This window comes from Phragmites australis, chromosome 19 (assembly GCF_958298935.1).
Source record: "Phragmites australis chromosome 19, lpPhrAust1.1, whole genome shotgun sequence".
In the NCBI taxonomy this organism is placed as follows: domain Eukaryota; kingdom Viridiplantae; phylum Streptophyta; class Magnoliopsida; order Poales; family Poaceae; genus Phragmites; species Phragmites australis.
The window spans coordinates 17947067-18019155 of record NC_084939.1 but is presented as its reverse complement, the minus strand read 5'-3'; the positions used below and the strand labels follow the sequence as shown (position 1 = coordinate 18019155).

The 72089-nt window shown below is 43.0% G+C and overlaps 2 protein-coding genes and 1 pseudogene across 7 annotated transcripts in view; 1 reads left to right on the top strand and 2 right to left on the bottom strand.

The window, feature by feature from the left end:
* LOC133900323 (uncharacterized) overlaps window positions 1-6662 on the bottom strand; it is an 11476-nt gene extending 4814 nt beyond the window's left edge. For 2 of the 3 annotated variants that reach the window (XM_062341408.1, XM_062341409.1), the window contains exons 1-5: window positions 6393-6662; window positions 6069-6279; window positions 4368-4623; window positions 3903-4128; window positions 3683-3806 (exon numbers count right to left, since the gene is read on the bottom strand). In XM_062341408.1, coding sequence (XP_062197392.1) covers window positions 3683-3806; window positions 3903-4128; window positions 4368-4623; window positions 6069-6227 — 765 coding nt within the window. In that variant the 5' untranslated portion in view covers window positions 6228-6279; window positions 6393-6662. Of the gene's footprint in view, window positions 1-3682; window positions 3807-3902; window positions 4154-4367; window positions 4624-6068; window positions 6280-6392 lie in introns of those variants that run through there. The other variant, XM_062341410.1, reaches the window with a different exon arrangement.
* Window positions 6663-34941: 28279 nt separating this feature from the next.
* LOC133900325 (cysteine-rich receptor-like protein kinase 44) lies at window positions 34942-40528 on the bottom strand. 4 transcript variants are annotated; one of them, XM_062341414.1, is made up of 12 exons: window positions 40300-40527; window positions 39733-39912; window positions 39393-39651; window positions 38878-39109; window positions 38615-38765; window positions 38340-38505; window positions 38106-38266; window positions 37752-38013; window positions 37108-37336; window positions 36846-36996; window positions 36529-36744; window positions 34942-35509 (listed from the first exon to the last, which is right to left on the bottom strand). In XM_062341414.1, the coding sequence occupies exons 2-11, from the start codon at window positions 39889-39891 to the stop codon at window positions 36550-36552; spliced, it is 1965 nt and encodes a 654-aa protein (XP_062197398.1). In that variant the 5' UTR covers window positions 39892-39912; window positions 40300-40527; the 3' UTR covers window positions 34942-35509; window positions 36529-36549. The 4 variants fall into 4 exon arrangements, with proteins under 4 accessions (XP_062197398.1, XP_062197396.1, XP_062197397.1 ...); XM_062341412.1 differs by having other exon boundaries at window positions 39733-39898; XM_062341413.1 differs by lacking the exon at window positions 34942-35509 and adding an exon at window positions 35519-36424 and having other exon boundaries at window positions 39733-39898.
* A 30851-nt stretch (window positions 40529-71379) lies between these two features.
* The window catches only part of LOC133900224 (disease resistance protein RGA2-like), a 20737-nt pseudogene continuing 20027 nt past the window's right edge, over window positions 71380-72089 (top strand).

Sequence of the window (72089 nt, the reverse complement as noted above, 5' to 3'; positions counted from 1 at the left end):
CCCACCTTATCAACAACTATCCCCTCAGCGCCATCCATCTCTGTGTTGCACATCTACCTGGATTCAATTATCGTGTATGCAAATCTCTCTTTTGTTATGCTATTTTCTTTTACTTCTTCAGATTACTATATCATGTATTGATACCATGTGTAGTTGCTAGTGCAAGCAAAAAAGGGAAGGATTGATGCGGGTTTATTTTTGGTAGCTACAAATCACAAAAATTACAAATCATGATTTTATATTCATAACGACTCTTGAGGCACATATTTATTTCTGACATGGGTTGTGATTTTAGCACTTGTGCCTTACTTAAAAAAAATGTAATCCAACATTCGTCAAAACAATGCATTAGAATGGATTATTACAGACGAATTTTAAACTCTATCACATACGGTTATTGGTTCCGTCTCTGTAAAAGTGTCTGCGAAATCGACCTTGTTACAGACAGTTACAACTCCGTCTGTAACAGACATACACATAGACAAATTTTCTAGAAAACCGTCTGTGAGTAGTAAAAGTCGGTTTTCCTATAAATCCGTGTGTGAATAATAAGAGTCAATGATGGTTTCTGTTAAAACCTATATAAATTGTCACGAACGGATTTTTTTGAAAAAACCGTTTATGTGACCATTTCCCACCTGAGAAACCATTTTGCTTTCTGATTGCCCTCATGATATGGCCTACACACTTTCTAGCTATGATAGTCCGTCTACTCTCACTGATTCTGTGGTAGTGAAAAAAGAACAGATGAAATGTGCGGACATTTGCATTGTTTCCTGCGATGTTCTTAATAGCAGGAACTTAAGTGAATGTTTGGGGGTGGAGATGGACTGAGTGGGGCAAAGGAGGAGCAGGAGGGGATAGAGGAGGACGTCGAATGTACATCCCTGATTGGGTCGGCGAAAAAGAGGAGTCTATCGAGGTCCTAGTAGAATTGTTGGGGCAGCCAAAAGAGAGGTTGAGCACGGAGGTAGGGGCGGTGGAGCCATGCACCTAGGGAGGAAAACAAAAATGTTAAATCTTGGTATTCCAGAGATTGTTTTTGAACTTTTTCGACCGCATCAGCCGGAAATGATATATCAAAAAAACAAAAATGGAAACGAGAAAACTCTGCAGAAACAATAGCGGAAATGATTTATGCCATTTTTGATCGTTTTCGAGTTATTCTATTTTGGGTCCGGAATTTCCAGTTCTCCTTCCCATGGTCCACCTCAACTCGGGCACAACCCACGGTCTAACAAGCAATAGGCCTCCCTGCTCCAGGCTCCCACCCTCTCGGCCTCTCGTGTCCCATTTTCTATTCGCCTGGGGCAGCCAGTCTGATGATTGATTGACCCCGTAGCACAAGCGAAGCCGCTTCCTGAAGCATGTCGATGACACGCTCGTTGTGCTCCACATGCACGGGGTGGTTGGTAGCCTTGGTGGCATTCTAACAGAGGTCCTCGCGGAGCCATGGCTCAGCCACCTCTTCTTTGACGATTACCCCCGGTACGTCGGCCTCATGCACGCGATCAATAATGGCATGAGGGCATGCAACTGGCTTGGATCGCCTTCATCGTGGCACTCAATGTCGCCGCGACGAGTGCGGTGTGACTGGACGTTGGGATGCTCATGCTGCTCTAGCTCTGTGAGGAGAAGCTGGCAGCCGGTGACGACACAATACACAGGCTGGCTTAGAGCTAGGTTCAATGCTTTCGGGATTGAATTATCGATTCCCGATCGATACCAGCATGTTTTTGTCCCGATAACACCGATTCTGGTTTTCTCGCATTATCAACATCGTATTTGTTTCTAGCATTATCATTATCAACTTCGTTTCCGAGCGAAAATGTGAAACTAAAAGTTGTTTAGGCATTTTCCGATCCTTTTTGTACCATTTTCATCCCTATATGCGCCCATGCCTTAGGTAGGGCTATGTCCGTCAGCCCGTAGAGCAAGATTTGAGGAAAATAAGCTGAATAAGGTGGCTTTTGCAGTGAGATCGAGTTGCCTAGGGATGAAATCGAAGGAGGAGAGAGGAAATGTTGCCGGCGGCGAGGGAGGTTGCCAGACACGAGTGATTTGGAGTCGATGGGCTTCTTGGGGCCTGAGGGCCGCATGGCTACAGGAAGCCCGTTGCCACACACATCAATCACCATCATCGCCTCACCCACAGCTACAGCCGTGGCTCGCCACCGCCACAATAACTTGCCACCACCACCACGGCACACCTAGACCACCTCCCCACGTCTTGCCGTTGTCAATCTCCTCCAGCTTACCCCCAAATGTTCCAGTTTTTAATTTAAATTGTTCCTGTCAACAAGAAATTTTGTTCTGGCTTTAATGATGATTTGTTCTCACCGGTTGAAAATGTCTACACTCCTTACGGTTTTCACTGGTTTTGAATAAACGTGGGTAAAATACTAAAATTGACACTTTGATGTTTTGCCCTTTTGCCCTTTTTGGATATTTTTAGCTTACAAGTGGGGCCCAGAAAGTGAGTGAACCGGACATGTGGGAAGGGTAAAAATGTTCGAATGTGACCACCAAAGTGGCACCCTTTCGGATGATGATATTTCGTAGAGTTCCATCTCTTTGGATGGAAAATGATAAAACTAATTTTTTAAGGAGACAAATCATCAACTTTAGACACGTTCCAGAGGCACTTGAGCTATAAGAAAGAAAAGGAATTCTTAGGCTATTTTAGTAGAACTATTGCTATCATTTAAAACAACTTAAAACCATTGTAAATAGAAGGACACTAATAAGGTAGAAATTGTGTTCCCCTAAAGCCTAAAATCAACTATAGGGGATGGCAACGTTGCTTTTTTTTTCCTTTAAATGTCTCGAGATGGCAACATTGCCATTCATCACAGGGAAGGCTTTCCATCACGGTCGCCATTTAAGTAATGGGTAGCAAATTTTATTGCGTTCTCATATGCACCAAAGAGTTAGTGGGGATCGGGTCCCTAATAAAGAACCAAATTCATAAGTTCACCACATTGATCACTAGAAACAATTAAATTTACCAGTACTAAACTTACTAGTAGACAAGATTGTATATTAGTATTAAATGAATTAAGTACTATAGGTGTTTCAAAAATATGTAATGCTAGAGACAAAATATCCATGCATGTTTTAGAATTTAGACATATATATACGCTAATTTAAGTGTACATGAATACTGCGTATTGGGATCACTGCTGCAAATAGGGATGGAGGAGGGACGCCCTTCCCTATACCCGTAGAGACTGTAAAGGATAATTCTCCATAATATTGTGTCCTAACAGAGCAATCACTTCTGGATAGTGCTGTAGGAAAAGCTCAAAGGCCTCTGATACTTTGTATCGAGTCTTCTTCTGACTCAAGTCCAAAATGGCTCAAAAATAACTCCAAAGTTTAAGTGCCAGTGCCACTTGAAAAATGGTTGAAGTCTAGGCTATTGTGCTTTACTTCGGCTTGTAACTCCTAAACTCGTAGTATGTCTTTCTTAATTTCATAGCAACTAATGGAAAACAGATTTCGAGTACATTGTTTTCTTTGTATAACATCATCAATAATTTATTAGAATTTTATGTGCGATATCTTTTTATAAAATTTAGTATTCACAATTGAGTACTTGGACAATAGTACTCTGGTCAGATAAGTTACTTACATTTTATAAAATTTAGTATTCACAATTGGGTACAGATAAGTTACTTACATTTTCAACCTTGGGTAAAGTCTTTTTCCCTGTTATAATCTCTAGGATTATCACTCCTAAACTGTATATGTCTGCCTTGAGTGTGATTATCCCATCATCTAAGTACTCTGGTGCCATATATCCCCTGCATAACAACATGGCATATATGTTTGTGGCATTAAGGTGCAAAGTAAGTGCAATAGACTCTATCCTGAAATACAGTAGTTCTCAAAGTACTTACCTCGACCCCCAACGGTTTGAAGTGATAATTCGAGTTTGTTGTTTATCAAAGAGTCTTGACAGACCAAAATCGGAAATTTTCGGCATCATATTATGGTCAAGTAATATGTTTCCAGGCTTCAGATCCAAGTGAACAATGTTCTCTTCCTCGTGAAGATAGCACAGACCTTGACAAACTCCCTTAATTATTTTGTAACGTTCACGCCATCCAAGTCCACCAGATTCAACTGTATTTTGTGGAAATGTAAACCCCTGAAACACAATATAAAAATACTTTTCGTGCTATATATTGACCATTAAGTGGAATGGTGCATTCTTTTTTTTTCATTTTTCTGGATTTTGGTATTTACAGAATCCACACATAAAAACTTAACACGAATGAAGAATATAGTTGCATGTTAACACCATATAAACTTTGTGGAAAATACAAAACAAATCAAGTATCCAGCATGATGCATTACCGTACCTGTAAGACCGCTGTAAAGACTCCCATTACATATATACTCGAAGCATAACAGCCTTACTCGGACATCAGCAAGGACATATCTCCCCTCATGCTCCATCATTTTCCCTTGTGTATCTGCACAGTAGCCTAGGAACTGTACTATATTTTTGTGCTTGGTCCTCATCAGACAAGCAACCTCCTCCTGAAACGACTTGTCTTCGATTAGATGATCGGAGAGCTTCTTCACAGCAACGACCACCCCACTGCGAAGCACTCCCTATTTAAGATATCATGTTAGTATAGACAAGAGCTTTCAGATCAACTGTGATCAGTGTTGACAGGATCGAGATCTTGATTCACATATGAAGTTCTTCGTTAACATGATTTCACATTAAAAGATCGAATCGATGAATATAATTTTCTACCTTATTTTACCAATAGTACGTTGTCTCACTCTACCACATTATTTCATTCTGGACATATGGCACATAATTGTATTTATAATAGCCAATATGGATTCCATAAATACCATGGTTATATAACCATTAACATAGATCGACCAAATAATGCATAGTTTTGTGTGCAAACTACAATATTATACTTTAGATTACACATTTAAAGCTTTTGTTTATTTACATACAGTGCAAATGAAGTAAAGTTTTCTGCATATTCAAATGATAATCATATAAAACAAGCAAAAGGTAAATCTTGCAATTAGAATAAGCCACTTTTGGTGCACATATGCAGAAGCTATTAGTTTACGCATTAAAATAGTGTATAACTTTTTGGAAGAAAAAAATTGGTTGAACTTCTAAACCTACACTACTTACGTATGAAATTTGAAGTTGAAATTCATTACCAGTTGAGAGTAAGAAAAATAGATTTTTTTTACAAATGATAAGTCAAATATAAAAGAAAAATAAAAAAGATAATATTCAAGTGAATATATTTTTTTTTCTTTAACATATTTTGATTTTGAACTTCAAAATTCAAAGGGTCATACAGCACAATATAGGCTACATACGTAATAAAAAATGTATATTGGGTGAGGTTTATGCATGTGTGCACCAAATGAGGCTTGCCCACTTGATATTTTTGCTCTCTCCCCCCTCACCCCCTAAAAGAAATTGTAAATTTTGCAAAAACATTGAAAAGCAACAATCTTAAGCGCCTATTTTTATGTGCCATCGTTACGTGTTCATAATGTTCAACAAAACCCTTATTACACAAAACAGAGTTCATAGGCCATGGCCGGCCATCATCGTCATATGCTCCAAATTGTTCCATCTAGTGACTCATATGCCATCAACTGTGTTGACATGGTCGTGTCTAAAAATCTTGGGCCATGTGGAAGAGGAGCAGGCAATTCATCTAATTTGCTATGCCAATCAGTCTCTCCACATCAAACAGGAACCAATTGGATCTAGTGGCTCTGACAAATTGGTCCAACCTATCAAGTCTGTTTTGTGATAGATGTGTTATCAAGTATGAAATGTTAGACACAATCAAGTGTGGTTTCTTGATTCAAATGCTTAAAACTATGCCTTATTTTATAATAGTTTTGCCGATGGTAGTTTGAACTTAGGAAAAAAAATCAACAATTAAGACTGTCAGGAAAGAAAGAGGATTCTGGAGAATTTGTTGCCGAGGTAGTTGAAATTTGAACTAAACACCAAACATTTTATTCAAATTCCCCTATTCCAAATATGATCGAAACTGTACCTTGTAAACCACTCCGAAACCGCCTCTTCCGATTTCTAGATCATCCGAGAAATTTCTTGTGATTGATTTGAAAAGAGACAACGGTAGATCAGTTGGCTCCGCGTTATTATTGCGTAGCTTGTTCTCCAGGACGGAGAAAGCACCCTGTTCATCGTCCATCTCAAATCACTCCAAAACCTTTCAGATAGGAGTTGCTCGGTAATACGAGCTCCTGCAACATTGCTCAACAAAGAACGAAACAGGTTGCTAATCAGTCTGAAACCACAATAAGTAAACACATCATAGAAATAAGCAGGTAGGATCGGAGGGCAGTACTGTCCTAACCTCCCTCCCCCAGCTTGCTTGCGGTGCTGGCGATGTTGCAGCCGCCGGCCGAGTAGCCTTGAAAAGGATGTTGCAGTCGCCGTGGCAGGCTGGTTATTTGGTGAAGAAGAAGAAGAAAAGGAAGAAGAAGAAGAAGCTGCTAGCTGCTTGAGGAGAACGCACTGATATTAAATTCCGACACCAGTTTGACAAATCTCAGGCTGAAGAAGAAGAAGAAGAAGCTGCTAGCTGCTTGAGGGGAACGAACTGATATTAAATTCCGACATCCATTCTTTGCTCCAAAGTCGTCCCGTCGCATCTACTCCTGTCTCCGTCAGTCTACACCGTGCACCGACAAGGACAGGACTGCTCCGTACGTGCGTGGCCCCGTGTGTATATATTATTAGAGTTGTGCCATTGTCAAATCAGCTACGGCATGCTCAACGTAAGGTGGCTTGGACTGGTGGTTTAAGGAGAGCGCGCGACCAACCTTGATACAAGACGAAGGATGCTATTCCTACCAATTCAGTGCAGGGGTGAAAACAATGATGGCAACACTAGCAGAGAAAATAAAATCTCAAACGGTTTGTTAGGATCATTCAAGTCGATTTTCTAACCGATTAAAATCTATCGACTGTGATAATTATTAGCAGTACAGGAACAGATTAGGATAATAGTTATAACATTGATCACTTGCTTAAATATTATCCTCTGGACTTCCACACATAGATTATAGATATAGATAAAAGAATTAAAAAAGTAAAAAAATTTGATGACCTTTGAGTCGTACTTGTTAAAAAGAGATAAGATACTCATATATCCTAGGTATCATATTGTTTATAGGCTTCTTGTGTTGATGTTAGTTCTATGTTAACTACTAGTGTTGATGAATTGTGCCAAAAATAATCTAAGAACTAGAATATGAAACCTATTGTTAAATGATTGTCTGAGTGCATTCATTGATGGGGAGTTTTCCATGCAAGTAAAGGACGAGGGCTTTGATTTCACGCTTCCAATTCACGAAGGAGCACATAGTAAAACTGTATTAGATATTGTGTAATTTCTCTTAACTACTGGAGATTTTCTCTAATACGAACAACATAAACTTTTTCTTTTTCTATTGATTATTTTATGCTACCATAAAAGTTCGAATACCCAGCCTAGTCGGCCACGTCACTGGGTCAACAACCGGTGGTAGCATTGAGGCCGCCTCCACCACCGTGACTAGAAAAAAATCCTCCGCACGCCACAACTTCGGTGGCGTTTTTTCCATCGAGGTTGGAGACGATGGAAGTGGAATGAGATGAGGACGATTGTTTTCAGCTTTGTGCGGTCCACCTTTCTGTGTGCGTGATGATCTGACCTAACCAAATCGGCCTGACGGGCTAACTCGGTATGAACCTGGCTAGGCACGGCCTGTTAGACCCGGTTAAGTTAATAGATCATGTCATGCTAGTCCGTGTACCAGAGGCGTGACTCACGGCATGACCCATAACCAACCGTATCGTGCCGGGTCGGTCTGGACACGGTTGCGACACGCTGTGCCATGTTGGGAGGCCTGGCGCAACGACGGTAGTGGCATGGCAGGGTGGCAGCACGGAGGCAAGATGGGGCGGGGCAGCAGGACGGAGGCGTGCAGGGGCAAGATGACGGGACCACGCTTAGCCGGGCCAGGCTGAGCCAGCACAGCGTGATGTGACCTCGGCCCAGGTATGGTCCAATGAGGTATTCCTTGCCGGCCGTTCCATCTGGCCTTCGAGCTGTACCGTGCCTGCTAGGCCACGTCTAGAGTAGCGAACCTCATGCTGACTAGTAAGCACAATCCAGTTGGCTAGCTCTAATGATAATGTTGTTAGAGAATTAGCCCGCACAATAATATTGATTTACTGAGACAAATAATGCAAGATCATAGATAACACCAGAACACGTCACGGAAAAATATAAGTGGCTAGTTTTTCTAATTAAATCCTCGCAGCTAGCTTGCAGTGCTGGCTGCCAAGATGCTGCAGCTGCCGAGTAGTCTGCAAGAGGATGTTGGGAGTCTGAAGAAGACGAAGAGGTGCGTATAATCTGGTGGTTAGTGGCTTTTTGCACGAGAGATGGACTTGTTTGGTCATCGAAGCTAGTGACGAAATAAAATTCCGGCACCAGTTGACAAATTGACGCTGTAGCTACGAACCATTAAACCATTAAACCGTCCATTATATATATGGATCTATCATTACTGATTCGTAAAACCAATTGGCAAATTGACGTTGCAGTTGCGAACCAGTAGACCATCTATTACAAAATATATCTTATATGTGGGCCCATCACTGTCGATTTCTTACGAGCAGACAGTGATGAAGTATCACTATCTGCTCGTATCAAGGATCAATATAAAAGTCCATCCGAAAAGAACCGGTAGTGATAATTAACTATCATTATATGTTCTAGCTATGAACCAGTAGTGATACTATTACTGTCGATCATTCTTATGAACGGGCAGTAAAACTTGACTATCACTATCAGTTCTAGCCACAATTCGGCAGTGATAGTTCGTCAAGTATCACTTCCGATTCGTGTTACTAACCAGCAGCGATAATAGGCATCACTGCTGGTTTGTGTTACGAGCTGACAATAATAATAGATGACAGTTTATCATAAACAATTCATAACATTTTTATACGAAATTAGACAGGGACAAACTTTGTATGCAAATTGTAGCCCTCGGCGACATCTATAACTTTGAAAACTTTTTCATTTGAAATTATTTAGATGTACAAATAGTTATTTCAAGCTTTAGACAAAAGAGATCAAAATGATTGCATACTGAGAGGTCTCGGGTTTGAGTGCCACGAACCGCATGCTCATGTATTTTATGCGACTTGTGACTTGCAATAGCGCGGGGTGCCTAGTCGGGCAAAAAAATTCGCTTTTTCAGGTCAAAAAAACGTCGATTTGGAGACCACCTATCACTGTCGGCTGAAAACTTCAGCCGTCAATGATAATTGGATCACCGTTGGTCCCTGGACCGATACTATCACTACCCGTTGCTCATTGCTGACTTTAAAATTGGCAATGAATAATGTTTTGAAGCCAACAATGAAAACTCGTTATGTAGTAGTGATTCTTTAACTCCAAAGTTTATCCTTCTTCTCAACTCCTGTCTCCTTCAAGGCCTCAAGAACTCAAAGTCTACAGCGCACATGCCTGCGCCAAGGACGTGGCCTGTATATGCCCCCAAGGATACCTTATTAGATTAGTCACGATGTTGTCGGAAAACGTGGCTATCCAAGCTTCCATCCTTCGCATGCAAACCACGACTTGTTCAAGAATATTTATCTGCCCCGGTATCAGCTGATTTCAAGCTGCACACTCGTGATAACAACAGCTGAGTACTGAAATGAGCAAAGGATATACAATGGATATGTTTACGCGGCATGTGCACACGATTTTGAAGAAAACGACATCAGCCAGATTTTGGATCACTAGTAATTGTGTTTTTTTTTTCCAATGGGATCAGTAAAAGTTATATGAATTGCATTTGAAAGATCAATTTAGAAGTAGGACATGTACGATTTTTAGAAGTTTCCTTTTTGGTCAGGAGCAACTTTGCATCCAATGTGGCTAGTCACACACACATACCACACACAGGCCATCCCCTGCAAAGTGACCTGGTATTAGAACATTAGGGTGCAAAGTGACACTGTGTAATGTGGATTCACACGATACTTTTGGAAGGGAAATGGATTGTTTCCTTAAAAAATGAAAAAGAATCAAGAAAAATGATTCAATGAAAATTGGAGCTGGCTGCTGCTAAGAGCCTAAGACAGTTCGACAAGACGCATCAGTCGCTCCAAACTATGGATTTAGTCAGTCAAACTCGTCAAAACACATGTCGAAACCTTAGTAGTACTAGTACCACTGCTAGTCTTAGCATTAGCTCCCCAATTCTTAACACAGGACACGAAACAACAGAACAGAAGCGAAAAAGTGATCGATCATGTCGGTGACAACCGCATGCCATCGAGGTGCTATGATTCTAGGTGTGGCTTGTGGGGAAGTACCTAACCATCATCGTCCCCAGAAGATGAAGACGAAGATGGGGGACGGCGCCAGGGTAAGCCGGCCCCAGTCCTCTACCTGGACATGAATGGCATCATCCACCCCTGCTTCCACCAGGAGTCCAGGTAATCAAATACTAGTATACTCCATGGTTGAGATCGTGATAGTAACATAGTGAGAAATACTTGTAACAGTGAGTGTAATAATTTTTCATCTCTAGTTATTATATTAGAGGAGTGAGGATATTTAATGGCAAACCTTAATCTACAAGGGATATCCTGGAATTTTTTAGGGACATTATAGTCATTATCTACCTACATTGCTCTCTGCAACTAAGTCCTGACACGTGTCCTAGAGGGACCCACACTTTACCCTCTATCAGGGATACTGGCGAATTCCCTCTCGCCATTGCCTAGTCAAATTCTAACTAACTCGTGGGCTCCTTTTTGGATAGGCCTTCGCTCAGTCTCAGAAGATCCTCATGTCGCTTCCTTAGTTCTCAAAGCCTTGTTGGACCTATCGTCCTTCGGGCACCGTCGTGCCCTTTCGTCCTTCGAGCCTTGCCTCCGGGCTTCGCCCCTCAGGTTTGGCAACACTTTCTCGAGCCTAACTCATGCATAGCATAAAGGGGAAGCATCCCTACCTTGATGTTAGCCTTGCTATTTCGGTTTTTTGGGATTGACTGTTGTGGCCGAAGTCAACGAATCGGGGGCCCACATGGTACCATTCCCCCAACAATGGCCCCTTTGCGGTTTTTGTCCCGACTTTAGGGGTTGAAACCGAGAATCTTTAGACAGTGGGGTGGTACCCTTCTCTTGGTCCCCCCTTTGATCGATCGAAGTTAATTTCCAAAAACAGTAACGTTAACTTGCGTCAGAAGAAAAAGATTCATATATGTATTAAATAAGAGAATAACCCTCCGTTATCATGTGTTGTAAACAAAATACATCGTTCGCATGATAACATTAACCCTTCGATTACTCATTAGTAGTGTCCAAAATATACTCGTTGCGCGACCTTATACAAAATATCTATGCGTTGTGCAAACGATAAATTCTTCTCCCTCTTTCGCAATGCGCCCTACTTCAGACTTGGCATGAACCAAGTGCCTAGCACCTACTAATGCGCTACGGGGACAACATGAAAGATGGCTAGGGCATTCGTTGCGATGTCCCACTGCCATAGTGGTACTGAGCCCCACCGTGGCCATCGAGCTAGCTGAGGTGGATGTAGCTCGTGCGAAGGCCTACGAGGTCTCTGTCTCCTTCGAGGACGTACCGTGCGAAGGCCTACGAGCTCTGCAGTATGATCTTCCCATGGAGCTCTACGGTCTGATGCTAGCCTACACGACCTGCGAAAGGTCCAGCGCTCGTCGTTGAGCACGTTATGGTCTTTGAAGCTGAGCGGTGCTCGTGGGGGTGAGGTCCAGTGAATGTTGTCGGGTGGTGAAAACCATAACTTGTCACTTCAAAGTAGGAGTACGTGGTCCCCTGCTTGAATGACTTGTCGAAGTTCTCCCCCGTTGGGCCTTATTTTGGCCCAAATATCCTCTGTCGGCTCTGATACCTAGCCGTTTGCGTTGCCGACCTGCCACCATGATGCCTCCCTAAGGCGCTCTCTAGTTGTGAGATAGCGGTTGCTGATATAGTCTAGGTGTCCAGATATTTCGATGAGATATCTATCGATCTAGTGGAACTGACTCTCGTGATTTGACTAAAAACAAACAGTTCATGAGTGCCTTAGCAATTGCAGAACCATCTCCAAATGGTTATTGACCTTGCTGGATAGCACGATCAACCTGAACACAAGGTTCAATTCTTGCGACCAGTTGAAGAACTAGCAAGAGTAAGAATTGCAAAGAGAATTGAAGATCTCAAAGTTATCGACACAAGAGGTGGGTTCTCAAATGTCTGTCTTGACAGGTAGTCATCCGACACAACTGAAGAACAGAAAGTTTACATAATGGCTAAACTAAACACAAGAAAACCCACCACATGAAGAAGTTCAGCCAAGGGTATAAATAGGTAAATGGGGCAGGAATTTTGGCCAGCACAAGAGGTAGGGTGAAATCTCCTCCCAGCCTTTCCATATTTGACGAAACTACCTAAATCCAGACTTTATTACATGGGCCCAACCCAATGATAGGTGGCGCATCACCCTTTTGATGTTGCTCTTATTTGCTTCTATCTTCTGGTCCTTCATTCCTTATAAGAATCACGTAATTGAGTTCACATGCATGAGCCTGAGTGATTGGTCCTGGTGTTGTGGCAGCAACAAGTGAAGAAGGTTGAACTGAAGAAGTGATGTCCTCATCATTTTGTGGTACATGTAGATGACGATGATCTTTTCTGGTTCGGCCCACCGCTTCAGGTGTACAAAGAAGCCCCATTTTGAGAGCTGGGGTAGCATGAAGGCTTCTCCGGTCAACGGGTTTGTGACTCACACGGATCCATCATCGTAGTCAAAACCTATTAGGTATCTTCCCTCGAAAGTCCTAATTCTCATTCTATACCCCTCGAACGACGGGACATGCATAGTGAGAATCCTCTCCTCCGTCAGCGAATAGAAGGACACTTTGCCTGACTTGTGAACTTCGTCGATCCGGAGGACCCATAGTATGAATTGCAAGTGCTCTTCATGATGGGTGTTGGCATGTCATCTGAAGCAGACTGCCCTCAAGGACACAAAATCCTTTGGTTCATTGAAGCGGTCGACAATGGCTCAGAGGGTTGTCCACGGGAGTTATGCCCACTCCATGACTAGCTTTGTCGAGACTTAGCTGGCTTTTGATGTCACTGGCTAAAGGGCTGAAAGGGAAACTAATCAATTGTGGATGGTATGTGAGGGTTACGGTGGTGAGTTCCATATTTATATGTGGCTAAAAGGGAGGTGAACAATCGCGCGTCGCTTGGAGTTAAGTGGTGACGGTTGTGATTTTTCATGGAATCTCAAGCATCTCAATGCCTACACCGTACACCATTATGGTGTTGCGCGATGACGCGGGTAATTCTGAGGTGTATGTGGTCCCACCTCCTACTGCCATATGTCGCTCCCACATCCTATGGTTTTCTCATCATGCAAACATGACATGGATGTTATAGGTCCTGCATGTCAGGACACGCGTCGCGCTCGGATATGCCGTACGTGCAGTGATGTGCTACGACGTGGCACATGTTTTTCCGTGATGTGCCCTGGGTGCAAGCTATATATATATGGGTTACCCCTTCTGTTATCCATCTCCTTGTTGTTGTGTGGACCCTTTAGGTCGGTCTCCCTCATTTCCTCTGGTACTTCGTTTCGTTTCCCCTTCGGCAAGATGACAAAGCCTAAGCTTCAACGTGCAAGTGCCACGGCTTCGTTGATGCCATACTTCGGAGCCAGCCAATGCACCGAAGGATATATTAAGTCCTTGGTGAATAAAGGTTGGATTTGCGATGCCAACAAAGCCCGGTTGCCTTCACCTGAAGAGACTATACTACAACCAAGTGAAGGCGAGGTCGTTGTCTTCCTCGAATTCTTCTCTTCTGGCCTTCGCTTCTCCTGGATTTCTATGTTGGCTAGCGTGTTGAACCAGTACGAGCTGCCGATCCAACAGCTTATGGCAAACACCATTTTTCAACTTTTGGTCTTTGTTTGGGCCTAGTGTTCGCAGGGCCAGAAGCCCAGCTCTGCGGCTTTTGCGTACTTGCACTACGCTCATTGCCAGTTGAAGAAGCTATTGTTAAACAGCAATGAGTTCACCATGTCATACAGTAGTGTCGTCTTCGTTCCCTTGAATGGGGTGTAGGCACTAGCCAGAGCCCAACAAAATTGATGGATTAACGACTGGACTAATTTTTGGTTCTACAACGGGGTTCCCCATGGCTTGATGTCACACCCAGTTTTAAGACCAAAGCGAATGTAAACTATATGTATGTTAGGATCAAGTTACATACACGTAGTGACGTCATAAATGAGTAGCAGACACAATATCCATTATTACAACATTACTTTATAACATCAATGACCCAAGGGTTTAAAAAAAGATTACAAAGCACCGGAAATAAACTTAGCATGGCACCCAACTCCACAGGCAATTGACCGAAAAGTCGCATGCCTAGAACTCAGCTCCATCTTTTGGGAATTCCTCGTAGTCTTCACCTTCTAAGCAGTAACAAGATTACGAAGAAGAGAGCAAGCGTTAGTATATGGAATACTCAGCAAGTGTGGAAAAAAATATGACATGTGGGCCAAAAGTCAAGATTGGCTTAACTCAAGGGTTTATTTGCATAAATGCTATTTTAGTAGTGAAATAGTTATAAAAGCAATCTATTTCTATGTGAATGATTCTTTAAGAGAAGAGCCAAGGTTCCAACCAACATGCTCCACAATAGAGGTTCCAACCACCTCTAAACAAAGCTAACCGGAATCACAGTTCTCACAACGGTGATCCACCAGATCCAACCCAAAACCAACCCGTGAACCACCTTACTAATCATGTGAGGAGTCCATGCCGCTCATGGCCGTGAGCACTGCTGATATATCACTTTTCACTCTGCAGAGGTCGTACACTTTACCCACAAGACGTGTCCTCCTTTTTGTTCATGTCAATCAAAAACTTACACACTTTTGAGGTGTGCAGCCAGAATTCCACTGCAAAACCTTTCCAACGCCTCTCTCAGCACGTGTTGACCCGCTGAGATTTCACCGCCGTATATAAGTGGAATACACCCTCCACCCTAGAAGCCCCATCTTGCGCCTTGCGGTTCCAGGAAGTACACCCTTCCATCCCCATGCCACCAAATGATCTTCACCATGCTAAGAGGATAGCGAATTACTCTGCTAGGCCCGTCCCGTACCAGGCTTGTGGTTGTACTATTTTTATGGGTGATCGCTTCACGAACCGGTCCTTAACATGGTCTGGGCAAGATCGCCATCAACCCAACAACAGAGTAATAGCCAATTATCCGAAAGCCAACAATTCTGCCTGGAACACATCGACAGGCCAACCATCATGCCAAACTTGCCCAGACACTACTATCTTAGACTAAGCACATTTCCCAAAGTTATCATCATTGTTCACATTATTAAAAAAACTCATTTTCTTATGCTACCCATAAGTAAGCACGACTAAGCACATTCTACCCATATCATGATAACCAATCTACGACTACAAGGAATATTATGGAAAAACTAATAACCCTAGCAATGGGTTATCATGTTTGATGAGCATGCAATTTGTAAAACAAAACTTTTATAAAAGTAGGCGCAAAATGTTCAAGGACAATTACCTTCTTCGTTGAGTTGCTCAAAATCCCCGAAGTACTAATCCTGGATACTCTCAAACGCCTCAGGAACAAACTCCTCTACAAGCGAGAAAACAAACATCACTAGGAACAAATACTAAGCAAAGCAAACACATAAAACAAACACTAGAACAAGCTAGAGCATGATTTCAGAAAGATTTGGGCACAAGAACTGCCCAAATCGGAGCATTGAAGCGAAAACTACGGCTAAATGAATTTTTAAGCGACTAAAACGACAAAAACTATTTTTTGGAATTAAAACTAATTTTTAAAAGGCCTAAAAAATTTATTCAAAATTTTCTAGAATTATTTTCTACCATAAATTTGATTAAAGTTATTTCATAGAATTCATTAGCATTTTTTGGAAATAAAGCTAATTTATATGCAACAAAACATGTTAAAAGAATTTCTTTTACTAAAAAAGACATGTTTAAAACATTATCAGAATTAATCTATATTTTCTAAACTATTTTCCAAAATAAAAACATTTATTTTAATCTTGAAAATATTTTTAGAATTAAAATAGAATTAAAAACCTATTAAAAATATTAAACATTTATATAAAGCATTTTCTAATTTCTAGGATTTTTTCTAAACATAAAAACCTATTTTCGGAATATTCGGATTATCGTGAATTGTTTCTAAAGCAAAATTGAGTTTATTGCGCAATCATTGACGTCACTACTAACGCGGATGGCTGACTAGTCTTGGGCTAGCTGATTGGACCGTCACACAGGACAAGGATGCCTACATGGCCACACACGTGGCATGATGACCAGGCAAAAGAGATGACAAGGCATACATTAAATCAGAGCCGCACGAATCTAAACGGACGCCTGAGATCTACTCAAGGAGAAGGGGTATCTACCATCTAGTCCTAACTACACGAACGTGATCAGACAGTGCAGGAGCGACCTACCTCAGCTCCGGTGAAATGATCGACGGCGATGAGCTTGGGACGGTGGAGAGCGGCCGACGAAGGGTGAAGACATCGTTGCGATGCTCAGAGGACGACGGCGAATGGCGGAGGAGCTCAAGCGGGTGACAGCGAACATATTTCAGGGCTTGGACGGAGTCGAGGAAGATCGGGGAGGCTTGGTGACGACGGGCTTCAACAGTGAAGGTTTGGTGATCTTGGGAGCTCGGCTACGGCGGCAGAACTCGACGGTGGTTGGTCGTGGAGGACGAGATGCAGACGGAGGACACCAACGCGCACTCGGACGGTGTCAGGGAGGTGTGGAATGGCACAACAACCGCGGCGGGGAACGGAGGTAGTCCGGCGACGGCGCAAGGGAGCTTTGGTGAGGGGACCTTGATGGGGGAGGGGGCTTTGAGTGTGGTGCAGTGAGAGGAAGCTTGACGGAGGTGGTCTCAATGCCATTTATACACGGGAGAGGGAGAATCAAATCGGTCGATTAAAAATTAACACGGCGGCAAGAAATCCGTGCTCTGTTTCCTCTTCTCCCATCGTCAATCCTTCGCAAATGCTTGCGACTTGATGACTTCCTTCATTGCAACATCGGTTACCAGAGAAGTCGTGGCCTCCATCCTGTACTCGCGCGCGTAATCAACGGGATTGAATCGGGCAGCTGGTGCGGGAGAAGAGGAATGAAAGGATTCGGTGGGGAGAGGAAGGAGATGACCAGCAGGACCCACATGGCAGTGACAGAGGGAGAAAGAGGGAGAGATCAGAAGGAGGGAGAAACAGACGTGAAAAAAATACCCCCCTTAGGATGAATCTCGTCCTCGATATTCGGAATGATCTCTAAACAGTTGGGGAAATTCGGCCTTTAGATCTTCTTCTCTTTCCCATGTAGCTTCATCTTCAGAATGGTGACTCCACTGTACCTTGCACATGTGAATCACTTTTCTTCCGGTAATCCTCTCGGTTGTTTCGATAATCTTAACTAGGTGCTCTGAGTATGTGAGATCTTCTCGAACATCCAATTCCTCCATAGGCAACTATTCTTCGGGAACTCGTAGGCATTTCTTCAACTGAGAGATATGAAAGACATCATGTACATCATAGAGTTGAGGTGGTAACTCGAGTTGATATGTCACTTCTCCCCTTCTGTCCAACACCTTGAACGGTCCAATATATCTGGGTGCTAGCTTTCCCTTGACTTTGAACCTTCGAAGTCCTCTGATAGGTGAGACTTTGAGATACAAGAGATCTCCAACTTCAAAAGTTAGTTCTATGCGTCTATTATCAGTGTAGCTCTTCTGTCTTGACTGAGCAATTCTTAGATTCCCCCGAATCCTTTGGACTTGCTTTTCTGTGTTCTTCAATACTTCCAGCCCAAACACTTGACTTTCTCTGGTTTCATTCCAATATAACGGAGTTCTGCACTTTCTGCCATACAGGGCTTCAAATGGAGATATCTTGAGACTGGCTTGATAACTATTGTCATCAGAGAATTATGCATATGGAAGACTCTTATCCCAACTGCGTCTATATTTCAGAGCACATGCCCTCAACATATCTTCTAAGATCTGATTTGTCCGTTATGTCTGACCATCGGTTTGAGGATGGTATGCTGAGTTAAAGTTTAACTTTGTATCCATGGAATCATGAAGTTTTTGCTAGAATCGCGAAGTGAACTGAGTGCCTCGATCTCACACAATCTTCTTGGGTACGCCATGAAGACAAACATTCAAGGCCAGGGAGTGGGGAGGACCCCTTCTTATGGAAAGAGAGGATTGATTCGCAAGCCAAAAAAGAAAATCGTAATGAGCGAAACACAAACACCAACAGCGATAATGACGTGGAAAAAACTTGTTAAATGCGTGTGGAACAATCCTTGACATATCTAGTTCTGCAAGCTGAGCACTTGTATACGTGGTCTGGACTGGGATGAAGTGAGCAACCTTTGTCAAACGATCTACTACTATCCATATTGAATCATAGCCAGACTAGGTGCGAGGTAACCCAATGATGAAATCCATATCAATCTCATCCCATTTCCATTCGGGAACCTTCAAAGGTTGAAGTAATCTAGTAGGTCTCTGATGTTCTACCTTTACTCTCTGACAGGTGTCACACAGAGCTACATATTCTGCAACATCACGCTTCATGCCATACCACCAATAGCGTGCTTTTAAATCTTGGTACATCTTGGTACTGCCTGGATGGATGGACTAGGCTGACTCGTGGGCCTCCTTCAAAATTACCTCCTTAAGCTCTTTTTGATCCAGTACACAAATGCGCTTTCCAAACCATATGACACCTTGATCATTCTCAAAAAATCCAGGGGATTTTCCTTCCTTTATATTCCACTTGATCTCTTTGATTTTCTCATCTTCCAGTTGTCCTTTACAGATATCTTCATTTAAGATAGGCTCGATTTCCATGACTACATATCCTTTATCCATGACAAAACCCAAGTTGAGTCGCTGGAATTCCTCGTACAGAGCTAGTTGAGATTCTTGTACCATGATAGTGTTGCAATACACCTTCCGACTCAAAGCATATGCGACTACATTGGCTTTACCAGGATGGTAGTGGATTCCCACATCGTAGTCCTTGATTAATTCCAACCATCTGCGTTGCCTTAGATTTAGGTCTGACTGAGTGAAGATGTATTTTAGGCTCTTGTGATCCGTACAGATTTCACACCGATTGCTGACAAGATAATGCCCCCAAATCTTTAAAGCATGAACGACTGCGATTAGCTCTAAATCATGAGTTGGATAGATCTTCTCATAATTCCTCAATTGCCTTGATGCGCAAGCCACGACTTTTCCTTCTTGCATAAGAATGCATCCAAGACCTTGTCGAGAAGCATCACAATAGATATCAAAGTTCTTACGAACATCCGGTAGAATAAGCACTGGGGCTGTAGTCAATTTGTTCTTCAACTCTTCAAAACTGGCTTAACAAGCTTCAGACCATTGAAACTTCTTGTCCTTCTGTAACAACTCCATGAGTGACTTGGCTATCTTAGAAAAACCTTCTATGAATCAACGATAATACCCAGCTAATCCAAGAAAACTCCGGATCTCTGAGACAAACTGAGGTGGCTTCCAATTCAAAACATCTCTAACTTTGCTTGGATCTACAGCTACTCCGCCTGCTGAGATGATATGGCCAAGGAAAGAGACTTGCTTCAACCAGAACTCATATTTACTAAACTTGGCATATAACTGGTTATCTCTAAGCTTCTACAGCACGAGCCTTAAGTGTTCTTCATATTGTTGTTCATCCTTTGAGAAGATAAGGATATCATCGATGAAAACTACCACAAACTTATCCAAATACTCCATAAACACCTTATTCATGAGGTACATTATGAAGTATGTTGGGGCATTGGTTAACCCAAAGGACATAACCGTAAACTCATAAAGACCATATCGGGTACTGAAAGCTGTCTTGGGTATATCCGACTCTCGGATTTTCATTTGGTGATAACCTGAACGAAGATCTATCTTAGAGAAGACACATGCTCCTTTTAACTGATCAAACAGATCTTCAATCCTAGCTAGCGGGTACTTGTTCTTGATGGTTACCTCATTGAGAGCTCTATAATCCACACACATTCTCTGGCTACCATCTTTCTTCTCGACGAAGAGAACTGGGGCTCCCCATGGTCACAAACTCGGGCGCACAAAACCATTATCCTCTAATTCTTGGATTTGTTTCTAAAGTTCCACTAGTTCATTTGCGGGCATCCTATATGGTCGTTTAGATATCGGGGTTGTTCCCGATACAAGCTCAATGATAAACTCAATATCTCAGTCTGATGGCATACCTGGCAGGTCATTAGGGAAGACGTCCGGGTACTCGCACACCACATTGATTGCTTCCATAGGAACACCCTTCAAACTATTGAGTGCACATTCTCCAGCTGATGGAATAATTGCTACAAACTCGATACTAGTGCCTTCTCTATTGGTCAGCTGAACTGCTCTTCGGGCACAGTCTATCATACCATTAAACTTCGCTAACCAATCCATTCCGAGAATGACATCTATGCCATTGGATTCCAAAACTATAAGGTTGGCTGAAAAGTCTACCCCTTTATTTTCAGACATATCTTGGGGCATATATACTTTGCCCTCATTTCTCCACCTGGAGAGCTAATAAGCATTTGTTGCTTCATGGATGTAATGAGCAGATTATACTTTGCAACATATTGTGTAGTAATGAAAGAATGTGATGCTCCGGAATCAAATAATACTGAGGCTGGCTTGAGTTGACAAGAAACATACCAAGCACAACTTATTGAGCGTCCTGGGCTTCTTCAGCTGTGATGTGGTTGACTCTTCCACGCATGAAGTTCTGCTATGCACGATTACCCTGGACTGGAGCTTGATTTCCATTACGTCCCTGGTTTTGAGTTTGACCTTGCTTCACACCGTTGTTGTTGTACTGTCCTTGGGTGATAACTGGACGCTTCTTTGGACACTTATTGGCAAAGTGTCCTTCTTCACCACAGTTGAAACATGCCTTTCCGGTGATGGGAGCTTGGTTGCCATTCTTTTGCTGAGGTGCTGGTGGTGGCATCTGACGAGTGGCCTGGAAGCTCGGACACGGGGCTTGAATCTGAGGTCTACTCTAGTTCTGCTAATGGAAGATTGGTCCTTACTGAGGCGGGTTGTAGCGGGGACGAGGTTGAATGCTTGAACCTTGACCTTGAGAAACATCTGCCTCTTGTGCTCCATCTGGTGGCGTTTGTGTTCCACCACCAATGCTTTGTTCACCATAGCTTGGAAACTGGTAAAGTCCTGAGGAAGCAATTAATACTGAATCCCATCATTCAGTCCCTCCAAGAAGTGCTCTTGCTTCTTTTCATCTATATCCACATCTTTTGGTGCATACCTTGATAGCTGAGTGAATTTGGCCACATATTCACTCACAGACATTGATCCTTGCTTTAGCTCATGGAATTCCTTCTTCTTGATCTTCATAACTCTAGTAGGTATATGATGAGTACGAAAGCTATTTCTAAACTATGTCCAAGTAATGGCTTGAGGATCTTCATGTGCATTAGTATAAGCATCCCACCAATCTGCTACTAGTCCAGAGAGTTGATGTGATGCAAACAAGACCTTTTCTCTATCATTGCATTGAGCTATCTGAAGTTTATTTTCTATAGCTTTTAACCAATCATCTGCATTCATTAGTTCCATGGCCTGAGAGAACACAGGTGGCTTGGTTCTCATAAATTCCTGCAACATGTTCTGCGGTGGAGGAGGGGCTTGCATCTGTGCTGGGGCCTACTGCATATTTGCCATAGTTTGAGCCATGCCCTGCAGAATCTATGTCTGCATCATCAACAACTGCTCCACGTTGACCTGTGGAGGTGGATTTAGCAACTGCTGGTTGGTATTGGTGTTGCCAGCGTTCCTTCTGGCGTAGGTGTTCACCATCTGATGGAGATCGGAAAGAGAGGTTGGGAACAAGAGTGACAAAGTTGAATACAAGATAGGATTGGAAGGAAAAGATTCAACTAAATTAACCTCAAAGTATGATAAAGGGGATACGGCTGTGGACAAGCTGCCAAAGATGACCCACAGCTCTCATCGAGCACACACAACTAAGGAAACTTAACACTCAATCAGTTCATCACTTATTACAGCAAGCAAAATGATTCTAAATGATTTATAAAACTATCTCATGGTGATATCCTAAGCACGAGATCCGGCGGCTGGTCCGTCAACTGACTGGTCGGCATCCCCTGAAGACTCCGAGCTAGAAGAGTTACTGCGGCACAGCCTCTTGCGAGAGGGCGAGTGAACGGACTGGTTCTCAGAGTCTTAAGAGATGGACATCCCATTAAGGCTCTTCTGTAGCTCTCTGATCAGTGCTTCTGGATCCCAAAGATGCTTGCGTATGTCCTAAAGCTCATCCAAAGCCTCATCCATGTCCTCATGCAGTGTCGTAGCTAGTAGCACCTGCTCACAAACTACACCACTCTCCTCGTGCGTGGTTGACTTCACCTTGATGTCCTTGCTCCCTAGGGATGAAAATGGACGGGATAAATCTCGTTCCGTTCCGATCCGTTTTCTATATTTTCTCGTCCATTTTCGATTCCGTTTTCGAGAAAAAAATGTGAAAATGAAAACAGTTATGGAGTTTTTCTGACCGTTTTCGGATTTCCCGTTTTTAATCTAGAATTTCCCGTTTTTCTAATTGAGATCAAACTTCACAAATCACAATATAGCCCACATGCCAAGCCCGGCCGGCAAGTCCAAATATAACCTCTATCCCAAAGTTCAACCAGATCCTAGTGATCTAGTCTCAGTCGGCTCCTGACCTACCGATGTTGTTCAAGCTCTTGCACCACCTCCAATCCTAGTCTTTGTGTGATTGTATGTTATGTCGAGTACTCGAATTATGACATGATAGTTGTTTTTCAGTTGATGCTTATGTTATTACGTGGTTCATCTGTGTATGATATAAATTACTTTTGTTGGTGTGAATTAATTATGTGTCGCGCCGATGCTTGAAATCATTGTTCTACGGATCGGTGTTCTCATTTTAAATTATCGGTTCCTGACTGATACCCGCATATTTATGTTCGGATTGGTTCGTTTTTGATATCCCAACATTCCCGAGTTCGTAACCGTTTCCGGCTTTCCCGTTTTTGATTCCGTTTTCGACAGGAAATGTGAAAATGAAAACGATTAGGGGGTTTTCCCAACCGTTCCCGTTCGTTTTCATCCCTATTGCTCCCACGCTCCCGATGGGGAAAGTAGTCATAGGAAGTCCCTCTCAAAGTGCTCTTGTGGCACTCATAGACGTGAGCCAGTGTCTACCTCGCTAAGTCTTGGATCCCTGCTTCGAAGCTTGCCCGGACTACCATTGCCTTGTCAATTCCCACGATCTCATAGTTGTCATTGCCTTCTGAAGAATCATAGATGCACACCTCAACAGTCCACTCCTCATGTCCTGGACGAGGCTGACAAAGACTGTGGTACATGGGCGCCTTGGTGTACCCCAGACGCTGCAACATCTCCACCAGCATCATCGACGCCTTCCCTGCATCCAATCCCTCAGAGTGGTACAACTTCTTGTCTTCATGCTGGGGAACAGTGATGACACGGCTGGGTCTAGCTAAAGCGTTAGGTGCAAAGGTGGCAAGGGCGCGGGGAGGAATATAACTGTTGGTGGCCTTGTGAGCAGTCTGCCTGGTGCGGGTCATCTACAGGTTGAAAACAAGAGAGTATTAGTAAAACATTTTCAATAAAATAATAGAAAGAAGCACAAGGGTAAACAAAAAAATTTCAAATATAGTTTTTATAAATTAAACTCTTAACATGCGACCATTTCTATCTAGGTATGCGTCCTACGGTCGATATGGCTCTAATACCACTTCTGTCACACCCGATTTTCAAACCAAACCGAATGTAAATTACATGTATGCCAGGATCAAGTTACATACATATAGTGATGTCATAAGTGAGTAGCAGACACAATATCCATTATTACAACGTTACTTTATTACATCAATGACTCAAGGGTCTAAAAGAAGATTACAAAGCAATGGAAATAAACTTAGCACGGCGTCCAACTCCATAGGCAATATGTCGAAAAGTCGCCTACCTAGAACTCAACTCCATCTTCTGGGAATTCCTCGTAGTCTTTACCTTTTGAGCAGCAATAAGATTATGGGGGGAGAGAGCAAGCATGAGTATATGGAATACTCAGCAAGTGTGGAAAAAAATATGACATGTGTGCCAAAAGTCAAGATAGGCTTAACTCAAGGGTTTATTTGCATAAATGCTATTTTAGTAGTAAAACAGTTATAAAAGCAACCTATTTCTATGTGAATGATTCTTTAAGAGAAGAGCCAAGGTTCCGACCACCATGCTCTACAACCGAGGTTCCAACCACCTCTAAACAAAGCTAATTGGAATCATAGTTCCCACCACTGTGATTCACCAGATCCAACAGAAAACCAACCCGTGAACCACCCGACTAATCATGTGAGGAGTCCATGCCGCTCATGACCATGAGCACGGCTAATATATCAATTTTCACTCTGCAGAGGTCATACACTTTACTCACAAGACGTGTCCTCCTTTTTGCCCGTCTCGATCAAACACTTACACACTTCCGAGGTGTGCGGCCAGGATTCCACTGCAAAGCCTTTCCAACGTCTCTCTCAGCACATGTTGACCCGCTGAGGTTTTACCACCGTACATAAGTGGAGTACACCGTCCACCCAAGAAGACCCCTCTTGCACCTTGCTGTTTCAGGAAGTACACCCTTCCATCCCCGTACCACCAAATGATCTTCACCGTGCTGAGAGGATAGCGAATTACTCGGCTAGGCCCATCCCATACCAGACTTGTGGTTGTTCTGTTTTCATGGATGGTCACTCCATGAACTGGTCCTTAACATGGTCTGGGCAAGACTGCCATCAACCCAACAACAGGGTAATAACCAATTATCCGAAAGCCAACAATTTTGCCTGAAACACATCGACAGGCCAACCATCATGCCAAACTTGCCCAGGCACTACTATCTTAGATTAAGCACATTTCCCAAAGTTGTCATCATTATTCACATTATTAAACAAAACCTCATTTACCTATGCTACCGATAAGTAAGCATGACTAAGCACATTCTACCCATATCAATATAACCAATCTACGACTACAAGGAATATTATGGAAAAACTAATAAACCCTAGAAATGGGTTATCATGTTTGACGAGTATGCAATTTGTAAAATAAAACTTTTTATAAAAGTAGGCATCAAATGTTCAAGGACACTTGCCTTCTCCGTTGAGTTGCTCGAAATCCACGAGGTCTTGATCCTGGATACTCTCGAACGCCTCAGGAACAAACTCCTCTACAAGCGAGCAAACAAGCACTACTAAGAACAAACACTAAGCAAAGAAAACACATTACAAAATACTAGAACAAGGTAGAGCACAATTTCAGGAAGATTTGGGCGCAAGAACCGCTCAAATCTGAGCAACGAAGTTAAAACTACGGCTAAATGAATTTCTAAGCAACTAAAAAGACAAAAAACTATTTCCTAGAATTAAACCTAATTTTTAAAAGTCCTAAAACATTTATTCAAAATTTTCTAGAATTATTTTATAGCATAAAATTGATTAAATCAATTTTATAGAATTTATTTGCATTTTTCTGGAAATAAAGCTAATTTATATGCAAAAAAAACATGTTAAAAGAATTTATTTTACTAAAAAACCTGATTAAAACATTATCAGAATTAATCTATATTTTCGAAAAAACATTCCAAAATAAAACATTTATTCTAACCTTAAAACTATTTTTCAGAATTAAAACAGAATTAAAAACCTATTACAAACATATAAAGCATTTATATAAAGCATTTTCTAATTTCTGGATTTTTTCTAAACATAAAAACCTATTTTCGAAAAATACGGATTATCGTGAATTATTTTTGTATAGGAAAATCGAGCTTATTGTGTAATCACTGACGTCAATGCTGACGCGGATGGCTGACTGGGCTTCGGCTAGCTGACTAGACCGTCACACAGGACGCCTACGTGGCCGCACACATGGCCTGATGACTAGGCAAAAGAGCTGATTGGGCATTCATTAAATCGGAGCCGCACGAATCTAAACTGACGGCCAAGATCTACTCAAGGCGAAGGGGTATCTACCATCTAATCCTAACCACACGAACGTGATCGGATGGTGCAGGAGCGATCTACCTCAGCTCTGGCATAACCGTCGATGGCGATGAGTTTGGGATGGTGGAGAGTGGCCGGTGAAGGGCGAAGACAGCGCTGCGACACTCGGAGGACCATGGCGATCGGCGGAGGAGCTCGAGCGGGTGCTTGGGTATCGACCCTCCGTTTATTTGTGCAAGTCCTTAGATATCAGCCCTTTGGAACCCTTAGGTCCAGCCAACTTTCCAAAAGAGTCGACCCTCCATTTATTACGAGTGAGTCCTTAGACATTAGCCCTTCAGAACCCTTAGATCTGGCCGGCTTTTCAGAGGAGTTGACCCCATACGTGGGTGTCAACCCTCCATTTGTTCTGGGCAAGTCCTTAGATATCAAACCTTCAAAACCCTTAGGTCCGGCCGGCTTTCCAGAGAAGTCGATGCCATATGTGGGTGTCAACCCTCCGTTTCTTATGGGCGAGTCCTTAGACATCAGCCCTTCCGAACCCTTAGGTTTGGCTAGCTTTCCAGAGGAGTCAACCCTATACATGGGTGTCAACCCTTCGTTTGTTATGGGTGAGTCCTTAGACATTAGCCCTTCGGAACCCTTAGGTCTAGCTGGCTTTCTAGAGGAGTCAACCCCATACGTGGGTGTCGACTCTCCGTTTGTTATGGGCGAGTCCTTAGACATCATCCCTTCAGAACCCTTAGATTCAGCTGGCTTTCTGGAGGAGTCAACCCCATACGTGGGTGTCGACCTTCCATTTATTATGGGCGAGTACTTAGACATCAGCTATAGGGAGCCCTTAGACTGCTTACCCTCTTTTGTTACGGGTGAGCCCTTAGGCATCAACCCTCTAGGGCCCTCAAGCTCGTCCGGTTTTTGATGTGGCAAGTCCTTGGACTTCTACCATGGGTGAGTCCTCGGATGATCACCCTTTATCACACGAAGTAGAAATGTACATTCTTCTTTGAGGAATTAGTTTTTATTCATCTATGGATTACATAAGGAGGTTGCCACGTTAAAAACCTTGCACCTCAGATCGGGGCTTCCCCTGCAAGGAGAAGAGTACAGCTCCAAAGATACTTACCTATATATTTTTGTAGAAAAGTAAAGGCCTTGGCTAACCCTATCAATCCTAGCTAGTGCACGTGGGTTGGTCCTTAGACCCAGTACTTATGGAGCAAATCCGCATTCCACGTGTGAGTCAGCGTTTCACCACCTAAAGTGGCTGGGCGATGCGAGCCTGGTCTACAGGACTCCATTATGACAAACAGGCCGTCCCATTTGGATTGAAGATTCCCCACCATTTTGTTGTTTAGCTTGCATCGAAGTACTAGGTCTTCGGACCGGTAGGCTACGCTAGCAATTTTTTTATCGACCGAATGGCTGGTCTCTTCTTGGTACCTTGCTAAGTTAGTGGCAGCCACCAAGTGACTCTCCTCCACTAGATCCTTTGACAATGCTTCATCGCCAGTGTCAGCCGACAAAACCCTTGAAGACTTAACCCGGGCCTCCTATGGGGTGATCGCTTCGTCTCCGAACAACAAACTAAAAGGTATGAAAATATTGTGTGGAGAGACCACAAAACCTTCAGTAATTCCTCTACCCATTTCCCCTTAGGTAGCCCTACTAGCCGCTTAGCTACTACCGTCGAGATGCCTCCGTTGGCCCTCTCAACCGCCCCATTGGACTACGGATGGCCCACTTATGCGAAGCATAACATAGTTCCAAAGCTATCACAGATGTGTCTGAATAGTGCGGAGTCAAATTGTGTCCCATTATCGATGGTCACATCTCGAGGGACCTTGAATCGGCACACAATGTTTTGCCAAAAGAAGAGTTGAATGTTCTTCATCATGATTTGGTCTAGCAGAGTGGCTTCGAGCCACTTTGGGAAGTAATATACCACCACCACTACATAGCATAGGTCCCCAACGCACGAGGGAAGGGACCAATGATGTCAATTCCCAATCACGCTAGCGGCCACATCGGGGGAATGGGCTGGAGGAGATTTTGCCGTAGGTACATCAACCTTCCCATGCACTGACATCCTAGACATGAGCGGACTAGGGCCTCCCGATCCGAAGTCATCATGGGCTAGTAGAAACCTTGCTGGAATGCCTTTGCTATAAGGGCCCTTGGAAAACTGAGTGAGATCCACATAGTCCATGATGTATTTCTATGAGGAGCTCTGCGCCTTCAGCCTTCGGCACACATTGAAGTAAGGGTGCACATACTCTGCTCTTGTAGAGTACTCTGTCAATGACCTGATAGTACCATACCCGGTAGGAGATCCTCTTTGCGTCTGTGTCATTTTTGGGTAGTGCCTGCCCCTACAGGTATGCCACCAAGGGCTCCCGCCAGTCTTGTTCTACTATCACAGTAACACCAGCCGGTACTTCATCCTTTCCTACCATTGGGGTGTCAAGGACCTCGAAGAAGACATCAGATAACAATGGAAGCCTTGGGTTATGGCCTTCGTGAGGGCATCTGCCTCCTTGTTCTCCCCCTTAGTATGGTTCTTTGCTTGATAAGTCTTGTCTACTTGACGCGCCCTGAGTTGTGAGTCTGTCTTCACTACTACATGATTGGCTCTAAGGTCCCTCGCCTTTCGGAGACCTAGCAGAACATCTTCGTATCCTGCGATATTGTTGGTGGCATCGAAACAGAGCCTTGCTGCATAAAATAGCTTCAACCCTCCTGGCCATGTGAGCACCGCTACTGCGCCTACAACCGAGAGTCTCTAGGCTCCATTAGTGTGTTTGATCCATGTCTAATCAGGCTATGGTTCTTCCAACTCCCTTGCTCCAGGCATCTAGTGCCTACGATTTTATTACTGTGCGGGCCGTGAAAGTGACGCATAGAGGGGAGAGCTTAGTAGCTCACTTATAATGCGTCCAGTGGATTCACGGTTCGAGAAGACTTCCTTCAGGGGATGCGAGGTCAGAACCATTATAGGATGAGTTGTGAAATAGTTCTTTAGTTTTTGAGAGGCCATGACCACTGCATAGGCCATTTTCTTGACTTCGGAATACCGCTCCTTCACGCCATTTAGCACCTCAGAGATGAAGTAGAACGGTACCTACTGAATTCCCCCTTCGCCCTTCTTCTCCTGGACGAAAGCAACACTTACTACCAAGGGTGACGTAGCTATGTATAGCAGCAATGCGCTTCCTAGCTCCGGGCTATCTAGGGTGGTCAACTTCATCAGATAGCTTTTTCGAGCTTCGAAGACTCCCTGCTGCTCGTCCGTCAACCTGAAGGGGTCCGACCCTCGGAGGATCTGAAGGAAGGGCATGATCTTCTCTACAGATTGTGTGATGGAATGGTTCAGTGAGGTCATTCTTCCCATCATTGTGTGTCCTTGATAAACTTTGGAGGCTTCATGTTGATGACAACTAGAATTTTCTCTAGGTTTGCTTCGATGCCTCAGTGAGACACCAAGTATCCCAGCAACTAGCACGAGCAGATGCCGAAAGCACACTTTCTGGGTTTAACCGGAGATCTACCTTCTGAAGACTGATAAACATCTCATCTAAGTTGGCCCCATGGTCCCCTTCGCATCGACTTCGGACCACAATGTCATCAACATATGCAGCAATATTGTGGTCCAACTGGGTATGAAGCACTTTGCTCACTAGCCTTGCCAAGGTGGCCCCAGCATTGCATTGGTCGAAAGGCATTCGAACATAGCAATAAGTCCAGGAGGGTGTCATGAAGCTCGTCTTTGCCTCGTCCTTTGGCCATCCAAACTTGATGGTACCCGGAATAGGAGTCAAGGAAGCTCATGAGTTCTGATCCAGTGGTGGCATCAACTTATTGGTCTATCTCTGCTAATGGGAAACCATCCTTCGGGTATGCCTTGTTTAGGTTAGTGAAGTTGACACACATGCGCCACTTGTTGTTGTGCTTCTTCACCAGTACGGGGTTCGCCAGCCACTCCAGGTGCATGACCTCGCGAATCACCCTCACTTCATGAAGTTTCTTGACCTCCTCCTTTGCATCCTCTTGGCAATCAATGGACATCTTCTAAAGCTTCTTCTTCCTCAGTTTCACTTCTATGATCACATTTAGGTGGTGCTCTATTAGCTTGCTTGGCACTCCTGGGAGGTCCAAGGGTGATCATGCGAATATGTCTTCATTGACTTGAAGGGTAGCTAACAGCTTCACTTCTTGTTCGGGTGGCAACTCCTCGCCTATATGCACGCACTTGCCTTTGTCCTCTAGGCATAGTGGGATTTGCTTGATGTTGCCTTCGGATTTGGCCCTTGGTAGCATGCTCTATTGTTCCTTTGTGTCTGCCTTGGACAGCATGTGCACCTTCCACTATCCTAGAGCGTAGCCATGTTTTATCTGATGGGTTGTACTTTGATCCCCTAGACAGATATGATAGCCTCTGGGCTAGGCATCTTCATGCATAGGTAACCGTGATGCACTACTGCATCAAGCTTGGACAACATCCCTCGCTCAAAGATGGCATTGTATTGGTAAGGTACATCCATTACATCAAATAGGGTATCCTCTGTCTGAACTCCTCTCCTCTCATCGAAGCACACTGGGAGTGAGATCCTTCCAAGAGCTTCAATGGGCATCCCTCCGAAACCTTGCAACAGGGTTCTAGCCAGCCACAGGCGGCTCCAAGGAATTCCCCTCTAATACAAGGCTTCCGCAAACAAGAGATCAGCGGAACTCCCTCCGTTGATCAGCACCCAACATATCTCCAAAATGAAAACGTCCGCGAAAATAACAAAGGCGTATGAGGATAATCGTGAACTCGGAGGTCCTCGTGAGAGAAGGTAATTGGTTGGAGTGACCATCGAGACTTGACCATTAGGGAGTTGGCTCCCACATGATTGACCTTGTGCACATACTCCCTCTACTGCCTCTTGGACTCAAAATCATAGTTGGCACCCTCGAGATGGTTATCATGCTTTGAGCCCCCTCCACATTCTGGATAGACCTCGTTCTACTGGGAGGGGATTCAATATCCATCCTAGGCAGGGGTGGCGACAATTCAGGTGTATGCGACTGATGCAAGGGAGGGGCTTTGGTTCATGCTGTGGGGTAGTAAGGTGGGTGGGGGTACACAAGGGTTGGCCTGAAGCTGAGCCCAGCTCGTGTCTCCACGTGGTGCACTGTTTGAGGGTCATGCAAAGACCCTAAGCCTGGAGGTTCGGACGACTGCCGGTTTAGCCCTTCCTTCAGGGCCACTACATGAGGACACAACTTGGTTGTGTGGCCTGCGCCTTCGATGTGTACCATGTAGTATAGCAATTGGGGCCACCCAAAGCTGCGGCCCCAACCCCTCATCGAACTTCTGCCTCTCGGCTTGTGGCCCCTTGGCTGTGAAAATGACGATGGTTGGTTATACCTATCTGAGGACCAGTGGGCTTCCCTCGGATGCTATTCATTCTCTCTTCCTTGAGATGCTTTCTCCTCGCTTGTCCTACTACTCCGGGTATCTAAGGTCGGTCTATCGACATGCCTCCGAAGCTCATCCTCCTCGGCCCTCGAATACTATTCCATTTTGGTGAACAACTCATCCACGTCCCTAACTGGCTTCCGCACCAGGCGCAAGGCTAGGGCCCCTGGACGGAGGCCTTGCCGTGAGGAATTTATCACTGTATCGTCACTGAGACCCTTCACCTGGCACTTCACTCGCATGAAGTGCCAAGTGAATTCCTTCAAGCTTTCACCCTCCTTCTGCTTTATTGCAAATAGATCTCCTACGGTGACTGGGGCCACGTAATTGCCCTGGAAATGTGCGAAAAGCACCTCTCGAACTGCTTACAGGAGAATATTGTTACCGCTGGAAGAGAGGTGAACCATGAGAGTGCAATTCCCTTAATGCTAGGACGAAGGCCTTAGCCCCCCTCCCGCGCATTTTATCTTGGCCTCAAAGCTCATCACAAATTCTTTCGGGTTGGTTTCACCGCTGTATAGGTGCAGTCGAGGAATTTTGAACCTCGAGGGCCATGACCGTATCTGCAAACTCGCAGACAACGGGGAAGCTAGATCTGCCGCCTGCGGTCGATGGGGTTCCTCCGACCCTCACTAATGAAGTAGCTCTTGGATTTGCTTCTTGGCCTCCTCCACTTGACTCCTATACAACGTGTCATTGATGTCGTGAACTCCTGCTCCATGGTCCCCTGGGACGTGTGAGAGAACCTGGTGATGCTCTAGTGCATCCGGTGCAGTCAACTGACCCTCATGGGCCTCTGGAGTGATCACACTGGACCCCTCTGTTCTGTCTTGAACAACCATGTCGACTCCGGGTATTTCGACCCTAGGGGTCTCAATCAAAGCCCCGACCCCCTCGGTCACCACAACTCCTCCTTGCTGCGAAGGGACCTTTGAGCCTCCCTCACTATCTGCAGATGCTTGTTCCTTTTCTTTCCTAGTCTTCGACGGCATGAGACCACCATGTGGTCGTGGGTTTGATCCCCATGGATGTCGCTAAATGTTGAGATCGTGATCGCAACACAGTGAACAATACCCATAACAGTGAGTGTAATAATTGTTTCTCTCTTGTTATTACATCAGAGGACTAAGTGTATTTCTAGTCATACCTCAACCACTCCCGTTATCATTACATTTTTATGCCTTATCCACAAGGGGTATCTTGGAATGTTCCAGGGGCCACTACTAGAGAACATGGTTGTACTATCAGTGCCAATTAGGCTTTCACTGCTGGTTTTAAAACTGGTAGTACGCAATGGGTAGTGATAGTCGGGTTGTTATCTCTGTCGGCTGTTGTCCTCCGGCATGTTGGTTTTTTTGAAAAACAAAAAAAAAATGCAAATGATGATTGGCACTCGTCCGCTGGTCTAGAGCATTCGTCCTGTGCCTAATTTTAGGTATCGCAAATCAAATTGCACAGACAAAATTGCAGTGAAGGACTGAAGGTAAGCAAAAGAAAAGCTAGAACAAATTGGATAACTTACAGCTAGCTGCAATCGCTAGGAACCAGAAAATTGCCATGTCATGAATGTGTACAATTATAGCAGGCAAATCAAGAGGCTAAAAAGCATTCAGGCATTTCGTTGAACACATTAGTGGGTCCACACCTAGCCGAAACAAACTAGAGAGAGGACGCACGCACCACCTGCACAACACCATGTCCCTCGTTCGCCGCTCCGCCGACCACCATCCACCTCCAAGCAGTCGCCTTCACATGGCACTGCATCGCCTTCCTCACCGCAGCGAGCTGACGAGCTTGCCACTGAACCGTCTTTGTCGCCTCCGTCCACCGAACGGCCAGATCGCCCCTCGGGCACGTGCTCTCACCGCATGGATGTGCCGCCACCATAATCTCACGACCTCGCTGTCGTATGGCAAGGCCACGACCTCCTTCTTCTTCGCCTCCGACACCAATGTTGTATGCCTCTGCCGCCTCCCTTAACCCAGCGCGATGCTACTGCATATGGCACTGCGTAGTGCCAGCCACAGCACTGGCCATCAGCATTACCCACACTCGCATGTGGGCCCCTGCCTTCTGTAGGCTGCTACACGGCCTCCTCGACGCCATCCCGTACACCGCGCCCCACATTGCCACTCTGCCGCGTGGATCTGGCGGGACCTCACTATGGAGCGAGATGGGATCGAGGTGCGGCAGAGATTGAGATGGGATCGAGATCAGGAGGAGGGAGAGCGAGATGGGAGCGAGACAGAGAGACAAAGTGAGCGTGAGGACTTAGATGTTTTAGGGGACGAATCGAGCGGATCGGATGTGAATGCGTCTAAAAAGTGGATTGAAATATAGATTTGGGTCTGGCTTTCGGTTCACTCCGGTTTAGTGAGACTTTCACTACCAGTATTTGTTATGTACCGGCAGTGATAATGACGTATCACTGTCAGTTATTTTTATGAACCGGTAGTGATACTATTTTTTTATGGACTGGCAGTGATAATCGTATCACTGCCGGTTCTAGCCTAACCGGCAGTAATGAGGCAACAAATAAGACCATTTATGTAGTATTGAGTATTATGGTTATTTTCTAGCTACATTAGTCTGTGCAACTAAGTCCCGACATGTGTCCTACAGGGACCTGCACTTTATCCTCTGTCGGCGATATTGGTGACCTCCTTATGGCCATCTCCTAGTCAGTTTCTAACTAACTTGTGGGCTCTTTTTCGGATAGGCCTTCACTCTATCTCCGAAGGTCCTTGTGTCGCCCTCTTTTGATCTTAGAATCTTACTGGGCCCTTCGTCCTTTGAGCATCATCGTGCCCCTTCATCCTTCGGGCACCGTCATGCCCCTTCATCCTTCGGGCCTCAACTCCAGGCTTCACCACTCATACTTCGCTATATTTTCTCGAGTCTAACTCCTACATAGCATAAAGTGAAAGCACCCTACCTTAATGTTAGCCTCACTATTTCAGTTTTTGGTATTGACCGTTGTGGCCGCCAACATGCACATTTCAGTCCTCAATCCATGCGCGCCAGAACGCATGGGTCCATGCGTGTACAGTTTGACGATCAACTGGTAAATACTAAAGTACTTGTGATGGATGGACTCATGCAGCTTTGCTCCCTGACGACGTTTGAGGACGAGGCCATCGTCCGCCTCTTCGCATCGTCAGGCCAGCCAACCTGCTCTACTTGGCAGTAGGTACGCGTAAATATACTGAATGATCTTATTAATTTCTGCTGGCGTTTGGTTGATACAGGCTACCAAGTTTTTTTCTTCAATAAAAGAATTTTTTTTACTCTTATCGTTACATCAAGTAATACAAATACATAATAGTTCACTTCCTATTTATACATAGCTCGAATGCATATAAAAAAAATCGGAAAAAGAAAAAATACCACTACAAGCTGGTAAAAGAAAGAACAGGAAAAAAACTCAATCCAACTGGGTGGCTATGGCCGAGCATCAATCCGAAGTCCATGACTGCCATCCAACTAGGTAAAGATATCATTGATCGTATATTGGTACTCTTGTCGCTACAACATCACTCATATACGTAGCCACCGTGTATATATATAAATAACCTGTAAAGCTGAGTTTATTTTCCTCTTATTAAAGAGGATATCATTTCTACAGAATTAATAACCTGTACAGGCTACCAAGTACCAATTAATAACATTTCTTTAGTTCCGACCTTCCAACTACGCATGTGCGCAAGCGTAGGTTGATCTGCACATGCCTCGCTCTTCCATATGGTTGCTCCTCGCTCCAAAATGAACGAGCTGCAAAGGACACGAAAGTGCGGTGAATTCTTCCCAGGGGCGGATCCAGGGCCCGTGCTGGGTACTGCAGCACGGGCTCAGCCCACGAACCCAGGAGGAATAAAAGAGAAAATCCAGAAAAAAATCTAAGAAATCCCTCTCACATAGTACAGACCCAGCCCAAAAAACTTAAAAGTAAAAGGCTCAGCACCCCACTCTAATATGGGCTGGATCCGCCACTGATTCTTCCTACAAATATGCTATTTTCTGCATCTACATGCGCGCATGATATATGTACCATGTATGGCACAATGATTGACAGTAAGTTTATTTACTGTCTGATTTATAGGAAATTGAAGAGAACATTCACAGAGAAAAATTTAAAGCCGAAGGGATGGAGGTGCTACCTCACGAGACATGAGGTTTCAAATCCCAACGTCATCACACCAGGGACCGAGTTCACAGAGAAGCTAGCGAAAGCACTCGAGTACAACACCCGTGCTCGGTTGAATAGTGACCCCGGGTGGAAAGAAATCACGGTTTCACTGATGCTGCACTTGGTTTTAGTATCTTACTTTCAGTAATGCAGTAAATGTCTAATGAGTAATGACAACTCTAGCATTTAATCCTGACAATACCGTGATCTTTGCTTCACTGTAAAGTTGTATGCTAATTGATTGCGAATTTTAATGGAATACAGCTAAATTTGATTCATTGATTATTCCTTGATACGTTCACGACTTATATGTTTCTGAAGGTTATACTCTCTGATTCAAATGTATCCAGTGAGTGCAAATTCATGGCATTAATCGGTGCACATCGCTGCATAGAGAACTATGATCCAAACACACGTCACTGCTTCTATGGTTTTGGCATCTCAGAAAACCCACTTTTCAATTTTGTGTGAGGTCTGGAATTCAGGCTTCATGCAAGATACTGCGATAGTTAATTTAGAAAACGCATTTAAGTAACTTGATTTAATAGGTGGCAGTGTGTTGCATGATTGCTTGCAAGGAATTTGTTCAGTTAAATATACATACCTAGCAGTTCAAGTGTTCGAATTAGGTTGTTGGCTCAAGAAGCTCTCTTCCATTAAGCCGGTCGATAATTACCCCTACCGAAGGCCTGTCTTTTGGATTTGTGCTGACACAAGTGAGTCCAACGTCGATGCATCTTTTAACTTGTTGAAGGGAGTTTGCTTCCAATGTTGGATACTTGGAAGCTATTTGGGGCATTTTTGTCCAATTTTTACGTACCTGCAAAGTTTCAATAAAGAGGTTCAATTACACCATTGAAAATTCAATTCAACTGTGTTTGTCAATAAGATTCCTGAGGGTATCAAATATATTTGCCTTACATTGTTGATAAGGTTCTTAGACGAGATGTCTTCACTATTAGAATCGACTTTTAACCCTGTTACTATCTCAATTATCAGAATACCCAGACTAAATATGTCTGATTTGGTTGAGACTTCACCTCTGTAGTAGTATTCTGGAGCCATGAATCCTCTGTATGACATGAGCGTTAATGTTTGGAACAATATATGCAGGCTAATGCACAGAGCTTGTTTTGATCTTGATGAAACAAAGCTTTGGTTTATTAATTTTAATCATGCTTACCTTGATCCCACTACATTTGAAGTTAGCGTCCGTGTTTGTTCTTCACCAAAGAGCCTTGACAAACCGAAATCTGAAATTTTTGGCATTAAATTGTCGTCCAACAATATATTGCCAGGTTTGAGATCCATATGAATTATGGGTCTTCGCAATTCATGTAAGAACCTTAAACCCTGACAAATCCCCTGTATTATTTTGAAGCTAATGTCCCAATTAAGTTCATGAGATGTGCCTATAGAAATACAAAAAATTTGTCAGTCAAAACTAAAAAAAGGTTGTCTGTGTGCGCATGCTAATAAATATGCATTATTATTAATAAATAAAAGTGATATGAACGCAAACTTTACACTATATGCATTGGATACATCCTTAGATATATGGACATATTTAGAAAATTTTAAGATGTAATATGGACTGATAGCATTCTGACCACATATTAAATTGCATTGTCTTTTGTGGCGGATCCAGAGAGAATTTCTAGCGGGCAATGATATTTTACTATAAATATAAGGAACACATGCATATTTTTTCCTGTGTGTCTGCACAACATGTTATATAGACCCTCCTGTGACTGTTGACGCATAAGTTGATATCATAAACCAAGAGTTCTATTGAAATCAGAGGGAGAACGAGAGAAAGTATGATACCGTAAAGATACATGTCAAGGCTTCCTCTAGGCAAATACTCATAGCAGAGTAACCTTTCTGTTGTGTCTGCAAAAACATATCTTCCGTGGGACTCCACCAGTTTCCGTCGTATTTCATAACAATACCCAATTAGCTTTACTATATTTCTGTGGTTGAGATCGATCAGACTACATACTTCATTCATAAATTGTTTATCCTGGTTAGTTTGTGAAACAACCAATAGCCTTTTTACTGCAACAATTTCCCCACTTTGAAGCGTTCCCTGCTTAAATTATATCATTAGCACAGATAAATTTTGGACAGGTTCCGCTATTTTTATAAAAAAAATAGAAGGACATAAGAACTAAGACATACCTTGTAAATTACACCAAAAGAACCTCTACCAATTTCTTGTTCTTTGGAGAAATTCCTTGTGATGTCTTCTATAAATTGTAGCTTCGGTTCTCTTGGAAATGCAGTTATTGGTTGCAGCTTCTTCTCCAAGAATTCGTGAATGCTAGCTTCATAATTGATTTCTGCTTGAAGATATTTTATCTTAAATAAGACCATGTATATTTTACTTGAGAGCCTCTAGATTAAATCCTTTACCTGCGAGTTTATCCATTATTGATCCTGCAGTAGGTCTGTTGTTTGGATCAGTCTCCACGCACTTTAATCCAAGTTCAATGCATCTTTTTACCTGTAGGAGGTATTCTTCTTCTAGTGATTTATACTTTGATTCTACATGCGATTTTTTTGTCCAATTTTTGCATACCTGTGTAATCATTAGAAAGCACAGCTCAAATGAAACTATGAAGTAAAGTGTGACATTATATCGCAATAGAGACAGATTCTCCACCTTCAAATTTTCTACTTATTCTTACATTATCAATAAATAACTTAGAAGAAATGTCTTGAATATTGGGGTCCTTCTTTAATCCCGTGACTATTTCGAGAATAAGAACACCCAAACTGAATATGTCTGACTTTACTGAGATTTCGCCTCTGTAATGATATTCCGGGGCAATGTATCCTCTGGGTCACATTAACATCAAATTATAAACTATCATACGAAAATATACAAATGTAACTTTGAAGAATAGAAAGAAACAAAAACAAGGAAGTTCTCAGTTTAAGTTTATCTTACATCCATCCCACAACATTTTGGGTGAGAATTCGAGTTTGTTCTTCACCAAACAACCTTGACAATCCAAAATCTGCGATTTTCGGCACCATGTTGTCACCCAACAATATATTGCTTGGTTTGAGATTCAAGTGAACGATGGCCTCATTTCCCTCCTCATGTAGAAAATGTAAACCATTGCAAATCCCCATGATTACTTTGAAGCGCATGGGCCAGTCAAGTCCAGACGATTCATCTGAAGAGGTAAAAAAGAAGAAGGTATCGTACTGCTTCAGTAACAAGAGCCTCTCAAAGCTATCTTTGCATTTTTTTAATAAGACAGACTACAGAGTGTGTCAAAATGTTTTATGTGTTCTGTATAACTCCTCTGGGTAGATATTAAACAATTCCCATCGTGTTTCCTTCCTAGTGCAAATAAATGCCACTAAATTCAGTACCATCAATAGTTGGACCATGTAGGATTCAGTACTTAAACAGTCAAACAATGAAAAAACGAAATCAGTTATGCATTACCATACCGTAAATATAGTTGTCAAGGCTTCCATTAGAGAGATGTTCATAGCAGAGAAATTTTTCTGGGACATCTGAGAGAACACGTCTGCCGTTTCTCTCCACCAATTTCCTTTCTACTTGGTAGCAAGAACCAAGTAACTTGACTATATTTTTGTGCTCCAGCTTCTGGAGATTGCCAACCTCATTCTGAAATCTTCTATCATGAACTCCCGAAGTTCGCACAAGCTTCTTCACGGCAACCAATTGTCCAGTTTGAAGTATGCCCTGTTTCAGTTCTATTAGTATGCAGTTTCAACTTGTGTATCGATTGTAGTTAACTTCAAAAGATAAAAAAATGAGTCATACCTTATAAACCACTCCGAACGCACCGTGTCCGACCTCTCGTTCACTCGAGAAATCTTTTGTGATGTCTTTTAGAAATTCTAGAGGTGGTTCCTTTGGAAATGCACTTGAAATTTGTGAGTTATCCTCCATGCTATTTTGTCTGCTTGAATCACCCTTCATCCCCCAACTATACAAAATCACCTTCACATGAGACAATTACGAAGTCAGATGAGCTTAGGAACATTATAATTGATACAGTTGCTACAACTTTACTTTTCCAAACAAGAAACCTGTACATATAGGACTAGAAATTGATAATTGAGTCAAGTTCATGAAACCTAGGGTTTTTAGTAGGAAATTACAGAGAAGTATGATTGTTTGGACTTGGGAATGCCCTTTCCAGGAAGAAGAACATGAAACCTACATAATACAAAGGTACGAGACTCTCCTACGTATTTTAGAAAACAGATTGTTGCTAAATCGTTTGTAAACCAGCAATTTCGTAAAAGAAATCCCGATGAAAGATCATTTCCCAAATATAAAGTAAATTCCCCAACGAAAAAACATTGATTTTGCATCAGTACAAACCTGGAGAACCCCTGCAGCGATGCTCGCTGTTTCTGAAACAACATGCGGGAGAGCTCTTCTCTCTCTGGTCTCACACAACCTGGAGATGCTATAGGAGAGTTGGAAACGATGAGTTGTGGCTTCTTGATGGAGTGATGGGAGAAGCAGATCTGCAGAAGCAACGCAACTCTCCAAATAATGTCATTGTGAACAAGTTGACTTGCTGCCACCAATGGGCTGGAGGTGCTCGGACATGAGCGGAAAGGGGCCTTTGCCAAAACATTGGGTACCAAAATCCCAGCGGTGAAAACGACTCATTTTCGCCTATTTGATTCCAAAAATACTTAAGAGCCAGAGAAAATATATTCTTACCAAACGTTGGCATCAAACCAAATGGAGGCCACATATCCAAAACAATAGAGTTCACGTGTGCGTCAAATTTCTGGTAATTTACTCTCAATGATTTGATTTATTGGTGCACACTAAACTGGAAGTATTGAAGTGAGGATATCTGTGCTTGAGAGCCGTCCGCTAGGAACCTTTCACATGGATAACCATTTGATTCTTTTATCAAAAAGATAATTTTCCACATTACCCAAAAATTGCCAATATATTCTTACCAAACTTTGGCATCAAAACATTGGGATATGTAAACCTTTGCAGGTGTCATCCCTAACCTAGTTGAAAATGGTCTCCCTATTTTACAATATACTGATGATACAGTTCTCTTTATGGATCATAATTTAAACTAAGCCAAAAATATGAAACTCTTATTATGTTCTTTCGAATAGCTTTCAAGCTTAAAAATAAATTTCTATAAAAATGAACAATTTTGTTTTGGCAAAGCCAAGGATTATAAGGCCGAATATTCACAATTTTTTTGTTGTAAATCAGGATCCTTCCCTTTAACCAAAGATTAAAGTATTCTTATGATTTCTTTTTAATAGAAAAACTCTAACCAAAGGTAATTTAGCAAAACGACGTTGGGAAGGTAGTACCACATGCTATTACTGTTACCATGAGTAAACAATACAACATCTATTTTTGGAATGTCGGTCGCTAAATTCATTTGGCATGTGGTTCAAGTTAAGTTTGGCTTAAACCCACCAACAAGTATCTCCAATATGTTTAGTAGCTGGTTTAATGGGATGAGTCAAAAACTTAAGAACCTCGTTTTGGTTGGAGCTAGTGCACTTTGTTGGGCTGTTTGGTTAAGTCAAAATGTAGTATTTGATCGGGCAAAAATTCACTCTTTCATGCAGGCTCTTTTTAGGGGCACACTGAATCCGGCATTGGTCTTTGCTACAGAAGACGGACGGTCGGCCTTTTATAAAAGATGCATGTCGAAGATTAGAAATAATAGTGATGGCAATTTATGCCCATTTTAGTTGGCGGTTTAGTAATAGACTTCGATCATGAATTGGACTGGCCAATGTTTACAACACTCTTATTTTTTCATAATTTATCTTAAATACTAAGTGTTATATCAAACTTTGTAATAATGAATGGCTGTGTGTATAGCCCTATGCAAAGGTTGGAATAAGTTTATTCCTTCGTTAAAAAAAACCTTTGCCGCCAGATCCACAAGACTGCTAATCTGGGGCCTTGGTTGGAAGTCGCTGATCCTCCCAAGGGGCACCTGTCTGCTACTTTTTTCTGACTTTCTCCCACATACCCTTCCCAATCATCTCATCGAACAGCTTCAATTGGAGATGGACACCACAACGCAAAAAGTAAATCTCTTCTGCTTTTATTCTAGCGATTAGCCAAGAACACCATTAGCGAAACAGATGTGGTAGCTTCAATTGAAGATCATCAAGAATGCACTTCTGTCACCGCGATCGCGGCAATCATGACGCCATCTTTCAGTAAAATAAAACAGTAATGTCCTGGGATTCATCAACTCAAGGTCCTTAGGTAACATGTTCACGCTGCCGGCAAAAAGTGACGGCATATATGCAAAAATATCATTTTTTATCCTTGTTATTTTTATTTTCCAGAACAAAGTAATACAGAGATAGTGCTCAACAAATCAAATCCCCCTGTACAACAAGACAACTCTACTACAACAACACGATATAGTAAACCACTACTCAATTGAAGTTGAAATTTATCCAGTATTAACCTTATTTCCTAGACCTTTGGATCCTAGAAACAAAAGGATTTCTTTTTCATGATGTTGACATGGGTGCGCAGTCATGACGCCATCTTTCAGTAAAATAAAACAGTAATGTCTTGGGACTCATCAACTCAAGGACCTTAGGTAACATGTTCACGCTGCCGGCAAAAAGTGACTGCATATATGCAAAAATATCATTTTTTTATCCTTGTTATTTTTATTTTCCAGAACAAAGTAATACAGAGATAATGCTCAACAAATCAAATCCTCCTGTACAACAAGACAAGTCTACTACAACAACACGACATAGTAAACCGCTACTCAATTGAAGTTGAAATATATCCAGTATTAACCTTATTTCCTAGACCTTTGGATCCTAGAAACATAAGGATTTCTTTTTCTTGATGCTGACATGGATGCGCATTTGTCTTTTGGCCACCTCTAAAAAATTGTACGCGCACAGACTGAAAGAAGAATAAAAAAGGAAAGTTAACAGAAATATAGCAGCGACCGTGTGCCGGGTTGGCAGTAATTTCAGCGTAACTATACAACTTGCATGAACAGGTGAAATATCCTCATGCAGCTCATTTCATTTTCCCTGTTGTCCAGGTACCCAGGCCTACGCGGTGATAAACGGAGTTTAGATATGGCGGAACAGCACACTGACAAGGAGACCAACACTACGTGAAAAATAGCCATGGGTGACGGGTCTCGTATCCATCATCCCGAACAAATCACTGATGATTAATCATTGGTGATGAGTAAGATATCATCGGTGATAGGTCATAACCTCGACCATCACCTTTGAGCGTCTCTCATGTGCTTTGGTGGCGAACATAAGTGATAAGTAATCTTCATCCGTCACTTAAATTTTAATATAAGTGATGGGTAATCATCCTAATATAAGTGATGGGTAACCTAGTTACCCATCACCTTTGAGCGTCTCCCATGTGTTTTGGTGGCAGACATAAACAAAAAATATTCCTCCATTCAACAAGTATAAAATATGTTGACTCATATCAATACCTCTTGGGCGGGATTGTACTCTTCATCACTTGCCCGATATCGGCCCTCCCGCATTGGTGACGGGTTAGGGCTAGGGCTGCGATACTGTCTTTGGCTGCTGCTAGAGGAGGACGACGCGTGCGGGCTTGGGCTCCTATCTACCCCTTCTTGTGTCGGGGAAGCCTCTAGTGCTAGCATCCTTTGTGCTTTTGGTTTCTCAAAAGTGGCAGTCCTCTTCTTCCCCACGAAAATCAAGTGTAGTATATTTCGTTCTCAATAGAGGAAAGAAAAGGAATCAAGGTTAAGAAATCTGTGTTGAAATGAGTGTTCTGTAGACAGTGATAGATATGATAACCTACTAAAATAAACAGACCAATCTGCTCATATTACTACAAACTCTCCAGACAACCCACCTTCCAGTTTCACATACTAAAGGTGACAATGAGTCCAAGTATGCCAAAAAAAGTGTTCTCAAACTTTGCATCTCATAAAGTTGTTTTTTTAGACAGCTGGCATGTCAAGGAAATTGAATTTTCGTGACGAAGAGCTCAAATTAGGGGAAATGATTTGACAGCTTATTTCCTAACAAACCAATATAATTATTTTGAGCTTCAGATATAATCTTTTCATCAACTAGAAATAATGGTTGATTCAGGGCTAGAACAGACTTTGATGTGTGCTTAAAAACCGATTGGAAAGTTCTCCAGATGCCGTGGAGCAAAGAACCGACGGTGATGACCATAGTCACAGTCAATTTTCCAAAATTGACTGCTATCATGGTCTTTGAACCAACTGCACTAGTCGGTTTTGTAGTAGTGACTCGAGCATATCTATGGGCTACACAAGATTGTTCCATCAAGTTGTTTCATAACCCCTTACATTTTTTAGAGAAAATAATTTCTTCCATCTTATGTTATGCCCTTATCTTAAAACTTAGCCGAAGCTAGGCTAAAGCATACCCTGTAATGAGATAAATTCCGAGCACAGAGTTCGAGAGAGCTATTGACATAAACTACTTAGGTCATCTCCAACTAGGTCACATCACCTAGCTATAAGCTAGTCCATACTAGTATTTGTCCTATGGAAAGAGAGGGAACACAATAGCTTAAATGTATTTGTGCTTGATGTATCAATCAAGGTTGATATATAATTATGGGCTTTCTTGTCTATAGCATCTAGTTTAAGTCAATCATGAATTATAAGTGCCAACGATGCAGCGAATAATTAGCATTATCTAGCTACCTAGCTATGCTAAGGTGCGTTGAATGATTAGTAGAGGAAGTTTCTTCTCGGGCAAGCGTGTAGCACATGCCAGAGAGTCTACAAAACTACAAGGGAATAGAGATGATGAACTAGCTACATAATGTTTTCCATAGCCTTGTACAGCCAAAGATCATCGGTTTCCTAATCAAAGGCAAACACAACTACGCAACGAGAGGATCATATAGTTTTGATTTCTGTGCAACTGAAGTAAAATGTGTTACTAATAAATTAACCAAGCAAATGAAAAATAAAAGAAAACCTAGTTTGAAGAAAAAATGAAAGCTAAATTATTTGATTCCCAAATGCAAATATGTATGAGGATGGATGCTGCAATACTATAGCCTCTAGTGATCAGCTGGGAGGAGCTTTCTTCAGCTAAAGCAGCTTTCACCTCACATGCTTGGGGGAGACGGCGGCGACAGCGACGGGCGATGAAGACAGGTCGGGGGGGGGGGGGTGACGGCTCATGGCGACGGCGACAGGTGGAGGGTGATGGGGCAATGAGGTGACTGCTGCGACGGCGGCGGGTCGGGGGGCGATGGCTCGTGGTGATGGCAACGGGTGGAGGGCGACAACAACGAATCGGGGAGCGACGGCTCGTGGGGGCGGGTGGAGGGCGATGGCGACGACGAACCCTAGCACGCGCAGGAAAAAAGACTTAGGCAAAACGAGAATGCACGCGCGCGGGGACTAGCTAGGGTTATATACAAACAAGTCATAGGTGACGGGTTATAAATGTCACTCATCACTTATTTTAAGTAATAGGTGATGGGTTAAAAATATCACCCGTCACCTTTTACTTCGACTTAGCCCATACATATAAGTTATAGGTGATGGGTTATGTTATTTACCTGTCACCTATTAATTATAAAAGTGACGGGTTAATAATATCACTTGTCACAATTTATAAATTCAAATAACTTGAACCCTAAAATTCAAATTTTAAATTAACATTACAAATTCAAATAACTTGAAACCTAAAATTAAAATTTGACATTAATATTACAAATTCAAATAACTTGAAACCTAAAATTCAAATTTGACATTAATATTACAAATTCAAATAACTTGAAACCTAAAATTCAAATTTGGCATTAATATTACAAATTAAAATTACTTGAAACCAAAAATTCAAATTTGACATTAATATTTCACACTCAAATTCAAATTCGTCGTTTTCGTGCTTTCTTGATATGGATCCCTTCGTTATGGTTGGAGCGCAGGTATGAAGTTTTCTCCATTGGCGAAAGGCATGGCACGATTGTCGTAGCAAAAGGGGGAATTTCATCGAATAACTCCTCATCAACGACGTTTGCAACTCCGACGATGCGTCTTTTCCCAGTGAGAACCACATGACGTTTCTTCTTTGTTGTGTCGGTCACATAAAAGAGTTGGCTAACATATTTAGCGAGTACGAAGGGTTCAGACTTGTATCCAAGATGTTTGAGATCAACGCTAGTGAATCCATACCTGTCATTAGTGACGTCCTTTGCCCCATGTACCCAATAGCACCGAAATAGGGCTATCTTGAATTCCAAGTAGTCCAACTCCCAGATCTCCTCTATTTGACCATAGTATGTGCCCCTCTGCATGTCATTGTCATAAGCATCTATACGGACACCATTATTCTGGTATATACTCATCTCATCTTGGGCAACCGTGTAAAGTGTGTATCCATTTATATCGTACCCTTGATATGTTATAATTGTGTATATAGGGCCCGATGCTAGTTTTTTTTTATCAGAGCACTTGTAGAGGTACTCAATTGTCTAATTCAATATCGGAACCAAGTCGTGGACCTTTGCATATGTTTCCTCGCAATCCAAGCTTTGGTCTGCCCTGGATTCTCTTCAAGTAGCATCTGCTTATGCTCATCGACATATGAGCACACTTCGCTCAATTGTTGCAGCACAGGAAATGAGCTTGGTCGTATGCCTTCTTATCAGGAGTTATTGCCATCTTCCCTAGGATCCCTACACCTGCGAGCCTCCCCTCATGGCAAGACTTAGGCACACCAATTGGGTTATTTGGGTCAATGTAATTAACAGACCACTCCAATGCCTCCTCCGTCGCGTAACCCTGCATGATGCATCTCTTAGGAAAGACTCGATTCCTTACGTACAACTTGAGAATGCCCATATATATGTTATATGGAAACATGTGATGCAGAAATATGGGGCCAAGGTAGTGTATCTCCTTCACAAGATGAGCAGTGAGATGTACCATGATATCAAAAAAGGATGGTGTGAAATACACCTCAAGAATACATAGAGTCTCAAAGTGTCTTTTTTCTAGCTCCTCCAGTGAGTTTGGATCGAGCACCTTTCGTTCAATTGCATTCAAGAAAAAGCACAGACTCAGGATAGCCTCGCAAACCTTAATTGGGAGGATGTTCCTAATAGCTACCGCAAGCAGTAACGTCATCATCACATGGCAATCATGAGACTTCATCAAGGTGAAATTCATTTTTAGCTCTTTCACCAAAACAAGTCTTGCGATGTTGGACAAATAACTGGAGGGAACTTTCACACTGTGCAAGAACTCGCATAATTCTTTTTTCTCCTTCTTGGAGAGAGTGATAGCTGCTGGGGATAGGTGTTTTCCTTTGTCGGTATCATGTGCATGGAGCTCCGGCTTTAGGCCCATTTCTTCAAGGTCAGCTCGTGCGTTCTCATGATCCTTTCCTCTTCCCTTCATTTGGAGCAATGTACCGATCAGACTCTCGCATATATTCTTCTTTACATGCATGTTGTCGATAGAGTGGCAAACATCTAATTTTTTCGAATGCTCTAGCTCAAATAGTATTGATTTCTTGTTCCACATTCCTAACTGTTCATCATCCCTTGAGGATTGTTTTCGCTTAACAAGGACAACATTGATATTCTTAACCTGATTGTGTACATCTTCCCCGCTGAAATGCCTTAGAGGTCATACTTTCTCCCTTGTTCTATTGAACTGCTTGTCCATGTTTCGGTACGGGTGCTACCTGGGAAGGAAACGTTGATGCCACATGTACACTATTTTCTTTAAGTTGCTCAACCTCAAACTGCATGTGTCATCTAAACAATGTGGGCAAGCTTCACCTTTTCTTTTGCTCTGACTTGACAAGTTACGAAGTACTGGCAGATCATTGATGGTGACGAACAACATGGCGTGCAAGGTAAAATACTCTTGCTTGTACTAATCCCAAACCTCGACACCTTTTGACCAAAGTTTCTTAAGATCATAGACTAAAGGCCTGAGGTACATATCGATATCGTTGCCAGGTTGTTCCAGTCCTGATATCAAGATTGATAATATAATGTATTTCCACTTGTTACAAAGTCAGGGTGGAAGGTTGTAGATCGAGAATACAATAAGCCAGGTGCTATGTGAGGTACTCATGTTACTGAATGGATACATGCCATCTATGCTCATAGCAAACCTATATTTCTCAATTCTTCAATGAACCAACCAAATATGGAATCAATGATTCGCCACCTAGCCGAATTCGCCGGGTGCTGTATCATTGCGTCGTTCTTACGACCCTCCTTATGCCAACGCACTAATTGTGCCTCATTTCTGTTGGCAAATATATGCTTCAGATGGGGAATTATAGGAAAATACCACACCACCTTCCTAGGACCACCTTTACCTTTCTTGCCTCCATTCCCATCACCACTGTCATTTCTACGCTTATATCGATGAGTTCCACAAACGGGGCATTGATCCAGGTCTGCATACTCTCCACGAAACAAGATACAATCTTGCCTATATGTATGTATTTTTTCTATTTTCAGTCCTAAAGGACAAATTATCTTCTTCGCGTCGTAGACCCCCCAGGCACCAAGTTTCCCTCCGGTAGCATGTCCCTTAGCAGATCCAGCAATGCTTCAAAACTCTTATCAGTCTAACCATGGGTTGTCTTCAGCTGTAGAAGCTTTAGGTTCCCAAATATCCATGTGTACTTCTCCTTACAGTTGGGATAAAGGGGCATCTTGGAATCCCGCACAAAGTCCTAAAATTTAGCAAACTCACCATTGTTATACTCATCGTGCCGCTCGACATCCCGCACCATCTGATCCACATTCTCCACAAAATCCTCAAGATCATTATCATTGAAACCTAATATGTTCTCATCCCTGAGATCATTATCCATTTCACCGGGTGTAAGTCCTTGATCGACACTGTCGGCATGGAGGGCCCGATGCAACTCTCCCTCATTAAGGCCTTCATCACCATGATTGTTCCAACATATATAATTCTCTTTAAATCCACGTATGACCAAGTGTGCATGTATATTGTCTGATTTTGGGAACTTCTTATCATTCTTGCAATCGCGACATGGACAATACATTGCCGTTTTACCACGATCTTTCATATCCACCAAGGCAGCACTCAAGGAATACTTCACCCTACTCAGGTACTCCGAACAAGTGTGGGTCTAAAGGTACATCCAACTTCTATCCGTCATCTACAATTAATATAAAAACATTCATTCTTCATTAACAATTACCTTAATTTCATGGTTAAGCATGTGATTAAAAATTCCATACAAATACACTAGATCTGTGGCATCTCGCGGTAGATCGGGCAAATCTTATATCAAATCTAATATTTTATAACTCAATTGTACTAAGATTTTGGATAAAGATGCAAAATGGCCGATTACAACTCAAAGCACAACAAATCTACCAAATAGGGATTAGAGGAGAATGAAAGGAGGAGAAAAGGGGAGATGTAAATCTTGAAAGACCTAGCATCAATTCAAACTTCAAATCAACAAGATATTAGAAAATCTCTACCGGAGCATGTGAAAATCGTCAGCACTGTAAGGGTGGAACTATTGAGTAATTGTTCGCCCGCACAGTGGCTGGCCAACTCTTTAAACAAAGCTAAGTAATAGGTGATGGGTGATAATATTACCCGTCACTTATTTTTTTGTTACAAGTGACAGGTCATGTTATGACCCGTCACTTATAACTAGCTCAGGGAGACCCGTCACCTTTGCCAAGTCATAAGTGACGGTTCGTAACGTGACCCATCACTTATGACTGGTGCATGAAGACCTGTCACTTATTACCAAGTCATAAGTGATGGGTTTAGTTATTACCCGTCACTCATGTTATAGGTGACGGGTAGTATTATGACCCTTCACCTATTATTTGTTACCAGTGATGGGTCGTATAATGACCCGTCACTTATGTGTGTCTTCTTTGTTTGTTTTTCACATAGTGCAAGAACTCGAGGCTCAAAGTAGATGTGAAATCTCACGGCAAAGTATAGGCCGTTCCCCTGGACATAGCGGGGTCATCCAAGACTGTTCGCATCGGCTCCGGCATGAAGTAGAAATAGGAACTCGAGCTCATCACCTTCCTCAAGGCAAACATTGATGTATTCACATGGCAACCATTCGACATACCCGGTATCTCCAGGGTGGTGATTGAGCACAGGCTAGTTGTTAGTCCCGACGCCAAACCTATCAAGCAAAAGCTTTGGCAGTTTGCTCCCGACTTGAAAGAAACAATCAAGGTGAAAATCGAGAGGCTCTTGAAGGCAGAATTCATCAAAAAGGTGGAGCACCCCGAGTGGCCAACTAACCCCATCATGATTAGGAAGTCGAACGGCAAGTGGTGCATGTGCGTGGACTTCACAAGCCTCAACAAAGCCTATCCAAAAGACGATTTCCCTCTGCCTAGAATAGACCAAATAGCTGACTCCACATCCAGATGTGACTATCTAAGCCTTCTCGACATCTACTCTGGTTATCACCAGATTAGCATGTATCCTGAGGATGAAGAGAAGACCTCCTTTATAATCCCTTTCGGGGTATTTTGCTATGTAAAGATACCCTTTGGATTAAAAAGCGTCAGTGCTACATACCAACACTGTATGCAAATAACTCTCCACGATCAAATTGGCCAAAACATCAAGGATTATGTTGATGACCTTGTCATCAATTAAAAAAGGAAGGAAGACCTTTTCTCTAACCTACACGAAACCTTCAACAATCTGTGCAAACATCAGGTCATGATGAATCTAGAGTAGTGCGCGTTTGTGTCACATCGTGGAATTGAGGTCAATCCCTAGAAGATCAAGGTCATCGAGGAAATGTAGTCACCAAGGTCAGTATGGTTCAAAAGCTAACCGGGTGCATGGTGGCACTCAATCGTTTTATCTCTCAACTCAGAGATCGAGGGCTTCCCCTTTTTCAAGCTACTGCGCCAACACGATGGATTCAAGTGGTCGGAGGAGGCAGGAAAAGGCTCTCCAAAATCTAAAAAGGTATCTTTCATCCTTTTGTGCTAGTTGCTCTGAACTAAGAGGAGGAACTCTTGCTCTGCATAGCGGTCGGACCACGGGCCGTGAGCAAAATGTTGGTGGTAGAAAGAGAAGTGCCCGACAAACAGGAGAAGAGCCAGCAACCGATATATTACTTCAACAAAGTTCTTCATGGTTTTTGAAGGAATGCTACCCACAAGTGTAGAAATTGCTATATATGGTACTAATGGTCTCTTGTAAGCTAAGGCACTATTTTCAAGCTCACAAGATCACTATACCATCAACTTTTCTACTCAAAGAGATCCTCCACAACAAAGATTCCATCGAAAGGATCGCAAAGTGACCCATCAAGCTTGGGGAGTTTGACGTCCGTTTCGTCGCTCACATAGCAAGTCACAAGAGCTCACCGACTTTGTCGCTGAATGGACCAAGCTCGAGCAACCCCAGAATGCCGATGACAAGACATCTGATGTATGGACTCTATACTTTGACGGATAGCTAATTCTCAAAGGCTCAGGAGCTAGGATAGTCCTCATATCTCCGATCAGAGAGTGCACGCAATACACTTTGCAGATTGACTTCCCAATCACAAACAATATGGCTGAGTATGAAGGTTTATTGTCGGTCTTCGAGTAGCTTCTACGCTTGAGATCCATCACCTCCTCATGAATGGGGATTCATAGCTAGTGGTGAAGCAAATAAGCAAGGAGTATCAAACTTCAGATAAGACCATGGCAGCTTATGTTGCACAGGTGAGGAAGCTAGGAAAGAAATTTGTTGGACTCGAGGTCAGGTACATCCCAAGAAAAGACAACTATCTTGCTGATATTCTTGCATGACTAGCCACCTCATGATCTCCAGTACAACCCGGATATTTGTAGAAAGACTCTTGAAGCCATCCATTACACCGAAACATGACATGACTGAAGGAGCGGTGGTCTAATAGACCTATAACCAACTCGATATGTCGCTAGTAATTGACGCTCCACAAGGGATCGTGGGGGAACACATAGCTCTACTCGAGTATGAAGATACTTGGATGATTCCAGTCTGCAAGTTTCTTTAGGATCGAGTTGTACCTGAGGACGTGGCACTATTCGAGCAGATTTTCCATAGGGCTAGGATGTATACCCTGGTCGAGGGTATCCTCTATTGAAGAGGTGCACATGGAGTACTCATAAAGTGCATCTCTAGCAAGCAGGGTGGGAAACTACTCAAAGTAACCCATGGAGGAGTGTGCAGAGCTCATGCTTACTTCTGAACCCTAGTCAGAAAGGCCTTCAGACAAGGTTTCTACTAGCCTACGGCTCTCCATGATGCTAGTAAGATGGTTAAAAAATGCGCCAAGTGCCAATTTCACAATAGACGCGTTCATCAGCCTACTCAGGCTTTGCAGATGATCCCCTTGTCGTTGCCTTTCTTGATATGGTCGCTGGACATTCTAGGGCCCTTCCCGGTAGCGCCCTGGGGATTCAAGTACCTTTTCATCGCCATCGATACCTTTGCAAAGTGGATCGAAGCTGAGCTAGTTAGAAGGATAACCTCAGAAGCCAGCAAATGGTTCATCATGAAGAACGTCATGACAAGATTCGACATCCTGATTAGGATCATCACCGACAATGGTACTCAGTTCGCAAGCACGACCTTTGTTGAGTATTGCAAGGAGCTAGGTACCAAGGTCTGTTTCATGTCGGTTGCTCATCCACATAGCGACAGACAGGTGGAGCAGGTCAATGACCTCGTGCTATAAGGGATCAAGACCTGCATCTTCAACTGCTTATCCGCCCACTGCAAGGCCTGGGTGTCTGGGTTGCCTAACGTACTCTGGGCACTCCAAACCACATCCACTAAGGGGACAGGTGAAACACCTTTCTTCCTAATCTATAGGGCCGAAGCCATGCTTCCTTGTGAACTAAAGCTAAAATATCCCTATATCGAGTTGTTCACCAATAGGTATGAACTCCTCATAAGAGAGGACGGCCTCAACAACATCAAGGAAAAGAGGGCTCAAGTGCTGATATGAGCAGCAAAATATCAACAATCCCTCTGGCCCTACTATGATCAGAATGTCTGAAAATGAAGCCTCCAAGTCAGGGACCTTATTATACAACTTGTTCAGAACCAAGGTAACCGCAACAAGCTATACCCAAAGTGGTCGAGTCTACTCACCATAGGACATTTAGGTTAGCAATGAAGTATGGATGACTCCTCAATAATTCTTTGAACATCGATCAGCTCTGAAAGTTCTATATTTAAGTACTAAGAATATGTTCACATTAATAAGGTTCATATTGTTTGTAAGGTTTCATGCATCTCTTTGTGCCATTTTATCTCCTCCGCAGCTCAATGTCTGGCACCCGTATGATGGGAACATCGGCGGTAAGCTGCTATTCACGTATCTTTACCCTGCATGAGCACACGAATACACCTAGGCAAGAGTGACACAAGATTGACTTTAGGTAACACAATTTTCTATGACAAAAGGGGCAATATGAGCATTTACTCTTTTATCCTAGCCGGCTAATTCTAAGTAGCCAGTCGATAGCTATCTTCTTTTCTCTTTGACTGCCTATTCGAGATTTCTTCTTAGATAGCCAGTTGGGGGCTAGGCGAGTACAATAAGCTAAGAGCTAACAACAATGTATCACGCTTGTATCAAAGTGGCTTCCTTCGCATAGGGATAGTTTTCAAAGTTACAACCTCGTGGGACGTAAAAATGTTCCTTATCGCATCAATGAGTATCTGGGGCCACAAAGCCTCCCACTCACGTTGGACCTAAGGCTGATTGACTAAGCTCCGCGATTAGTAACAAAGTTTTCCTACCCTATCCAGAGGTGGAGGTGAGTAGTACTAAGTGTAATGGGTTGTCGAGATTCGCTTAGTATCAAGTCCCTAAGAAGTCCCACCACTTCATTTACATACATGCATTTTAGATAACTCTTGTCTATTAACAAAAGATTAAATTTGTTCTAAGCACAGGTTACAGCAAAAGAAAGAAAGCCCAAGGGGATGCTGAGAAGGTCATCTCATTTACGTAGCCCTTGGCCATGCCCACCATCGCCTCCACCAGCTGATTGGATGCCTCATCAGTCTCCCCCAGGAAGTCTTATTGGAGGACATTCATGTCCACCTTCAGGTAGTGAGCCTTGAGGATTGCATGCACCTGGGGAATTGCCTCTTACACCCCTATCTGGGCCTGGCGGGTGGTGTGCTCAGCAATTGTCGACCAAAAGCCATCGAAGACCCCAACCAGCTCTATCACCTGACTAGCAAGGACGGTAGCACTATTGTCCTCCCAGGGCTTGACTTGCAACCCCACCCCACACAAAGCAGAGTGGAATATCTCTAGGGCAAATTCAAGGATCCACTGGACAAAGGTCATCTGGAACTTCACACCCCTTGGACGATCTTCCACCATAATGTCCAAGGTCTCCATGACTTTTGGTTCCCCAGTCCCTTCGATAGAATAAGTCGAGGGCTTGGCTGTCCCAAACGCATGTCCCTCCGCTGACAAGACATCCCCTCGAAGCAAGGGTGCCTGGCTTCCCGGAGACGAATCCTAACACTAACAATGGCAATCCTGCCTTGATCAGCCTACAAGTAAAAGTCAAAATATTCTCTCAAATACGAGAAGTTGACCAAAGTAGATGCATGTACTTCCTCTTATTGAGCTAGTGTGACATGTTGAGAATGATGAGGCTTGAATCCCTGTTGATCATCTCGGCTCGAGGGGCAACCTCATGGGCCACGATATCCCGCAGAACCAAGGCTCTACTAGCCAAGGTCCTCACAGCGATGATCGTCTTCCCGCGGTCCAAACCCTACACCTACCCGTGGCTCTACATAAGTCATATTCCTATGAGAAGGAAGCCAGAAGGGTCAAGGCAGACGCACCTGAGGAGAGGACAATGGAGGCAAAGGGGCAAAGGCTTAGAGATGGAACCGCGATCAAGGATGACACCTATGGAGGCACGGGTGAGGTGGCCATGCCACCCCTAGCTTGTCGCCACCAGTGGTACCGACAGCGTCCCCTGACAAGTTCTCGTCAATGGGATCTAGGATCAGTGACACGATTGGCACGCTTCCACCTCCACTCAGACCTGATGTAACGATAACCTTGATTTGGTCCTCCTCCTCGTCCCTCACTCCTACGATCTCAGCTTTTGGGTCAGGTTTCCCTCGACCCAAGCGTTCCATCGTACACGCGGACTGCTGCTTCAAGTCAGGACTACTCGTACTAACAAGATCTTTGCCCTTGCCTCGGCCTCCATCTTCATGATGAGCACTGGGATGTGCGGGTGGAAATCTCTGGGAGCCGTCTCGAAGAGGAAATTTGTCCTTTGAGCCACCTCCAACGCAGGAAGTCTGCAATAAGAAATAAATCATAAGCAACAAAGGACTTCCTACTCCCTTGATTACCAAAGCTAAACAAACAAACGAGTACCTGTCTCACCTTCTCAGGCCGGATCTTCCCTGCCGGGGAACTACCAAGTAACTGACACCCTTGAGTGCAGGGGGCTAAACGATCGCCTGATGAAGTCCTTGGTGACGTCCCACGCAATCAAGCCTCGTGCCTTTAACTTTGCGATCTCAACGGTGAGAGTCCAGATCATCGTAGAGTTGTATGCTCCCTCCATCCAGTTCAGTATCGCGTAAGGCATGAGCCCTCGGTAGCTGATGTCCTCGGGTGGGGGTGCCTGGCAGTAAAACCACTTCTTGTGCCACCCCGACCAAGAGCTCTTGGTGGTGAAGTTGATGTACTTTGTGGCCCTTCCCTCGCGGAGGCAGAAGCCGGCTCCACCAGCAATCTTCTTGTAGCCCATTGCAGAGGTCCAAGGAATGTGAGGGAATAAAGGGCTCAGAAGGACTCAACAAGGGTTGCAGGTTCAAGGAAGAAGATGAAGAGGCTAGAGCTCAATGAAATAGGTAATCGAGGAAGCCAAAGTGTTGCTTGAGCCGTCCTGGATCCCTTTAATATAAGGGATTCCTTTAATATAGGTGTTCAACAATTCTCATACTAGCACTGCGATGGTTTCGAGTACTACTCGGAGTCATGTTGTTTTGTGCCAAGGTCCCGTTGCATTTAATGCTCAAAAACCCTATCAGCGCATGCAGGAGCCATTGACGTGAAATCCCATGAGAGTAGGTGCACGTCCCCGATGAGTTCATTTTGGTTTCCAAACATCATCATGATGTTTTGCCAAAAAAAAGAGGAAAGATTCTTTCACCACCACACCAAATCTCCGTCGTGACGATTCAAATTTTGAAAGACCTGATGTACGGAGAGCCAAATTTCCCCATCCTTCTTAGGATTCTGACAAATTGGGGTGATGTCTACCTGTTGACTCAAAGTTCCAACTATGATGAGGTGTCTTCCCAAAGCTACTCGAAATAGGCCTAATATCCCGACCAGATGATTCGAGGAAAACCAGGAACTCGGTTAGATGTACATCGTACCCAGAGACTCGAGTTATGACTCGGAGAGGCAACCTATCGAGATGTCTTCCTCGACTGGGCTAAGTTTCTTGATCCATCAAAGCCTCATTTTGGGTATTGATGGGGGGCTTGACGATGTAGTTTAAATCTACTGTATACAATACATATATGAATCCCTAGGGGTCTGCTAGATTCTCTTAGCATATGATTGTATCTAGGAAAAGAATCCCTGAACGTATGGAAACTACCCATCGGTATTAGGATATCCCTTAAACAAGAAATTCTATCTATAAGTTTAAGGTCAACAGAATCCTAATCGAAAAGGAGTCCATATGCCACATGGCAACCCCACTGTATATGGAGCCGGGGGACCCTGCAGAGGGGGCATGGCCATCTAGCAAGCACAACCAAAGTCACAATCGAGATTTGCATTGTCAACTCTCCAAACAATGTGCAAGAAGCCTTCGACTAGCTGTAGATCCCATCTAGGCTAGCCAAGATCTCCTTATAATCTGTCTGCTCCAGGAAGCTCAAACCTGTATAAATCTCTGTCTTTGTCTTTGGCGCTTGATTCGGCAAGAGGGACCATCCCCTATATTCATCTTGTATTCATAAGATCGGTGATTCACTGATCGTCGACAAGTACTTATATATTTTCATGCTAGTTGCCAATAATACAAGGAATGCCAATAAAACCCTTTGAAAGAATTTATCTCTCCAGCAGATAAATGCACATTATAATAAGCTCTGTCTAGTTGTATTTAGTTCGGACTTTGATGTAACATATGTATTAGGTTATGTCTGAACCCTAAATATCCTTTTTTTAGATAAAGAAAGCTTTATTCTAATAAAGAAATAAGGTTATTCTAATAAAGAAATAAGGTTCCAGCCTCTGCATTGAGTAGTTGTATGTAGCCAAGCTCTAAATATCCTAAAGACTGAAAAGAGGAAACAGATAAGAAAAATGTTTTGCATTGCATTATCATACCGAAAATATGCTTGTCAAGGCTTCCCATAGACATATATTCACAACAGAGCAGCTTTTCTTCGGTCTCAGTAAGAATATACTTTCCATTGTGCTCCACCTCCTTTTTTGTATTTCATGACAGTAGGCAATCAACTTCACAATATTTCGTTCTCGACCTTCATAAGATTGCGCACCTCATTTTGAAATTGTTTGTCGTGAATTGCTGATTTTTCCTGAAGCCTTTTCACAGCAATCTCTTTTCCATCTGCAACCCTTCCCTGTTTGATCACAGAAATAATATGATCGTCTATCTTTACAGAACTGCGTAATAAACAAAATTGTGAAGACTGAAGCATACCTTGTAAACCACTCCAAATGCACCTTCACCAACTTTTCGCTCATCGGAGAACCCATCAGTGATTTCCCTTAAAAATTGTGACGGTGGTTCCTTCTTTCTCATTGAAGCAAATGTATCTCTGTATTCTATACACATGATAGTGGTACCGGTTATTAATGTGAACTTCTGCAGCTCTTAGATAGTTGTTGAACAAAGCAAGGAACAACTGAATGTGCGTCTCTTCCATTAGAGTTGTCGATGAAGTCGCCTATATGAACTCTTCATTGGTAGTCTCAACATCACTTGGCTCCAATTTAGTTTTATGTTTTTCACTTGTTGGAAAAAAATCTGCTTTTCTGATGATGAATATTTGGTGTTATTGATTGGCTATTACCTCCAGATTAGAACAGGGAGCATCCGAGTTCAGAATAGTAAACTTTAACTGAACCTTCCTCTAAAATGAGAATACGATAGCTATTATGATAGTAATGAAAGATTTAATCTGTACGTATCCAATTCACATATAGAATTAAGTGTTACAAGTCACACAACAAAAAGCCTGATAATATAGCACAAATCAAAAGCCTAAAAATGGTTTTAGCCTGATAAAACAATCAAAATCCTGAAATTCCTTACAAGTCAAAAGGGAAAACAACGCATGGTTATAAGGATCTACGCCAAGGGAGCCTTCGGATTCTGTTTAATATTGTCACCGATATGTTTGCAGTACTGATTGGAAGGGCCAAAAATGCTGGCAGAGTTTTTGAAGGAGTTGTACCTCATCTCGCAGACAGTGAGCTTCAATCCTCCAATATGCTGACGATACAATCTTATTCATGAATGATGATTTGAAAAAGACTAAGAACATGAAGCTTTTTCTCTATGCTTTCGAGCAGCTTTCAAGTCTAAAAATTAATTTCCACAAAAATAAACTATTCTTCTTTGGTGCGGCTCAAGACCAAGCTGACCAATATGCATAAATCTTTGGTTTCGCAAAGGGTGAGTTGCCCATGTGTTACCTAGGAATCCCAGTTCACTATCGGAAACTAAGAAATTCATATTAGGAAGGAGTAGAGGAATGGATCGAAAAAAAAGCTACGCTGTTGGAAGGCTAAGTTTTTAACTGCGGATGGCAGACTTGTCTTTCTTAACTCAGTTCTTAGCAGTCTACTCGCATATATGATGTCCTTCTTCCTAATTCCACGTGGGGTACTAAAAAGGCCTGACTACTTCTACTTCAGATTCTACTAGCAAAGTGATAGTCATAAAGAAAAATATTATTTGGTCAAATGGAATGTCCTTTGTAAACCCAAAGACTTGGGTGGACTAGGGTTTCAGAAATCAGAACCTTGATATCCAAAATGCCTCTCTCCTATGTAAGTGGTTATACAAATTGCTGACCGATGATGGGATTGACAATATCTGCTACAAAATAAATATATGGGGTCAAAATCACTTTCATAAGTTAAAGGAAAACCAGGTAGCTCTCACTTTTGGGCCGGATTATTGAAGTGAAAAACATTATATTCCATTATGGCATCTTTAGCATAAAGGATAGATCTGAAATTAGATTTTGGTAGAACATTTGGTTAAGCAATTTGTCTCTAAGAAATCAATATCATGTCATATACAACATTGTGCGAAATAAGCAAGACTCAATTGCTAAGGTAATGAAGTCATTCCCCCTAATATATCCTTCAGGAGAGATCTAATTGGCCTGAAATTGGTGGGATGGAATGAACTGACGGCACATCTTAACAACATCATATTGATCGATAGATGAGATGAGTTTAGATGAAGCTTAAACCAATATGAAAAGTTCTCAATCAACTCTCTACACAGGGCTCTTGTGCAAGGTACTGAGCAATCCAGAATAGTCAAATGCGGAAACTAAAAATACCACTAAAAATTAAAATCTTCCTTTGATATGTACACAAAGGTGTTTTACTAAGAAATGATAACTTAAGTAAAAGACAATAGCTAAGTGATCAGAAGTGTTACTTTTGTCACAAAGCAGAGACAATTAAACACCTCTTAATTGATTGTCGTTTCACCAGCTCTGCATGGTTTATAGTCTAGGTGATCTCAAATCTTTACTAACCATGAAGAGTACCAAATATGTTTGGGAATTGGTTTCAATATCTTAGTAAAAATTTCAAAGCCAAAATATTGGCGGTGACCACTTTCTGTTGGTCCATATGGCTATGTGAGAATGATATTATCTTCAAAAAGAGAAAATCATGACTAGATCCATATGATCATTTTCTTCTTTGCAGCTTCTTTTTCCTTGTATACACTGGCTGCAATTGTGATCTGTGCTACAAAGACAAGAGCATTGCGAGCTGTTTACTATGGCATGCGCTCACCTGGAGGAAGTGGCTATGGAGCTCTTTAGCTGATTTGAATGACAATTAGGTTCCGCATCCAAGATTAAGTTTAATATCCATAGCTACGGGTTCTGTCCCAAGCTTATTTGGTTCTACTTCGTTTATGACTTGATGTCTTGGTGTTTTTTTTTCTATGTGCATCTTGGATATGTAGAAGTTGCGGGTGGAGAGGGACTCTGTGCAGTTGTATCACCTTGATGCAATGAATAGAGTTAATAAAGCTTTCTATTTCGAAAAAAAAAATTCAAGAATGTTTTCAGTTCAAATTTGAATTAGATCCTAAACTTTTCTCTGACATACCCTCAATCCAAATATGCCCTTAAAGCCTCAATCCAAACGTTTTAAAAGGAAATAGATGGTCCAGAATTAGTTGAAGCTTGCATTTTAGTGTTTTTGATGCATCTATCAGTCGTCTGCACAGTTGCCGTGGGGGTGTTTTTGGATTTCTTTTTCCTCAAATTAGCTATGAGAAATGATTGGATGCGTAGGATTTTCTAGACGAATCAGCATGCAGATCTAGCGGCGCAAGCTTAATTCTCAAATTAATGAAAGGCACAAGCCTTCAAATGTACAGGAGCATATAAATTAAATGTTCTTACAGATTGGATCAAGGATGCCATTTTCGCAGGAATACACGCATACGCCATCATAATATTTCCTAAAATCATCTGAAAAGCAACTAGAACAGAGCAGGTTCCGAGCAGACTGACCTGGAGCAGCCAGCGGATGCAGAGCAGCACGGCGACTAGGAGAGATGAATGGATCGTCAGTGTCGGTAGATAAAGCAGATGGGGCGAAGCACCGTGTGAATGAACTTCACCCCTGGATTGACTTGAACCCATTCTTGGACGCGGCATTGGCCGAGGTCAATAGCAAAACGAGGCGCCATGAGGAATTTTGTATGAACCTTCGTGCTACCGTCGATGGGCTTGTTAGAAAGTCCCTTGTCAAGACGTGTTTTGTTTGGTATGGACTAAGTTCAAATTCTTAAAATTGGCAGCAAACTTGAATCAATTTCTCTGCCTCTCCGGAATAGTTAACCCTTAGCTGCAGGAATGTTGTTTTATTCTTAAACTCTTGGCCACAAGCTCTAGATTTACATTTAAAGATGGAAGTGAGCACGTAAGACCGAGGAAGACGACTACAAGTGTGAATAGGAGTCTCATCAAATTCTTAGATATTTTATCATAATATCTCACCCAACGTGTCTCAAATAAAAAAGCGGAAGCAGGAAATCGAGAGAAAACAGAATAAATCACACTGAACATCTCCGAAAAGAACATAGCTCTAATGGATGGATTTGAACCTTATGTTTCATAGAAAACCATTCCAAGTATCATAGCTTACAAAAACTTACACCTTGATGAGGGAACACTTAAATCCAAAGAACTAGGCACTGGGTGAAAAACTCTCCAAATTAATGAATGTAAAGGTAAAGGATAGTTCAAGACTAACTTATAGATGGTTCTTATCCCTCTAGAAATAAGAAGAATAAATTCAACATGATGAAAAATTCAGCTCTCCAACTAAAATGAAAATCACAACAAAACTTGCAAATATGCACCAGAGCCAAAAGAAAGAAACTAGAAGGAGATGAACTCAAACGTAAGATAAAACATAATATTCATTACTTGCAGATAAACACCCTATTTTCAGCTGATTACAAAGTGATTTTTTATACATAGCTCTCACCTAAACCATAGGCTAAGCATTTGTCTTTTCCTCTTCTAAAACCCTATAACTCAACTCTCAAATGAATGGCTCAAGTAGGCTCTCACAACCATCCCCTCATATTTATAGCTCTTAAGAGCTTCCTTACCTCCCAAGTTTTCTAAATTCCTTGCATCAAGTTTTCTATATTTCTTGCATCTTAAGTAACCTAGCTTTTTTTCATCCCAAGTAACCTTCCTGATGATGACGCGTGTACCCTGTCTTGCGATCTTGACTGCCGGCAAGTCTCTCCCGCTCTTGATAGCTCGGGCCACTTTGTCACTTGCACCGGCATCCCTTTCGCTTAACGTTATCAACACACCGCTCCATTCACCTTCTCAAGTTTTGCTCGCTCTTCATGTGTACAATTAGGATCATCCTTGACTCCGCTTGGCCTCCTTAATCGTCCGACACGAAGCACCCCACTTAGCACTGATTATTCCGCCGTCGATCTACACATCACAAGCACACAAGTTTCTCTCTATCTCCAATTAGTCATAATCAAAATCAAACATTATAACTCATAGACATGCTTATTCAAACTATATTCAATTCAACTAAAAAACATGAACACTAGATGTTTCGGTGTTAACAGAGCACCGGAACAGCCAGCGTGTAGAAGTCCTCTTTCCAGTCAACTCTGGGAATTCCTCTGGACTTTACTCCGGCGAAACATCCGATGTATACGCTGGATCATCCGACATGTAGAAGTCCTCTTTCTAGTCAATTCTATGAATTCCTCCAGACTTTACTCCAGTGAAGCATCCGATGTATACGTCAGACCATCCAGTGTGTATAAGTACTCTTTCCAGTCAACTCTAGGAATTCCTCTGGACTTTACTCCGGTGAAGTATCCGATGTATACGTTGGACCATCTGTCGTGTAGAAACTTGAACTTCAGCTTCTGGAATGCTCCGGTGTTGCCAACTCTTCATCGTCGGACCATCCGACATGTACAAAGGAGTTAGGGAAAAATGCTCCGATGTGTACAAATGACTCTGCGTCCGACCATCCAAAGGGATTTGTCCAATTCAATCCATTTTTTGTCCCGGTTTCAGTGGCTTCTTCATATGTTGCATTTGTGAGACCTATTAAAGCATATACTTAATAAATATGTTAGTCCTATTAACTATATTATCAATAACTCATCACATATAAACTAATATACCTATTCACCTGTTTCTTAGAGCACCATGCACAAACTGAACTTTGGTCAGTTCAATCGAGGGTGCTCTTTGGTGAATTTCACATTTTTATGGCTTTTTTCTTGTGGTTTAGAATGGATTTTTCTTTTTAGAGTGGCATTGTGAAAAGGCTGGGTATGGGAGGAGTACATTAAATATCCATATACTCTAGTTTTGTTTGGATCTAGGAATATATCTTTTTTTTATTAAAGAGGCCCACACACCTCAGTCACATAGGTGCTGAACAGCGCCTCTGGGGTGGGCGCCGGGGATTGAGTAATAGATGGAGAACAAATCTTAAACATTTTATTTTTAACCCTCAACTATTGCTTTGGTTTTTTTTTTTTCAAAACCAAAACTACCATATTGATATTGCAGCACTAGCTTATACCATTACTTCAGTGCATATCGGCATTCCTTGTAATTCATATAAGTAATATAGATTTTTTTGGTTGTCTTTAACGGTTTTCTTGTATTCGAGAGCACGGGAGGTTGATTTCATATGCATTGCAATTCTATGCCATCTGAAATTTGGATTCACAGAGGTAATCCCAGTATTTCCTCCTATGACATATATGCGTAAATAAAATGGTTTACCATAGATTCTAATGTCACCCTCTATTCTCACTAACTTAACCAATGATAACTATAGTCATAGTGCCATGTCCCTCGCAACCATGGCCTTGACCATTACCTATGGTGTCGGGGGACAGCGGCCAAGCCACCATGCATGCTAGAACGGTTCCACCTTATATCCATATGATGCACATGACATCGGTTAAATTTTTATTTTTTAATGATTTATCATATTTAACAGTTATGTGACATACTCTCTCTAACCTAACAGGGGACATTAAATCTTAATAGGCCAGATAAGACACCTAGTTATTTTTGTTTCAGGTTACGAGAGGAGGAAAAAAGAAGTGAACCCTACTTACTGGCTCTGCGTGCGCTGCCGGCATGGGCGTTTTCATTGGAGTACTTCTACTGACAAATCTGGTAATACCATTTGTACATACTTTTACATATATATTGGTGGTAAAAAAGTTTAAAACTAAACATAGCTTTGTGCTAAACACGAAAGTAGTCCTCTGGTAGTTGTAGCAGTGCCTTCAAGCGACCTGGACGCGGGAGCCAGTCAAGTCAACGCAATTCCTGAATTCTTTGCAGGAAGAAGAGAAAGCATCCCAAAGGAATCACTACCAAACCTTTGTTCTTTGCATCTCTTGGCAGCGTTCATCTTCCAAGCTGCACTACTGCAGCCACCATTGCAGGAACTCTCTGCTCGCTGCAATATCATCAGGTAGGTGATCCGTTCATGGTTTCTTATGCAATCTTGTGTTGCTGGTGTTCGTAACTTTAGTTGGGTGAACGAATTATCGCTGTGTTAAAATGAAAATTTAGTGATGCTATGATGTGATAAATCTTGCGTGCCCACAAGTTAGTACTAGCAAACCTTCCGTGTCGCCGTCCTACTGCACTGCCACCCCTCCCCGCGCAAGCCGGCGCGGCCGGCCGCAGCAATCTCGCCGGCTTCCTCGGTCGCTTACCGCCTCCACCCGCCGCTGCCTCACTCCAACCACAGGGAGCACGCTGGCCTCACGTGTGAGGTCGGACCCGGCGCACGCGACTTGCTCGACCAATTGTCGCGCCGTGGCAAACAAAGATATCTTGGTTCTCTAATGCTGTTCTGCTCACGACCACGACGACCGATTTAACATATAATTGTTTGGTAACCGGTGGGATGTCATGAGAATGGCAAAGTTCAATTCAAGTTCCCTGGTATCTTAGTATCTCATTGTTCCATGGTTGACAATTTAGATATGCTTGTCACATATATTGGGTCCTCCAACGATAATGATAAGAGCCAATACGTCTGAGGCTGCTAAAAATATCGGACGCTTGCCCACACGTCCATGTCTTCTCGGTTCCAAATAGTTAAGTCTTTTGTGCCCTTTGCTCCTTTCCCGTCACGTGCACGCCCTCATCCACCAGTCCCTATTTGTTTCTCTCTTCCCTAGCACACCAGCCAAGCTCAGCTTGCTCAGTCTGCTCCTGCCCCCTCTCTCCCACTGTAGGGCCTCAAGGAAGGCTACGGAACAATAGGGAGCTCATTGGGGTGATGGTCCCATGCAGGAGAGGCTGGAGCTCCCTCGATATGATGTTACTAGGGCCAGAGCTCGCCGGATTTTGTGAGATCCAGACCTCCAACGTGACGGTGCTCGCAGGCTGATGCTCCCTGTTGCGTGATGATGTCGGAGATCCTTCCATTTGACTCTGCAGTGATCAAAGGTCTAAGCTCATCGGTTGGAGCACAACAGATTCGTCACTGTAACATGTGATTTTGGGATATTGTATTTTTCGATGTTGTGTTAACCTATTTAAGATGTTATGATTAGTATTTTTTGATGTTGCAAATGTGATTTGAGATGTTTTTTTTTCAGGGATGTGATTTGGGATGTTGTAATTGATGATTTCAGATGTTGCAGCATGTGATTAAGGATACTGTAACAGATAATTGGAGATGTTGCTACATGTGATTTGGTTGGACTGATGTTGCATTAGGTGTTTTAGGATGTTGCAATATGTGTTTTGAGATGTTGCAATAGTAACTTTTGGATGTTGCAGTTGTTTATGGTGGCTGATGTTGTATTTAGGGGTGGGAAACTTGATTTTATAAATTAGAATATTTTTCATGCTATTTTTGTCGTGGGATTAGTCAATGAGTTGATCTCATTTAAGATTTACTGCTTGCGCTCAAGATCGAGTAACGACATAGGGTTTTATCTGAAAATGATATGTGTAACATGGAGTGATGTTGCAGTGGGAATTTTCTCCTAAAATCGGATGCATATAACGAGCTATTTTGGTGCTTGTTTTTCAGTGTTGCAAAACATTGACTTTGAATGTTACAGATGCTATTTTTTGACATTGCAATGGACTCTTGGAGCGTCCAATGGATCGGATGTCCGATCGCTAACAGCGTCCTTTCCTTTTGTTTGAGATGGAATTAAACGGTAGGATGTGGTTCTTTGTAATTTTGGCAGAAAAGTAGCATTGCTTTTCTTCTTCTGTTAGCTTGTGATTTAAATTTGGTATAAACGTCACAAAATTTGCCCATGGTCTCATGACTCGGTACTGGTTCTAAAATGTAAATGACAGTAGTACAACCTCTTATATCATGTTTTATCTGGATGTAAATTGTGACAGCCACAAAATCACTATGGATATTCCAGTTATTTTATTCTCATGTTCTTGCCAAATTTTTTGTCTGAGAATCTGCTAAGTTTTGGGGGAAATTATGTCTACTTTCCATTGCATAGTGTGTGCATGTTATAATTTAGGTAAAAGATGTGTGCAGAGTAGGGTTGGATTACAATAATTAAAAATAAAAGGTAGTTATAATTAGTTATATAAAATGAACTAGATAGTATTACTGTTTCTAAAATGAGTTATAGTTTCCATCGTATGGAAAAATTGCCAGTGTTATGTTGTAAGCAATTTCATGCTGATTTTCTTTTTGCCCCCTCTCCTTTTCTTTCTTTAAAATGCATTATTCTGTAATCTAAAACATGATTTTCTGTTTTTCTTTTCAACAGATATGGCGGAAGCAGCTCTCCTTGCTCTCTCAAAGATTGGTTTCTATTTAGCAGGAGAAGCTGCCACTTACGTCACAACTAAATTTTCTAATTTGAAGGAGCTACCAAACACAGTGCAGCGCTGTCACATCAGTGTACTCCAGAAAATAAAAAAATCCCTCTCTCTCCCTGCGCTAAGGCACAGCTCCCTGCTCCGCGCCGTGCCATGGCGCTCATCCCGTCGCCGCTCTCTGCGCCGCACCACGCCGTGCCGCCTGTCTCATCACCGCGCGTTGTAGCCAACCTCACGCCCCTCGCCTCGTGCACTGGAGCAACAGAACGACAAACTAGAAGGTCAGTAGTTAGATTCTGTCAGGTGCACTAGAGCAACCACACTGAGGCTGAAGCTACCTCGGAGCGTGAAGATGATCTTAGAAAGGATTTCCCTTGCCTCTTCGATGAAGAACCTCAAATCTCAAGGACGAGATTTCCCTAAGTGGGCTAGGTTTGTCACACCCGTGATTTCTGAGAAAATAAAAAAAAAAGAAAAAACCCCTCTCTCTCCCCGTGACCCGGCGCAGCTCCCTCCTCCACGTTGCGCTGCGCCGCTCGTCCCATTGCCGTTCTCTGCTCTGCGCCACGCCACCCGTCCTGTCACCACCGTCGCTCCCTCGAGCCCCGAGCCTCTCCTCGTGCCCCGCTCCACCGCCGTGCCCTTGCCATTGCCCCTATAAAGAGCAACAATGCCTTCTTCCTCCTCTCCACACCGCAACACCACCTCTCTCTCTCCCTTACCTCCACTCCATCCCTCAGTCCTTCTCCGAGCACCGTCACTGCCACCACAGCGGAACCCACCGTTGGTGAGCTCCACCACCCTTCCCCTCTCTATCCCTTCCCACCAAAGAACCATACCTTAGCCCACCTTCCTTGGCATCGTCGGTCACCGCTTCTTCGCCATCATCGGCCGTCGCCCTCGCCGACCAGATCCACCCCCGTCCGGGCAGGATCCGACTGCCACCGCCCTGCCCAACCGTTCGCTGGAGCTACCGCTGCCCTCCGTCGCCGGAGCGCATTCCGTCCACCACCGCCATCGCCTCCTTCTTCTCTCCCTCTGCCTCTTGCTCTCTCTGCTTGACCCGTCCGAGCCGGCCCCCTCTCCCTCTCTTATTCTCTCTCCCTCTCACTGACAGGTGGGCCTGCCCGAAATGAGCACAGCACCACCCTGAGCCGAGCCGTGAGCCAGTCGAGATGTGAGTGAAGCCAAGCCAGGGAATATTCCAGAAATATTCCTTTTTTTCTTGATTTTCTCTCCCAACAAAACTTTCGAAGCCTGTTTCTCCTCCGTCCTAACTCCGTTTTCAATGATTCTTCTACCGATATTCATCTAAATTCAAGATCTACCCAACCATATCAATTCCATAATTTTTTTAATTTAATTAGTTTTTAATATAATCATTTGATTGATTGTTGGTGTGTATGCTTTTGCCGTATGTTGCGTTTGTTAGACGAAGACGCGTTCGAGGAAGGTCCATAGGATCCGGAGTTTGAAGAAGGAGCGGACAAGAACTTCAACAAAGGCAAGTCCTACACTATTGATCATGTTGATCCTATGTTTTCAAACACAACCCGTAGAGCCATTGTTTTAAATTATAGGGATATGAATGCTTAAGTTAATAACTATAATTTTAAAGAATATGCTAATGTTGTTATCACCTAGCTTGTTTATGACATGCCTTGATATTTTCACCTTTATTCTATTGAAACCCTAGAAGGTCCCCAACATCAACTATAATGACTGTTTGGATGAATGCTTGTTTACTAGCATGCTTAGTATTACTTTGCTCAAATGAAAGAGCTAGGATAATTACATATGTTAATCATACCTTTTCAAAAAAAATGTGAAGTGTTGTGTGCTTGGTATGTCTGTGTGTGAGATTTGTATTGTTGGAAAACTCTAGTGTATTATTGATGGGGGTGAGTAAGGTACCCCATAAAGGTGGGAACTACCTTGGAGCAAGGTTCGTCTTTGTGGGGTTCTTACTGGGAGACACTTGCCTCGATCGTATAAGGACCGGTTCGCTGTGACATCCTACCAAGTATTCAATTGTACAACCACATGACCTGAATGGGCAGGACTTTACCCAACCCCTTCAACTTAGTTCGTTACCCACTCGGAGGCTGGTAGTGGCAACGGGGACCAGGAGAAGACTTGGGCAGTACATAACCCAAGGTCCAGCTGGTGATATTGTTAATGTTAGAGTCTTAAGATTGCTAAGTGGTCCTTCCCGTGGATATTCAAAAGCCCCTGGTATCTTAGTGCCCCATGGGTGGATATTGTGGGCTACGTTGTGAGGACGTTGCATCTCGTTATGATAGTTCCACCAGTTGCTAAGATTGGAGTCTATGCATATCTTGTGGGTAAAGTGTGCAACCTCTACAGAGTGTTAAACCTATCCGGATAGCTGTGTCCTCGGTCACAATAATTAGCTTTCTGGTGTGAGTACCTCCTTGGTGTATGAGTGGGTAGTGTGCACGTGTTTTCAAAAAGTGTTGGCTATGTGCCTGGAGTATCCTAGACTGTGTCCACTAGCAAAAGAAGTGTGGAACTGGCGGGATGGAAGCATCTCCCCCAGGGCCAGCAACTCTATAAACTCAACTTATGTGTTCCCACAAAAAATGTTTTAAGATAGTCTTTGCAAATTGAACCTTGCATCGAAAACTAGCTTTCTACAAAACCTGAAGACTCCACAGCCTTATCCTTGATCTACCTTTATGCACCTAATGTCTCTCCTTGAGGTAGGACTTGCTGAGTACCTTATGTACTCACTCTTGCTATATGTGGATTTAGATGATCCAGAGGTCGAATTCGTCGAAGGCTAAGATGAAGAATGGAAAAGTTTGGTTTTATCTACCCTCAAGTTGCCTATAGGGCATGAGTCGCTTTTGCGTTATTTCCGTTATGTTGTGAGGCTTTATTTAACTATGCATACGGGCCTTTATTGTAATGAACTCTATGTTGTACCCTAATATCATACTTTAATCGACGTATACTTGTGACGTCTACTTCTACTGGAAATATGAGCGTACCAACTATTGATCCAGGGACTGGTATGGGTTGCACAAGGTGACCCAAAGGGGTTTGACAGAGTGGTTTGAGAGCCATACTTAACTATAGGGCGAAATCTTAGGATTGGCCGAGTAAAGGAGTGATAGTTTTTTAAAAAACTATTTTAATAAAATTTTCTATCATCCCCATTGCCTATTTACCTTGATGTTCCATTTTAATAAAAGGTTTTTCATTCGATCCCAACTCACCTTTTTAAAAAAAAAAAATTGGGCAGATGAAAGGAGATGGATGGACGTGCAAGGCTTTCCCCTCATCCTTTGGGAGACACTGATGAGGTTTGGATATACTTAGCGTTCGGAGTATCATGGATGAGAGTACCAAGAGAATGACACCAACAAATATGAAATCCACGTCCTTGTATACAGACTGGCAGCCGTGGAGTATTGTCGCCTACGGGGCTGAGTATAGTGACACCTATCAGGCAGCAGCCCGCAAGGCCCTCCTCTACTTTTCCTAGTCAGTGATCACATACGCCCAGTGTGGCGTAGCAGGATGAGAAGGTTAGAAGGTCTGGGTGAAAGGGAGAACGACCCTACCTTGGTCGCCACAGTGAAGTACCTCCTTGCACTGGATCAGCTGTATGAGACCCATCACTTTGAGTGGAATGCATGCATCCAGAGGGCTGAAGATTCTGAAATTCGAGATAGAGCTCTAAGGATTCAGCTACAACAGGTTCGAGAGCAGGCAGCAGCTGCAGAAAAGAGTGCTGAGTAGACTACCAAGGCACTGATAGAGACCTCTGAGTATTATATCAAGGAGCTCAACGAACCCTACTTGTCTTGCCACAGGACTCACGGAGGACCCCACCGCAAGCTCACTACAAGGAAGAGGACCTTTCACCTACCCCCAATTGACAGTGTCAAAAACTTGGAGTTACCCGTAGTTCCCCTCCTCCCTCCAGGAGTAGCCAATGCGATTGCATTAGGTAAACTTGTACCAGCACCAGTTGTAGTGCCACCGCCACCTTCACCAGTTCTTGGAGTGGAGAAGGATGACCAGATGTATGAAGATAATTCCAAAGAAGAACAAGACCCCATCAAGCGCGAGTTTGTGCATGACGATGGTTCTGAAGGCAGTAAGGAGTCCGTTGGAGATAACATCATCGCCTTGGATGGTGATGAGGAGAACATGGCTAGAGCTTTTGAGCAGATACATGACCTAGAACTAGCCAACCATGATGACATCAACCTAAGTCTCGCCACCATCAGCAGTAACAGCATGACTCAGGAGCATCGTCAAGTCTAGTGCATCATCAGTCTACCGTGTGCTAGTTGTTTCAGTAGTATGTATTGTGTTGTAGTATCATGTATCGTGTCGTAGTAACACAACCCTTGTCTGTAGCAGTTCAGTGTTGCTTGGAGTCCTTAGCTCCAATGCCTATATGTTTATTTAACCTTGTGTGATGTAATGTTATGTGCTTGATGTTTGTACTGATATCGTGTGCCATAATCAACCTAAGTGTTCTTAGAAGAAATCAAGTAACATAATGCTTAGCTATCCCCTCTAAAGCCTTACCCTTCATCTACCCTTGACAACAGATGCTGCCCAAGAGGTCAACCAGGATCCAACAACACCAGGGGCATCAAGCTCAAGCAGGCCATGAAGCCTTTAGTGGGGCTCAAGTAGGACAAAAACCTAGAGGAAGGCCATGAACCAGAGGTGGACACTAGAACCGAGGTGGGTGGCTTAGGCAAGGCCCCTTGTCTCCCCGAGCCCAGAGAACAGCTATGGAAGAGCAAGACCATGAGGATGAAGTGAATCAAGGACAAGAGGGTTATGGCCAGAATAACCAGCTGAGAGGACAGCTACCACCCCCACCATCTGTTGAAGAACTTGTGGCAATAATGGCTAACCGTTTGATGGAAGCCATAGCACAAGGAATACAAGGCAACGGTGGATATTGACAAGGGCCACAGTCCAAGATGACTGAGTTCATGAGACTCAGACCAGCCACCTTCGATCACACGGAAGATGACCCACTAGCAGTAGATGATTGGCTAATGGGCATCAACAGGAAGCTGGATGTCATAAATCCTAGTCACCGTGAAAAGGTTCTTTTGACATCTCACCAGTTAACGGGAGTAGCCTTGGAATGGTGGAAAACTATCAAGAAACCGTCGAGGATGCCAATGCCATCACATGGGAGGAATTCCAAGAGGAGTTTAGGAGGTATCACATCCTAGAAGGAATCATAGAGATGAAGCTAGTAGAGTTTTGTAACTTGAAGCAAGGGGCCATGACCGTAATTCAGTACATCCGCAAATTCACCATGCTCTCTTGTTATTCCTCAGAAGATGTGAATATAGACAAGAAGAAGCAGGACCGCTTTAGAAGATGCACCTATCTGCCAGCACTTACTCGGACTTCAACACAATAATGAATCGAGCCATCATCATAGAGGAAGCCAAAACTGAAGGAGAGAATGACTCAAAACACA

Bases quoted from the DNA above. Each gene is read 5' to 3' on its own strand.
- LOC133900325 (XM_062341412.1), bottom strand. From the start codon at position 40,343: ATGTTGTTTCAGAAACAGCGAGCATCGCTGCAGGGGTTCTCCAG. The intron at 39,652-39,732 runs GTATGACTCATT...GAACTGAAACAG, and splicing joins CGTTCGGAGTGGTTTATAAG to GGCATACTTCAAACTGGACA. The intron at 37,337-37,751 runs GTATCATACTTT...GTATTTCTATAG, and splicing joins CCTTGACATGTATCTTTACG to GCACATCTCATGAACTTAAT.